At 39.9% G+C, this 72,089-nt stretch overlaps 1 protein-coding gene and 1 long non-coding RNA gene across 3 annotated transcripts in view; one reads left to right on the top strand and one right to left on the bottom strand.

The window, feature by feature from the left end:
- Positions 1-2,482, bottom strand: part of HTR1B (5-hydroxytryptamine receptor 1B) — a 4,038-nt gene extending 1,556 nt beyond the window's left edge. Inside the window, exon 1 of the mRNA XM_013199086.3 lies at positions 569-2,482. Coding sequence (XP_013054540.1) covers positions 632-1,771 — 1,140 coding nt within the window. The 5' untranslated portion in view covers positions 1,772-2,482 and the 3' untranslated portion in view covers positions 569-631. The remainder of the gene's footprint in view (positions 1-568) is intronic.
- Positions 2,483-21,013: 18,531 nt separating this feature from the next.
- Positions 21,014-61,362, top strand: LOC106047538 (uncharacterized). 2 transcript variants are annotated; one of them, XR_001213827.3, is made up of 7 exons: positions 21,014-21,705; positions 26,823-26,879; positions 28,620-28,732; positions 30,576-30,676; positions 38,133-38,318; positions 56,012-56,230; positions 56,772-61,362. It is a non-coding gene; the product is annotated as an uncharacterized lncRNA (long non-coding RNA). The 2 variants fall into 2 exon arrangements; XR_010830496.1 differs by lacking the exons at positions 21,014-21,705; positions 26,823-26,879; positions 28,620-28,732; positions 30,576-30,676; positions 38,133-38,318 and adding an exon at positions 52,177-52,315 and having other exon boundaries at positions 56,772-61,361.
- The last annotated feature ends 10,727 nt before the right edge of the window (positions 61,363-72,089 follow it).

Raw genomic sequence — 72,089 nt, 5'->3', positions numbered from 1 at the left:
AGGCGGCGGCGGGGGGCAGCGGCAGCCGGGCACGAGTGTGCCCTCCGGCGTGCGCTAATTAGCCTAAGCCGGGCATTAGCATACGAAATGGCGGCACGGGGGTTTAATGAAGGGGGGAAGAGCCGATTGCCGAGAGTCGCCCCCCGGCAGCCGTGCGACACGCGCGTGCACACACGCACAAGCACACGCACGAACACACGGGCGCACACTCGCATGCACGGGCACACACAAGAACACACAAGCACACGTGCACACGCACAAGCACAAGCACACGCGCACATACATGCAAGCGCACACGCATGCACACACGCACACACACTCACGCACTCACACACACACGCACACACACTCACGCACCCATACACACCCTCACACGCTCACTCTCACACACACACACGCACTCCCTTGCCTCGGGGCTCGCCCCCACCCCTCCGGGCGGGCACAGAGCACCCCGGCCCTGCCGGGACCGCGCCTCTCCCCGCCGTTCCCGACCCCCCCCCCCCCCCCCCCCCCCTTTCGCCCCTTCCCACCCCGAGCACCGCCGCTGGGGGGGCCGGGGGACACCCACCTGTGGCGTCGGGCACGGGCGTGCATGGGGGCAGCCCCGGCGAACACATCGCATTCAACATTTTCAGCTTGTGCATCGGAAACGTATGAGTTTGTGGAAAGCTTGTTTGAAGTCTTCGTTCGACATCGTATAGATGATGGGGTTGATGAGGGAGTTGAGATATCCGAGCCACGTGAAAAAGTCAAAGATGGCCATGTGGAACCAGCAAGCGTTCTTGCAAATAGGCAACACCAGGCTGATGATGAAAAAGGGCAGCCAACAGACGATGAAAGCTCCTAAAATAATCCCTAAAGTCTTTGTAGCTTTCCGCTCTCTAGCGGCCGTGAGCTTCTTCTTCTCCAGCAGGGCGTCCGAGACCTTCACCTTCACCTGGTTCATGTACACGGGCGAGCCCGTTTCGCTGGATCCCTCGGGGGCCTTGGAGTTTATGGACGTGACGGAGGAGGACGACCCCGGGGAGTCCGTGATCAGCTGAGCCCGAGTTAGTCTTTTACCCGCTTTCTTTGGCGTCTGCTTCAAAATTCTCGATCTGGCTTCCACGTAGATCCTCCCGTAGAGGGCTATCAGCAGCAAAGTGGGGAAGTAGAAGGCTCCCACCGTGGAGTACACGGTGTAGAGGACGTGGTCCGTGTTCACCACACAGTGAGAGACTTCCTCGGCCTTCGCCTGCCGCCAAAACAAGGGGGGCATGGAGATGCAGATGGAGAAGACCCACACCAGGGCGATCATGCCCGCTGCCCGCTTGGGAGTCCTTTTCGTGGAGTACTCGACGGCGTCGGTGATCGCCCAGTAGCGGTCCAGGGCGATGACACAGAGGTGCAGGATGGACGCCGTGCAACAGGTGATGTCCGAGGACAGCCAGATATCGCAGACGATCTGGCCCAGCGTCCACCTGCCGGTCACAGTGTACACGGTGCTGATGGGCATGACGAGGATGGAGACGAGGAGGTCGGTGACGGCCAGTGAGGCGATGAGATAGTTGGCCGGCGTGTGGAGTTTCCTCGTCTGGTAGACCGTGGCGATGACAAAGGCGTTGGAGAGCACCGTGGCCAGGGTGACGAGCGCCAGGACGACGGCGAGTACGATCTTCCCGGAGAGGGGGGTGGCATCTTGGTAGATCTCTTCCTCGGCGCTGCAGTTTCGCCCGTGGTAAGAGTCGTTGGCGGGGAGCAGCGGCGCCCGGCAGGGGCTCGCCGGCTCCATCCCTCCGCGGCCGCCGCCCCCGCAGACGGCGGAGCTCGGCACGGCACGGCTCGGCTCGGCACGGCGGGGCTCTACCCCGGCAGGACCCCGTGGGTGCCGGGGGAGGGCTGCAGCATCCCCGCTCCGGCACCACCTCCCCGCCCGCCCTTCCGGGAGCGCGGAGCTGCCTCACTCCCCGCGGGCCGGGGAGCGGGGGGCAGCGGGGGCCGGCTGAGCCCGCTGTCCCCGCCGCCTCATCGCCCCGCCGCCTCCCCGCCGAGCCCCGGGCATGGGGCTCCGGCCGCCCCTAGGCGCAGCCCCGCCGCCCTCCGCCCCGCTCCGCGTCTCGACGGCCGCAGCGGCAGCGGGGCCGCCGCATGCCCGCGGGCGGCGGCTGCGGCCCCCCCCCGGGCTCCGGGCGCGACGGCTGCGAGGGCAGCGGAGCCGCCCCCCCGGGCCCGGCCTTTACGCGCGGCCCGCGGCGGCCAGCGGGTAGCAGCGGCAGCCGCGGGTGCGGGAGGAGCGGGAGGAGGAGGAGGAGGAGGAAGAGGAGGGTCCGCGGGAGGCACGGGGGGAGACCACCTCCCATGGCGCCCCGCCGCCGGCCATGCTGTCGGGGCACCGGCCCGGCCGGTGTGAGGGAGCGCCGAGCGGCCGCCGCCCTTTATATAGCCCGCGGCGCGGCGCCGCTCCGCCGGCACCGAGCAACCGGTGCGGCTCCGGGCGGGCTGCCCGCCTGCCCGTGGAGGAGGAGCTGCCGCCTCCCAGCGCCCTCCCTCCCGCCCCCCATCCACCGCCCGACGGGGGGGTCCAGCCCGCCCCGGCCCCTCGCACCGCCCCGGCCCCCCCCCCCCGGTTCCCCCGTCTCTGCCTTTGCAGGCGTCGGGAAGGGGATGGGGATGGCGAGCGGCACCCCTCCGCGGCCCCCCTCCGCAGCCCGGTGGGGCTGGGGAGATGCCCGGCTCCCCACGGATGCCTCCGGTCCCTGCCGGAGCGTGGGGAAGGGCAGCCCGGAGGGTCCCGGGGCTGCCGGGGCCGGGCGTCCCGCCGGGGTGCAGCGCCCGCTTTGCGCTTAAGCCTCGCAGCAATTCAGCGCCTCCCGGGCTGGAGCTTCGGTGCCCTTCTCTTTATTTCACTTTGTAACGTGCTTGGGAACGCACAGCCGTGAGCGAACCGCCTCGAAGTGCCCTGCAGGATCCCGGAGTGCTCGGGAAGGGGGCTGTGGGGACAGGGGGTGCACGGGGATCGCGTGTGTCCGTGTCCCTGAGTCCGTGCCGTCGTCTCTTGTTCGCGGCCACCAGAAAGTTTGGCACGCTAAAGGAGAGGCGAGCCGGCTTTTTGCTGGGTCAGTGTACTTCCAAGCTCAGTGAAATGTCTGCTCCAGCCCTCTGGTGAATCTCCCAAAGCCATGACAAAACGTCTAAAAGAGAGGCAAGGGTCTGAGCCTGAAGGCATGTGTGTGCACACCTGCACACACCGCTGCTCGCCCAAGCTCCCTGTAAACTCTCAGCGGTCCTGCCTGGCTGGTTTGCCCTGTGGCAGCAAGGCAGCCTGTCTCTCTGCATCCCCAGTCCGTCCTGGGCACCACGTCTGTCCTCAGCACTGCTCAGGGCTACCTAGCTAGACACCACGTTTGGTGTCTAGGTGACACTGTCTGGGACGCTGAGTTTATGTGCTGGGTGAGAAACCTCATCGCCCTGTTGGAAATCCTTAAGGAAGACAGACCTGAGAAGATGCAGGTCAAGGACAGATGGCAAGAAGAGGCTGGAGAGGATGGGCTGGGATGCAGAGGAGTGAGGAAGGTCCAGGAAGAGAAGCACAAAACTGAGGGAGAGCTGGGGCTGCACGGCAGTGTGGGAAACCCAGAGCCCTCAGGGACGATCCTTCCCCTCCCCATCACAGCGCTGGGCAACGTGCCCTGATCTTGGGATGTGCTCAGCACCCACATGTCCCCTGAGATCAAAAGGCAGGGACACAAGCTTGACATTTTGCAAAATCTGTCCCAGATCTGATCTTTTAAGAGCTGTCTCTCAGGCGGGGAGGGTACTGCCTTGGATTAATCAGTGTGGTAGTTGAGGTTTGCCTATATTCACCAAATTGTCAGGAAGGTAAAGTACCAACAAGCCTTTCTGTTTTCCCAGGAGGGCTTGGGATACGGTTTGGTCTGTTTCCATGTTTTTGTTTTGTGGTGCCTCCTTGTGCTCAATGGAGCCTGGTAATTGGTTGGAGCCTCCAGGCTTTACCACGTTACAAATAATAATATGGAGCTATCTACATTCTTCCGGTCTCTTTGGTGGGCAGAGATTTTATAATCCTAGTTTCTAATACACTTTGCTGTTCCTTCCACTTTTGCTCGGCATTTCTGACTGAATTTAGTTGTGCTTAAGTTGGCAGCTGCCCTCTAGCCTCCATAGCTCAATATGTTTCCCAAAAAGGGCTACATATGTGAGCCTGATTTAAATGTAAAACACCAGTAATAACAAGACCAAAACCTAGCCCTGTCATTCAGTTTTGGAACTGCTTTCCACTTGCAGGAAGGCTCTTCTGATAAAATTACATAGCCTCCAAGGGTAATCTTCTAACCCCGGTCACTGCCTTCAGCCAAGTCATATAATGCAAATACGGTGTGAACAGGTGATGAGTTCTGCCCACCCTTTTAATGTTGCCGTTCACCATTGCTATAAAATGTTTGTGTTCCTCTGAGCACTGCTTTTGCTGTTCTTCTTCATTAATTCTGGGTTATTTTCTATCAGTAATTATCGCTCATTGCTTCCCTCTTCGTCTTGGCAGGAAGATGCTTTTCTTCTCCTTCCTTGTTCGCTTTCTTCTGCAGTGTTGCCTTGCTTTTTACTCAGTTATGGAGTACTACTGCCAGCGGCCAGGAGCGTGCTCATCCAGGCCGTCCCAGGTCTAGCTCTGGTGACTTCAGCTGACTTCCCATGGGGATCAGCTGGCCCCCTAGCAGGCTCAGCAGTCATTCCCTATCCTTTCTCCTGGGGCTTCAGTTTGGGGTTTGGAATAGCTGCAGCTACAACGTAAAGGCAGCTTCCTAACAGTGCTCCATGTCGTGGAACCAGTGCTGTGTAGGTGGGTGGTGAGGACGTGTCCCCACCCAGGCTCTGGAGCTCCTGTTCTTTAGGCAGTGCATGGTGGTTCCCAGAATTTGTGTTGGAGCAGGAAGTGCTCAGCTTTTCAGAAGTTACCCTTACTCTCTGCCCAGCCAGGCTGCCCACAGCCCCATGCCACGGCTGGGCTCCCACACGGCACGGCTTGATGGAAGCAGGAGCCAGCTGGATCGTCAATATAAAGTACTGGAGTCTTGGAGCACCAGTCGGAAACATATTGTGAATCATATGTATTATCACATGAATGATCGTATCTCACTGCCGTGCTGCCACTGCAAAGCTTGCATTTCAAAGCTGAAGTCATGCCCGTTGTTTACCTTCCCCTCTCCTAACTGGATCTGAAAAGATGCTTATGGGAAGAGATTCTATTTCCTGAAGATTTTGCCTTCTGTGCAGAAGCAGGCATAAAATTAATTTCTTTCCGCTGGTGTACAACTGTTAATACTTCTTATATCCAGGTTTTCATGTACTAAAATACCAAAGTACAGAAATTGCAATGAAAACCAGGCATGTTACTGGTTTATTGCATCACAAACCATCCCTGAATAATTACTGATATGGCATAAATATCATCAATGACTTATAAGTAAATTAGAGAGAGGGAGGGCAGACACGCAGAAAGAAACCCACGTATCAGAAATGGAAAGCTTTCATCCTACAGCCAGATCTGGGCTGACCACAGATAATTTTGTGTCGGTTTGGCTTTTGGATCTTTTAGGTATATTTGAACACAGGATTAAGTGTGCAATATAAACTTCACCTCTGCCCTTGCCCCAGGTGGCAAGTTGTGTGCAGTGCCATCTGTAGCCTCCTGCACTGTGATGAGATTCATCCTCACATTTTAACTAATGAAATTCGGAGTCCTTCTGTTAGCAAAGATAACCTTCACTATGTAAATCAACGCAGTGCTATTTTGTTGAGTTTGCCAACAGACAAATAATGCTAATATATGTTATGTGAAGTTTCTCAATGTTAACTCTGAAATATAGCTGAGGCCATTTAAATGCCAACACTTTTAAGTCACTAGTCAAAATAAAAACACCCAGCTTGAGTTACTGAAATTTAATTATAAGGAACAGCTGGGGCTGGTTTAGATTTTGACTCTAAGGACCCAGAAAAAGAAAAAAGCACATGGGCTCCGTAGGCACACAATATATACACACACTTTCTCATCCCAAGGGAATGAAGCCAGATTGAGTTATCTCCTTATTCTTCATACTGGTCAGGTACAGGTGCTGAAAAATGAACTCAAATACGCTGCAAGGAGTATTCAATTATTCTTTAAGTAGACAAGTGGGGTCAAACAAAAAGAAACTCCAGTTCCCCCTTACACCATCTCTGTATTTCATCTCCAGACACGGCTTCCACCCTGACAAACTTCATTTCATGGAGGAAGTAGTAGAGCTTGGCAGCTGTTCCTCATTCAGTTACGGGTCTTGCTTGTTAATGATGTTCTTGGAGATACTCCACAGGAAACTGCTTCAATCCTGCCCCATCTCCTCTCCTTCCACGCTGCCCATTATTCTCCTGCTTTGCTACAGAGCAGAAGAAAAGACTGGTTGTGTGAAAAGGGCTGTTGCCACCTCGTTATTGTGGTTTCCATCTGAGGTTGCTGGAGCCTCTAATTTGCAGGGAGATCAGTCCAAATGCCTGTTTTGCAGCAAGAGGGTCTGGCTGAACAACCATCCCTATGGTTCAGGAAGTCTTTCGTTGTACACCTGAAGGACTTTAAACCCACCAGGATCTGTTTGCGATGAAATTCATGCAGATCTGCTGGGGAATGAGCCATAGGAAATAGTCGTGACACTACAACAAAAAGGCACAGCTGCCTACCAAGGCTGAAAGTGGATGGCATAATATTTAACTCCAGTCTGTCATGTAAGGAAAAAAAAAAAGAAAAAGAGCATCTGTTCAGCATGAAGTGAAAGGACCCTTCATTTAGACTCTGTAGGGATTCAAATGAAAAAAGTCTTATGTTGTATGCTCAGACCTGGCAGAAGATAAATCCTCCACTTTCAGGTATGGATATGGATTGGGTTTAAAGCTTTGGCCCCCTTCAGTATGTTCAGATCTTTCTTTCTGCAATAGAGGGTGAAATCTGTAAGGTTTCCTTTCAGGATCCATGGTTGATTTCAGATGGTTCCCAAATACCAAGTTTTCAGAAATGAAATATTGAATTCTGTGTTTAAAAAAAAAAAAATCTGCACACATTTTAAAGCAACAAGCTACTAATGCAGAAGGCTTAAAGAAAACTTGTGCAATGAAGTGAATCACAGTGAAGAAGTAAAATTACTGAAAATTAGGAATCAGAACTTTTCTATGTGAAATAAACATGTCAACACTGACTTAAGGGGAACTACAAATATTTATTCCTACTAGAAATCTGGTTCTTCTGCACAGTTAATTAATATTTATCTAGGAAAGAACATAACATGTGCTAAGCCCACTGCCACTACATGTAAGCATGCTCTAGTCTTCTTTGTTCCCGGAGGTAATCAGAAACAAGGGGCTTTCACTGATATGCAGATATGGGCTGCTAATTTAATAAAATTCATTATCCATTAATCTGAGCCCTTTTAGAATGTCAGTGCTGTTTACTAGTTGGTGTTTTCTTCTGCAATACGAGACTCAGTTGCAAAATTTAGTTGACTATTGTGCTTCACCAGAGGCTTAGAGAGAGGGTCTTACAACATGACAAAATTCAGAGAAGAAAGAAATTCTGAAGGCCACAAAAATATTGTAGGCCTGGTTTCATCAGCAGAATTTGGCAGCAGGACTAAAGCAGTAGCAAATGGCTATGGCACTATCTGGATGCCAGAGCTTGACGAGGTCAGGAGGTCCTTTGAGGGAATCAGGGTACGCGCTCTTACTCTCAGAAGCACTTTGCAAGGTAGCGCACAGCTGAAGGTCTCATTCTAATGACAAGTGAGAGTTTCTGCAAACCTATGAGGTCCAACATAATCTGGTCTTGGTGTGAAGCTGTTATGAAACTTTAGGTCTGGATGCTGTACTGTGTGCAATTCACTCCATCAGAGAATAATCCAGCCAGCAAAGGGCATACTCTGTGCATCTCTGTCTTTGAGGAAGAGAACAAAGACTCTGAGACGCAAAAGCCTCAGAAGAGATAGATAAAATTGTGTCACTCAGGCTTCTCTTGCCCAGAGAAGCTGTGGATGCCCCATCCCTTGAAGTGCTTGAAGCCAGGTCGGATGGGGCTTTGAGCAACCTGGTCTAGTGGGAGGTGTCCCTGCCCATGGCAGGGGGGTTGGAACTGGGTGTTCTTTAAGGTCCCTTCCAACACAAACCGTTCTGTGACTCTATAATTCTGCCAAATTCAAGACAATGGTACTTGCCACTGACTGGAAGCAGACCTGTGTCTCACCTGATCTTGAGAAAAGTAACCAGGTAAAACTGCAGATCCAGACCAGCAGCTTGTATCAGCCTCACCCCAGTGATTTAATGAAGCTGCTGTACTGAATGCCATCTATCTATGTGGCCTGTTATTTTCCAATCTTTTCATTATCCAGATTGTTTAACTAACAGCTGTCATAGATGTCTGTAAAACTGTGTTTCTTTATGTCTAGTAGATTTGTGTGTTTACTGGGGAAGGGAATGCTTAACTGTAAAATATAGATGGGATCTCTGTTTAGAACAGTATGTTTTATTTTTCTTTACAGGAAGAAGTCAATGTTAAAGGATTGAGGTCTCAGGTCAAAACATACCCAGATAAAGGTTTGCGCTGGTCTCAAAAATATCTTGCTTCTGAGTGCAGCCTTTAAAATGTTAAAGGATTTTAAAAACTTGAAACCTGGTCTTGGCCTCCTTTGCAAGTTTGTTTCCATGACTATGGAAGCAGAATCAGACAACTTTATTTTTTAGTTTTTATATTTCAGTTGGGAATTTCATGGGTTTATCTTTCCTTCCTTGGGAAAATCTTGTTACTTACCTTACATAGACAAAGCTATAAAATACAGCTCTTTTCTGTCTGGTTATTTGTCATATGTCTGTTTTTTGTCTGTCTGCCTCTTTCTTTCTTTTTAATGAACATTAATTCTATGCAACTAATGGCATTAAAGATTTAGATGTTTCTGTAAGTAGCTGGAATTAGGAAGTTATGCTACTTATGATTCAGGACAAATTAACAGAAATATAAATCATCACACTTTAAGAAAAAAACTCACCTACTACCTAAAAAGAGCTTGGGAAGAAACGTTCTCTCTGTACACATTTTTCCATCATGGTTCACTATTCACTAAAGGCTCACTGAGTATATGGTTCACCTCTTTAAGAGCAAGACAAGGCTTCCAAGACCAGTCTTCTTCTTATTCAGCACAAGAAAAATACACATCTATCAAAAAAAAAAAAAGCAACCTGGATCTCCCTTTGGGCTTCTCTCTCTTGGCTTTTTGATCACCCTTGAACATTCTCTGGACTTGGACACTAAATCTTGGGGGATTTCTACACTCCAAAACCTCAAGCCCTGTGTAAGGTGCTGGTAAAACCTAGGGTGAAGTTATCTCATTGGCCAAGCTGCCTCTCTTTAGGCTGAGCTAAAGAGCTTCAGCAGCTGGTTCCCTACCGTGTTAAATTTCAGCTACTTTTTTTTTCTAGCCTCGGAAACCACATTATACCTGTGTAAACACTACCATTTCCATTGCCTGCTGTTGTGACCATGACCCCACTCTTCTCTTCATCCCTTCTTTGTGCATCCTTTCCCTTATCTCACACCTGCACTAACAAGCAAATTTCTTTTTACTAAAGACTTTCAGAGTCTTTAGTAGTTTATCCCTTTCTCATCACATATTCAGGTCAGTTACTACCTCCCACTAGCTTCTGATGCTGGCCCCTCCCAGAATCTTGATTTCAGTCAGATGTCTTCATGCCTTCCCAGGCTTGAGAAGCTTCCCCTAGCAGGCACAGATACCCTCATTATCTTACCTAACAGTTCTGTTTTACTGTGGTGCCTACGGACCACACTCAACATGAACATGAACTATGACTGCTACCTGTTATTCTTACTGGTAGTATTGTGTTTCCTTATGTTCCACCATCTGTGTGCTTATCTCTGACTGCAGTTCGTAAGACCAGGCACTACCTCTGTGCTCTGTGTTTGCAGTGCCTTGAAAATAGATTTAAGTGTCCTGATCCTGGATTTCGAGTGGCCTGCTATAAACTGCTTTTATATCAATAGTTGCTACTTAACAGCATTTTTCCAATGAAGACAAGCTGAGGGAGTTCAGCCTGGAGAAGAGAAGGCTTTGGGGAGACCTTATAGGAGCTTTCAGTACCTAAAGGGGGCCTACAGGAAAGCTGGAGAGGGACTCTTTGTCAGGGAGTATAGAGACAGGGCAAGGGGGAATGGCTTTAAACTAGAAGAGGGTAGATTCAGGTTAGATATCAGTAGAAATTCTTTACTCAGAGGGTGGAGGGGCACCGGCACAAATTGCCCAAAGAAGCTGTGGATGTCACCTCCCTGGAAGTGTTCAAGACTAGGTTGGATGGGGCTTTGGGCAACCAGATTTAGTGCAATATTTCCCTACTGTGGCAGGGGGGTTGGAATTACATGGTCTTTAAGGTCCCTTCCAACCCAAACCATTCTGTGATTCTATGATTCCTTTTCTGCTCTTTTATATCTGTACAGTTCAGAAATCACTTTTTCAGTGATCCAGGGCTGATACAAGGCATACCCTTAGCAATGCATGACTGATCTACATCAGATGGCATGGTCAGTGCATCAGTGAGTTCAAAATAAGATCAACCAGAACCTACAAATTTCTCTTTTTCTTTTTAAGAAAAACTGGAATGATTTGCTATTTAGAAAAGGTAATAAGAAATGTCCCTTATCACTCTTATGCAACTATTCAGAAATAAAAGAAAGTAGAAGAACAGACTATTAACATGCAGTGTGCACCAGTTCAACATTTACCATCGCTTCTATGGCAGCTCTGAATTCTGAGCTGTAGAGATAAAAGGGGGAAAAAATACTGGAAAAAATATTCCCAAAGGCCAGGGTTTGTGAAGCAGAGTGATTGCCCTTCCCATTCTGCAAGATCTGTCCAGAGAGATCAAATTCTCCAAAGTGTCCCCAACTGAGAATTTCTCACTTACCTTTTGATTATAAGAATTGCTGGTTTCATGTTAAGTAATTCTGCCTAACCTCTGCCTAAAGTGTATAAACTTACAATAAAACTTCAGGCACCTGGGCAGGACAGACAGGATCTCTATTCTCAGCAGCCTTCCTGGTCTTTTTCTCTCTCCTTCAGCTGTAGTGCAAATATTGGCATTTATCCTAGGAAAGCTGTTTCATTAGGGGTATGTTCCTTGTCTCGGCGAGGCAGGCTCTCTTACTGGCTTAGTACTGTATGCAATATCAGTTGTTAATTCACTCTTTTCTTCCACCGTGCTGGTTGGTTAATGGCCTTCGGACCAGTGATGGCAAACCTGGTGATGTGGGGTGCTTTTCTACTTGCTTCAATATAAACCTGATGAGATCTCAGCAGTGTTCATTTCCTACATCAGGGACAGTTTGTAGCTTCCTACAAAAAGAGATTTTAGTTTCACATTCTCGAGGAGACCAGTTAGATTTAAGTAATTCCCATTAAAAAAAAAAAAAAAAAAAAAGAGTTTTGATAGTACTGTTCAGTCTTTGCCATCATTTTGATTGCCATTAAGTACACAAAGTTTCCTGAGACATCATCCTCAAAGGAGAAGTGCAATGGCTCAGTCAGATGTTGGCAGCCTAATATTACCTGACTGAAACAGCATAAGGAGAGATATTCCTGGGAACTGATGGTCAGGTGCATTCTGTTAGATTTGTTACATGAAAATTATTAAAGCATGTGTCTCCAGGAAGTTTAGATATCCTTCTTTCCTTCCTTAAGCTTGTTACGGAGATTTTAGGCATACTTTAAAATGATCTGTTGTTTTCTTCATACTTCACTCCTTCTTCTGGACACAATACTACTTTCAGTTACAAAAGTCAGACTGCTGCTTTTGACTTTCATTTATATATCATCAGTTTCCATTGAATCACCTATCGTCAAATTTACCAAAGACACAAAACCAGTGAAATGAAAAAACAAATTACTTGGATATGTAATCATAGTCACGTTTAATGTGACCTTGAAAAGGGAGGACTGGATGAAATGGTCCTAGGGTGCTTTTGGTGAAGTTTCAACATTTTGATATATTTCAAGCTAAAGGGCACAATTTTAATCTCTCTAATTTAAAAATGCTAAGAGCACTTAGTGGGCACAGCCAGATGTGAGGAAAGCACTAGATGAATTTGAGGATATTTATTCAAGTATTTGAGATAATTTAAGTCTTTGCACCTTGACAATAGTAGATTATGCAAGCAGTAGCCTTGCTAAATTATACAATATTCAGATAGAGGTGATTTGCAAATGGATGTATCTTGACAGGAGTGTGAAAGGAAAATGAACAGCAAATGATCTGAGAGACCAAAAAAACAATTGTGAAAAAATAAGGACCAAACCCTGCTATCATTTAAGCAATATAACTATGTACATTTGCAGTTAAATCCCACCTACATTACTTACACACTGGGTAGAATTTTTTTAATATTTGAAACTTGTTAAAGAATTTGAGCATCTACCTATTGCAAACAGGAAAAAAATAAGATAATGGCATTATCATAACAGAAACTTTTTAGGCTGGAGTCAAATCAAACTTGGACCAACATAGGATGAGATTGTTAGGAATTGATACAATAACTGAAAAGGAAAAATAACAACAGTAACAAAAACTGATAGTCATGCATAACAAGGCCATTGGAAATTATGCTTGAAAAGATTTGGATAGAGACCAAGGCCTTGATCTAGACATCTAACGTTTATTCATAACCATAATTCATATTCAGAAGAAATAAAATGGTTAGTTACTCTTACGATACCACCCTTCCCTATTTATCCACAGTCAAAAATGAGAAAGTAAGGGGAATGCTGTGGACATAAGTTCCTTCACTCTGATAATACAAAGGTCACCATAGTTAAATGTTGTCATGACTACATAGCAGAAATTAAAGCATAGGTAAACATTATTCTTCAAGGAGAGAATCCTTCTTTTGATTTTGAAAAAATCAGAGATCAATGCAGATGATATTAATAAAGTAAGCATTATATGTAGTTTGTTGAGTAGTGAACAGAGTGGCAGAGTTCTGGGAAAGGCAACATAGTGCTACTATAGGGAGATGGAATAACAGTATGGTAGACTACACGTGTCTAGAACCAGTTCTAAGAAACAGAATCTGTCTATATACAGAAGCAATGTAAAAGTTGAGGAGATACATCTACCTGTCTGAAGCTTCTTGCAATCCATAGACAAGTAATAGATTTTTAAAAACACAAGGAGTATTAGGGTTTTATTCAATAACTACAGGCCACAAAATTCACCAGCCCTACTCTGACTCAAAAGTTGGTGACTAGAGTGAGAATCAGATCATAGAGGAGGAAGACAGGCAATATATTTTATCAGCCCAGCTGAGAGAGCTGGGAGAAAAGCAGACAGGTTCTAAGGGACACAAGAGAGAGGTCTTCAGCAGGTCACACACTCAAATGCTGACCAACCAACTCATTCTCCCACATCCCTTTTTAATCTACTCTTCCAGTAAATTGCTTTCCTTGATAAAAATTTCCATCTTTTTTAACATGAACTGCAGTGGCTTCAGTGTTCAGCATTTGATTCTTGCATGCTTTTGTGTGTTAAATTAAAGAATACTTGGTATCAAATGACTTGTGCTAGTATAGCTCTCTGTAGCCTGCAATCAAGCTTCCTTCTTAACCTCTTTCCACACAGATAAGAGACTTGCTATCTTCAACTCTCTATATCCCCATTCCTCCTTTTTGTGCTATTTGGCTTTTCAGTCTCATTAGTTCTCCCTACACCTTTCTGCAAAGTTTGCCTTACTTCACTTCGTTAGTATGAGAAGATTGAAATACATAGATATAGATAGATAGCATATATATAATATATATATTATACACATATACTATTATATATATATATATGATATATATGATATGGAATATAGTATAAATAAGTACATATATGTGTGTGTATTTGTGATATATATAAATATATGCAAAAGATGATCACAAAGAGGAAGGGAAGACTCTATTATTCATGGCTATGGTGATTAGTTTAAGAAGTAATGGGAAATAGCAGTGAGGAGCTTTTGTACAACACATTTGGAAAACTTTCATTTTACCCTGAGAATAGTGGCGTTTTCAAGCTGTCTTATTTCCAGGAGAAACTCAAAACAGAACTAGTGGAAAATCAGGGCTGCACATTTCATTTTAAAATATACATACATAACAGAGCCCTTCTCTAGTAGATTGTAGACATACTCCACCATTATATAAACTAATCGGTGAAAGCAAAGCAGGGGGAGATTTCAAAGAGGAGCTACCTCTGCCATCCAGTGCTCACACAGGTCAGCTGGATGACTTCTAGAGGATTCTTCTCTTGCCAGCTTTTCTATTTTTCTTTACATTAATGCAGCAGGACTTGTAAACATAGCCATGAGGGATTAATAAATATTAATGACTGAATTTTGGGAAGGTAGCTTTAGCTCTCAAGGCAATGAAGATTTTTTTGGCCGTGATACAGGCTCACCACTTTAAGTATTGTACATGGCTGGGAGTGGGAAGGATCATCACTTGGTTTAAAATCCAGGCAGGATTTGCATCCTGCCTTGTCTTGCCACTGGCCAGCACAATGTGAAAGCAGAGTGAGGGTGACCTGATTTTGGCAGTGGACTGTTTGGCTTTCAGAATAAATTGCTTTGAAATCACAGGAGTTAGAGAAAATAGGGATCAGACTAATGAAATAAGAGATATGAGGGGTTGCCAGGACTGTGGAAGAGCCCAGGGAAGAAAAGGAAATAACACCATTACACTGGTCCCAGCGTGATTGAAGGGGGACTATAATGTGCTAGGAAGCAGAATTGATGGACTAAAGCAAATCTGTTTAGATTATTGATTGAAGCAAAGTTTTATGTTAGCACATATGAAAGCAAACTGTTAAAATGTTATTATTATTGTTATTCCTATTAGATATCTAGTGCAACTCAATAAAGATTGCTTTTGTGCTAGGCAAACCCTGTGGATCCTATGCTCTTCATATTAATTTTCATTTAGCAGGAACATTCAGCGGCTTCTTTTCTAACTTTTGTTTTATGCTAATAGAGTATTTGTATGGCAGGACAGCTCTTACTAATGTAAGGATTTAATGAGAGGTTCAGTTGCAGAGGCAGTTTTCTGAAAAGCAGAAAGGTATTTATTTGTTCCTCATAAAGCTAAGAAGAATACTAAGTGAAGAGGTTTCTCACTGGAGATTAATACTGGGTTTAAAGGACACCCGACCACTTCAGTGGAAGTGGTTTTATAACAATCAGAGCGATGAAGTAGAGAATAGGGACTTACTTCATTTGCTGCAGACAAGTCAGATATGTGAGTCTTTGGTAAGCCTGGAAATCAGCCCGTCATTACACGTCTGAGTTTAGCTTCTTGCTGATAACACTTCTGATAGGTGACGTGACTGGATGGTGCAAAATGCAGTTTTGTGGAGTGGGAACCTCAGCCAAATCCCATCCCTGTTCACCCTGTCTAGTTCCTCATTACAGAGAATAAAAGATTTACAATCTCCCTCTGATAAGAGGAATGTTGGGGTCAACATTCAGCCACCAGTACAGGTGGAGAGCCTGGCCTGTGCTGACAAGTGCTGTTAAACACATTGCAGCCTGTGCTAGGGCAGCCTGTGCCAGGGCAGGAGATACACATGTGCTACATGTGGATCTGTGCTGCAGCCAAAACCAGGGAGGCTGCTTAGCCGACTTGTCTCTGCAACCAAATATTTGCAGCATGCATTACATTTTTCCTATATAAATGTCTCTTTTGCCAGAACAGTATAAAGGATCCTAATGTAAATGAGATTCAAACCCATATTGCACTCTACAGTAATGCTAATTTGTTATAAAAGGAATCACTGCTGTTCAACACTGTGTTAATGAAATGCTGAGACATACCCATCTTGAAAGCACTGTGGGAAAGAAAGCTGAAGCAATTGATTAGGTAACAGGGAAAATTGATAAGATTTATATATATATATATATATATATAAACCAATGTTAAATATGGGCAGTAGGCATTGCTTACAGCTCTACAAAATTCAGATTTACTTCTCCCTAAGGAAAAGAATATACTCTTTATTTGTAATAGCCTAAGCTGACACCAAAACTGTCATTTAATGAATTATAATTAATTTTCCTAGATCTAAACTGGAAAGGAAAACACAACTTCAGAACCTCACTGGTGTGGGCCATAGAAACCTGATATTTAGCCCTGCAAACCCTCAAGATTTTTTGTTTGCCTGTTGTCATTCTGTTCTCCATTGTTTTTGTGATGTAAGTTGCAAAATCCAGCCTTATTTTTACTTGATATAATAGTTTTCTGTGGCAGTGGCATTCATGGATTTTACCTGGCCAGAACTCCTCCTGTAAGACCAGACAAGGGTAGGAAGCCATACTGCACAGCACTTGGGATTTAAATAGCTGATAATAACACAGTTACTTGCAAAACAGAGAGTGGAAATGAAAGCATTGCTTACTGTGTTTTGTTTTGCTTTTCTTGACAAGAAATTCAGTAATAAAGCCAGCTACCAATAAGGTGGTAGCAGATTTGAGGATCCAGGTATTTCTATTCATTTGAAACAGTCTGAAAATACTTCCTATCACTGAAATAATCGTAGAAATCAGAATTCCTCTTACAAGGAGAATTGCAGGCATTACAGGTTAATGTTTTTTCTTAATGAAACTACTAATTTGTTTCTTTAGAAACTTTAAGAAGGAACTGGCACATGTCTCAGGCTCCTAGTGTTTTGTCAATATGTGCTGCTTTGGATCCTTCTCTCTCAGAACAGAAAACTGAGCAGATTTCTTTCCACGTGATTAGGCACTTCTGCAAATCTGCACCCTCGTCTCCTTCATCTCCTCCATTTAACCATGTGCTGTTTTGCTGAAAACACCTCCCTCCCCCAGTCATTGCACCGACGGTCTCCTCCGTTCTGTACTCTTCTTGTTTCACCCTTCAGCTGTTTCTTTCTTTCTTTCCATTTTTTTTTTTATTTTTCCTCACTTGCTTCTTTGTAGTCACTGGGCTGCTTTTATGAAAGTGTTCTTTGGTACGTGCCCACCATATTCTTGAACTTTGCATCCTCTCCTACCACCACATCATTTCTCTCCCTGCTCTTCTATCCACATGCTCAGAAATCAATCACCACTGATTACCCACTACATCTAGAGGGGGGCAGAGCTGCAGTTTTTAAAGGAAAATTGTGGAGGAATTCAAACTTCAAAGGGGGTCTCATTCTGTTGGATCAATTTGGGCTGGGAACGTCGGAGTAACTTACTGTTCTGTGAAATGAATGCTCCCACCAGTCAATAGCTGACTAGCTCAGACATTGCAGAACACATTTCATTTCAAACCAGTGAAATGCCTGCTTTGTCCTCTCTGGAAAAACTAAATGATATCAACAAAAGCAAGGGAGGGCTATTGTTACTTCAATTATTGTTATTGCTGGCAAATAAAGCACTGGAGAAATCTAAAGGCTTGTGTTCACAATCTGGCATATTCAAATAATGCAGATGCTATCCCGGAACATTATTTAAATGCCTAATCAGCTGGTAGCCACAAAATAATAAGATGTTAGGCCAAGGAATCTTTGGGGTCACATTGATTTATTCAACAGTTGATGCATTTCATATGATCACAGCAAGCAAACAGAATTGATTTAGAGCTGCTATTTATGGAGATCAGCTCACCAGGAGCTGTAACCATTCAGGCTCCTGGAAGAGTCTCACACCGCACTACTAGCAGGCAGTACAGACCAACAAACTTCTGGGAGTATTTACCCTGCTCATGGCATGAACAGTGATCTTGTTTCTTTGCTCAAAGTCAACGTATCATAGAAGAGTTTCTTCTTGTAGGGAGTCCAGCTTGATTCAGGAGAAATCAATATGCAGGGGGGTGAGAGAACTGAGGAAAGCAAAGTTAGAGAAGAGTGAAAATTAAAGTCTGGAGGAGGTGAAAGCTGAGCACTGGAGCATGGTGGTTTTGGCACATACTTAATGCTTAGGAATTCACACATCATTAACAGGAGATATATTTGAAAAGCAAATAAAACTTTCAGTGCTTGGATCTCTCAGATTATTTTGGAGGTTTATCAAAAGTTTTCAAAATTGGCTTATCATTAAAACATGCAAATCTGAAAAAAAGTATTCTACGAACAACAGGAAAGGTGTGCCTGGTAAAGCATGTTATGTTTGTTGCCTCTGAAACCTAGCCAGAGGGAGATATTATAATGGGATATGCTGCTTGTCTGCCTTGGGAAAAGGATTATGTAGGTTGTTCGTGTAAGTTGTGTTCTACACCACAAAATGTGATAACATTCAGTAGAGGCATTTCGAAAATGTATGCTTTGAATTGCAGTTTGCAAAAACAACAGTTGGTGGCACTTTGAAACAATTTTTATTTCTAAATGCGCACTTGCTGATTGTAGGTGTGTAGAGGATGACATTAAAATATTAAATTACTGGTCTACAGTGATTCAAATTACAGTAACGATACAGAAGTTATCAGCTGTCTTCTGCATGGTTCACAGATAGCTTGCTTACACAGAATTTGAAGATATGCATTTATAAAAACAAGGGAAGGTGATCACGTCATAAATTCTTCTTAAAAAAATATCAGCAAAAAATTACTGGAAAAGACAATAACAACAGAGGGGGGAAATCACTGCTAACTCTGTAGCTTACTCCAGCCCTTAGAGGTACTGAGGCCTGACGTAGCACAGCACATTTCTGTGTGCAGCTTGTCTTCACCCAGTTTACATTTTGAAGGTTGTTTGTTTGTTTATTTATTTATTTATTTATTTATTTATTTATTGTCACAGCATTGATGTGCATTGTATAAAACATGCACATAGATTTCTTTTTTAACCACCACCCACTGGATAAACAGATATTTTCCAGGATTTTAACCCTCAAGAAATTTGAGGGAAAGGAGCAAGGAGAGACAGCAGTGGCCATTGAGTAAGAATCAAGCCTTTGTCCATGGTATTTCTACCAGTAAAGTGCAATTACACTGCCTGCACAGAAACTGCAGCACATCTGATGGGGTGGGAAACCTGGGCTTTACTGGAGAAATCAGATGGTTTGAAATATATTCTCTCTATGTTATAACATACCTTGTCTGAATACACGAGATCTGACAAGCAAAACCTCTTTTGCTAGAGATTACATATGATCATTCCTCCCACAGGCTGGTGGTTTTGGGGCCACTTTGGTTCCAGGAGAGGCACATCACCACTTCATCACAGAGACAGCCCTGAATACCAGGACAGCCTGCTGCGTTGCCTGTGACCATTTGCTCAAAGGACTGGAAGATCAGCTCACAGCTGGTGCTTGGCAATCTTTACCGCTTGGCCAAAGGAGCTTCAGCACCTTCTGTTCTTCCTCTAATTCTCACATATTGGAATTGAAAAGTCTATGTCAACAGAGGATAATAAATTTGGAACCGTTGCTGGGTTCTGCCCCTCCCCTTCATCCTGCGGATCAGTTGCAAATGAATCCTGTTTGCTGCGTTGGCCCTGAATATGTTGGTCTTGACAGTATAATCCAGAAGGGATTTTTATTTGGCTTTCTAAATGACAGGTTTTGCAGTTATTAATAGTTCTTTATATTGGCCAGTTTGGATTCCGTGGCAAAATGTTTCATTTAGCTTCAGACAAACGTTGCCTGATGCATTTACAAATATGGTCTTGCCTGGGAATATTTTGCTGCTTTCCTATTTGATTCCATTGGGTTGTTGGCACTGAGGGGAAAGCTTGACATATCCAGTATGATAAAGCAAACTTCCTTCTTCTGAACAGTAATGCTGCCTGGCACTCTAGATTTTCTACAATGTGCTGCTAGATTTGGTGTAACCATGAGCTAAACACCGATTTGACGTTTTCTGGTTTTCATATACTTCCATTTACCTCAGACTTTTGTAATGTTCTTGCTTCAGCTCCATCCATGTGATGCCTAGGCAGCCCAGCAATGCCCATGAGCTTCATGCCTGAGCGTCTTTCTGAGCACTCCACACCCCTGCATACTGCCCTGCAGCAGAACGCTTCTTTCAGTCTGAGAGCTCCTGCTGCAGCCTGAGATGTTGTTTTTGGGCTTCTCATGTCAGTACTCTCCAGTATCTAGTTCAGTAATTTGTGCCTATGCTCACAAGAGATGGTTTGCTGACGATCGTGTTGTTCTCCTGCACGTCTGATCTTGTGCTTGTACAACGCTCAGGAATGCTTTGTTTAGGCATATTGTATATCTGCCTGGTTATCATATCAGTTTTCACACACTGGTGCTTTCAGTTCAGGTGCAGATGCAGAAACGCTTATTTCCTACCTGGCTTTTACTGTGCCTGCATGTGGATTTATGAGCCACCCTTCATATTGGCCACCATCCAAGGCAGTCACTTCTGGCTCAGCAAATACTGGCCTTCATTACATTTCCGACCTGCAGGCTCGATTGTTTCCGTCATGTTAGACATAAGCCCTTTGACCACATTCTGTCTCAGAGCAGCTGTACCAGGTGCACAACCAGCTCCCTGCTCCCTGTGTGGCAGCAATGTTGCTGCTTCAGCTGGAAGCTTGGGGCTGCAGCTTGGTACCCACCGACACTGTTCTGCCCTGTTGGCAAATGCCATTACCCACAATTTCAAACCTGCAAACTAGACCTGCAGACTGGTTGTTTTGAATAATTTAGCCTGCTAACAATTCAGGTTCTGATGTGCTTGTTCCAAGCAGGTGTAAATCTGTGTCCCCTCCAGCACACTCCTGCAACTGAGGTCCAGGAACAATTCCTTCCTCCCATCTCTTAAGCAAATTTTTGAGCTCTCAACAGAGCTCTATCATCTGCTCCAGTAGGTGCCTGTTCTCAGAAAAGCATCAGGTAGACCATACTTCAAGTGAGTGGAAGTATCTGATGCTTTCCACTGCCTTCGTGTGCTCTCAGAGGAGGAGAGGCAATGCATTTTCGTGGGTTTCATCACTCCCTGAGAATACCTGAGACCCCTACACTGTCAGTGAAGGGACAGACATGCTTCTGTTTGGTAGATGAGAATAACCTCTGTAGGATTTGAAAAAAAAAAAAAAAAAAAACACTTCTCTTGTCACTGACTATAAAGTTTCCTTTATAGGCAATATATGGCATTATATTAGGTGGACTGGATCACTCTTACCCTCCTTTATTCCTTCTTTCTGTTTGTCCCTTCCCTCCCTCTCTTTACTTCCTCCCTAGGCCAAGTGCCAAAAATGCTAGCGAGGCAGGATCTCAGCTATCAGCTTAAATTGTCAAACTGGCTTCCACCTCTTTCATTTCAGAGAGCACTGTAATTGAAACTCCTCTTATTTTAGGTGGTGGTAGTATTTTAAACTCAGAACTATGTAAAGAACTGGAGATAATGCTAAACTGCTTAGCTGCGAAGGGGTGGCTACAGACCAAGTGAGGAAATGTTTGCATAAATCCTATGTAGGCAGATTCTCACCTAGAAAAAGCCTGCGTTTCTGCCAAAATATTCAGAATCTCTCTGGCATCCACCGCAAGACAATTGTCAGGCTTGATTGGTCCGGCAGGGAAAGGCTTTTGCTTTGATTTCTGTGTGTTTGGTGCCAGCATATTTCCCTGACAAGTGATGTGAGAGGTGACTGGAAGAGTTCGTTGACTGTGGAGATGCCGATGCAGGGAACCTCTTTCCTTCTTCCGCAGAGGTGAGTGCAAACCTGCAGTTGCTCCTGAGGAGGATGTGTTGCCAGTGTGCTTAGTTTTTAAACAGTCCCTAGGTTGCATGGGCTGATGCTCTTCAAGCATTGCAGGCGGAAGGATGGGTGAGTCCAGGCTTCACTTTGCAGCCTGAGATAAGAAACCTGGGAGGTATCCTGGTGGGGGACGCTCAGCTGAAATCTGCTTTGCACCACATTTTTTTTCTTTTTATTTATTTATTTTTCATTATTATTCATAAGGCTAAAAATCAGGGACTTCATGGACAAAGGAGTCCCAAAATACTGTTTAATGCTTTGGTAACTAGGTGATAAGTAAAAATTTAAACATTTACTAAACCAGAGAAACTTGATTAAGTTGCTGATTGCTTCTGTTGTGCCTATTCTGTCAGGCATTAGGGGGCAATAGCGGGAGAGGAAAGTGTATATAGGTTATGCCAATTCTACATGGAGCTGGCTGGGCTTCTTGGTGGCTTATTTCCAGACACTTGAAAGTTCGAGTGACAGGACTGGAGTGGGAGGCTTATTTGGTTTTCTTGTGAAGGTGGCAAATTATAAAGAGAGTAGCATTCCAGTGAGGTGTGCCTCAGCCTTTAAAATGCTTTCATTTATCAGTTGTTATCAGCTAATCAAGAATAATCATGAGCAGGGAGCCTAAGGATGAGGTTAAAAGAGACTGGGCACAAAGGTGGGACTGTATTGCCTCAGGTAGCCTCAGCAATGCTTTGCAGTCTGAGGTATTGGCAACGGGAGCAATGAGATGCAGCTTTATCCAGCAAGGCTAGGAGAGGTGTTTTACAAGGGCTGACTGTAGGGTTGCTGACCTTAACAAAGAAAGATTTCTTATACTATGTGCGAATGAATTTTTAATGGGAAAAAAAATGAAATGTGTTATATTTTGATTTGTTGATGGAAAAATGCTGCACAGCATGTCTCATAAGCAATATAGCACGTGTCACTAAACACCAGGGATGAGAGGTAAAACAGAATATCCTTTGGGAGATGGAACGTACTGGGACAACTGAGCATCTGCACTGCAAGCCTCTTGCACAGAATCAGTATTCATTGGTTCATTCTGCTTCAGTTTGAAAACATTTTCTCAACATTCACATTTTACATAGAACTGGTACTTAAATTTCTCAGCAGTCTCCTTAGCTGATCTGCTTTCCATCTGAAAATTTCTACTTAAACTTTGTTGTATCCTCCCAAAAACATAGAATGTCTTGATCAAACCTGTTCTGACACAAATCTCCCTTCCCAAGTGATACTGGATATCTGTTTGGCATCGCAGATCTAAGAATGTAATACAGAGTTATTTTTCCATTTAAACATGAATTCAGTTGCCAAGGCCAGCATCTTCACTACCCCACTTAAGCATGTATGCATGCTAAATCCATTATTCATACTGTCTGTATGTCATCAGCAGAAATTTGCCTACGTGCTCCTTCAGAAATGGGCTGCCACTGCATAGCCTCACCTAACCAGCCGTGGGTACGTATATGCAGCACAGCTCTAAATGAAATGAAAGAGCTTGTTCTTATTTTCAGATAATACCATGTTACGATTGTGAGTCTGAAAATATTAAAAGTTGACTTGTGAGGTGATATGTTTTTATCACTTGCTGTTTGGGAGCCAAGTCTTAGCTGTCTGTTTAAGACAGAACAAGCCACTAATGATGTCCCCATAAAGTAACAGAAAGAAGTAATAAGTGTTTCTTCTAGGCGGCTACTCATTTAAAAACTAGAAAAGCTTCTTCCAAAACAGGAAAGCATATATGTAATGTGTGGACCTAGCCCTAGCAAATGTTCTCACAGGACCTGTGTCTCATCTGCAAAGTGTTTCCTACCTGAGGGAGCAGTGGTCCTGTAACTGAGGGTTGCGCACACAAGTAAAGTGTTGTATGATATCCATTTGTCTCGTCTATTCAAAAAACAGACAACAACAACGAGTTATTTTCATAGAAGAAGGCTCTTCTAAAAAACAGGCGAACAATAGTATGATATCTGGTAACACTGTTCAGGCTGAAAGGTCAGCAAAAAATAAATAAAAAGGCTTTTGAAGTTTCTGATCAGGCACAGGCTTTTGCAGACACCGTCAGACTTTTTATTTCACTTGTCTTCCCGGGTGAGACAGTCACTCAAAAATGGGATCAATGACTCTGATCAATACCTCGCCCAATATTGTGAAAGGTCATATATCATTGTCTCCTAGCGCTAGCGTAATTTGCAAACAGACGTTAGTCTTATTGGAGCAGTGCCCAGAGGATTCGAGCAGGATGCTCAAACGCCATTCTGCTAGGCAGGCACAAAACAAAATAGTCCATGCTTATCTCTGAAAGAGGAAGGAGCTGTGACAGCAGTAAAATGCAGGCAATGAGGGCTTGGGAGGGAAGAGGTAAGTGAAAATAATGGCAGAGGAATGGCAGAGCAAGGCAGTGCCTTCGAGCCACTGTTCTGTAAGGCTGAGGAAAGTCTGTAAGGGGCAGCTCATTAGGAGACTGTAACTGTCGCCAGCACCTAAAGCAATAAGTAGATTTTTCAGAAGAGCTGGTGCCTGCATATTTCTGAAAATCTCCTCATAGGCTCACTGTGGGAGCCACAAGTTTCTGAGTGCTACTGAAAACTTGGCATTTGCTTAGCAGTTGGCATGGAAGCTAAACCTATCCAAAAGTCTGTGTTTCAGTGTGCCTGCTTGCAGCGTGAGTCAGTGTGCGCTCCTCCTCTGTGCCCATTACCAGGCACTGTTGTGTCCTAGATGTGGGAATTACTGATGTCATCAAAGGTTAATCGTGAAAGAAATAATTTCATTTGTAAAGTACCCCCAGCTGACAAGCTGTTAATCACATACCAGGCAAGCTTGCCAGTTTGCATTTCTGAAGATGCAAGGAAATAATGTTACGGCCTGGTATTTGTTTTATACCACTGTATAATGAGAGTGGGAGTCTTGCTATTTTATGTAGTGTCCTGATATGAAATGTAGCAGTGGCTGCATTTTTGTACTTTTTTTTTTTCTGTAAAACAGCATAGATTTATTGTATTTCATATATAGAGAAAGCTCTGATCTTTGATTAGATTATTAGATTAACTCATGCTTAAACGGAAAAACAAAACATTTACTTGCAAGTAAAGATAAAAATATAGTGAAATTGAGCTTCACAGACTGTGTTGTATTTCAGGGGCTGTGAAATCAGACAGTTTCCTTAAAAGGAAACACTGCATCCTAAATATTTAATTAATAATTATAATTGCTTTAAGTATACCATAACCGTGTTATATTTGTTGTTTTGCTTTATGAACCCATTTAATTTTTCAATTCTCTACTGGCAAATGTTGCCTTCGGTGAAGTCAACATGAGAATAACATCAGGGAGGAATCTAAGATAACACAATCCCTTTCATTGAGTGCCATGAAAAGTTTATTAGCTGTCTCAGCCACTGTGTGCAAGTACATTCATCTGACTGTCACTGGGATGTAGATACACAACAGGACAGATAATGAAACTGTTTGGTTTGCCTTGTTTCCAAATTCCGGGGAAACACTTCTCTAAAACTGGAGAAGTTGTGCACCTTCTGTGATAGTACATGATCTAAATTCAGGACCTACAGTTTTGAATTATTGACCATTCTGAATATTAAGTTATATCTCATAATTATACACGTGACTGATTTCCTTCAGTTAGGGTGACTGGCTTTCAAAGTAACACTAACTCCTCCACACAGATTGCAAGAATTATATCTTTCTTTACATTCATTGCAGAAATATAGAGCCATGATGTATAAAATAAAAATATGAATATAAAGAAGTACGAATAAAAATATGAATATAAAGAAGTATTTAATTCTTATGAAATAAAGAAGTATGGTGGCAAATCCACCAGCTGAATCCTTGGCTCACCAGTATGACTATATTCTAAAAATAATATAAGGTGAGATGGACTTCTTTGTACTTGAAAGGTACAAATAAAAATAAACTTAAAAGAAAGCTGATATGGGAAACAGCTTGTTCAAGTTGAGTATTGTACCATTAAATTTATCCAAATAACCCTAATTCAAATCTTATTAATATTTTTGAGATCGAGAACCTTGACATGACTAATTTTTATGCAGTACAAATTTGACATTAAGAGACATTCTAAGAAAAAGGTTTATTAATTATACTGGACTAGATTGTGATTCTGGTATTCACATGGAGTATCCTTTCCTAAATGAAAATACATTGGACTCACGCTGTTATTTGAAGAGCACAGTACTTAATGCAATTACAGCCCACCTGACTGACAATGTGGAGATCTTGACACACCTGAGGGTGAAACTCTACCAGGTTTGTTATTCCAGAGAAACTCTTCATTGTTGATGCACTGATGGCGAAGGTGTTATTACCACATAAACACACAAACTAGACCTTGACAATATTCATAGAATATTTATCTGGCAGAGTAGAAGAAAATTGTCAGTAACTGTTGTGACTAAATGCTTAATTATTTCCTAAGTGAGCTGACCTCATCTTATACCAAATGGTTCATATTTTTGTGTAACACCTAAGAGGTCTCGAAATCCCAAACTGTCCTCTAAAATACAAGTTCTTTACAATGCAGCTATTACTAAAGCCTTTAGCAAAGATCTTGCTTTCAGAATAAACCTATGGAAGCCTGAATCTACATCCTAGTCCTACTCCAAAAATTTGTGTACCATAAATCCAAATTCCATAAGCAAATTTTCCACAAATATATCATATATCTCTTGAGAGAATTTTTCACCATTGCACCAACATGTTGTCTGTGTGGATTTTGTTTGAGGAGGTTAGAGGTAGCAACTTCTTATTTAATAATGAAAAATTTATTGTAACGTTAACTACAAAGAGCCCCCTCCTACTCCATAACCATTAAAATGCAGAACGTCACCTATTCAATAATGCAGAATTGTTGCATATTAAAAATTTAAATCTATAAATATTAATAAAGCACAGGTCAGTCCTTTAACCAACAGAGGTAGTTGTACACACAGCTATCACTGTAAGTCTTCAGGGTCATGCATTTGTTATGGTATGGAGCAAAACAAGTATGATAAAAAGTAGCCATCTGATAAAGTAAATTTTGATTCTTTTTTTCAGATGAGCGACGAGGACAAGAAATGTTGGATTAACTCAGGGGTCTGTGGCTGTCCTTTGGTAAGGACACATTCCTATTTCAATCTATCAAGCCAGTGTGTTGGAGTCAGCTTTGCAAGGGCATGGCATGAAGACGCTTATAAAAGTGACTGCAGCCAGAATTACCTTTGCCAGCCTCGCTCCTTTACATCACTTTGACAGAGTCAAGAGGCCAGAAACATAATATTGTTTTTCACTTCCTTGGTCTGGAAATGCCTGGCTAGCCTATGCCAAATGTATCCACTATGACCAAAGAAGTGATTGCCATGCAGGAGATGAGAAGGAAACTCCTGGGTTATTGCAGTCCGGGTGTTCACCATGCCCAGGAAGGGGGAATCTGAGAGGGCTTTGAGAGCCATTCAAGTGATCCCGTCAGCAAAAAGCAAACCTGAAGCACTGGAAGGCTGCAGCTAGCTCCTCAGCAGTGATTCCTTTAAGTTGTGTCAGCAGTTTCTGGATGCAGGTAGCATCAGCCTTATTTCTGACAAATTAAAAAGCAGACTCATGGCAGCAGAGGTAAGAGGCTCTTTGCAGTCTGAACTAAATCCACATCCCTTGAGCACTCAGCCAGAGTAGTTGGTTACTACATCCATGAGTGGTGACCTATGTGAAAGACATGCACGTGACTCAACAACGGAAAGGAGCTTGGACAGTCTGTGCAGCATAGGTCTGCCAGGGCTGTGTTGAGGGAAACCTTTCCTTCACTCAGTGGTCTCCCAGCCAGACACACTGGGGAACCACTGGAACATGACCATCCTGTTGTATAGTCTTATCTGAGTTAGCCATGCTGATGGTGGATTAACCACAGCTTACAAACACCAAATAATACTGCACATAGAGGTGGAAACAGATGTCTGCAACATAAAGCAGAAGGGTAAGTAGTGGACATCTGGCTCTCCTCTCCAGCTCCATGTGACAGCTCTGCTACCACATCATGCAGGGAGGATGCAGCACGTCTTCTTCATCTGCCTGGGTCTTATGGTTGAAAATGAGGCAGCAGCTGCTGCTTTAGGCAGTATTTTACCCCCTTTGTAGAATTGGTTATGCTCATTTAGAAGAAATATCTATTGAGAATGGGCCAGGGGATAGAGCAGGATGTATCACTTTCATGGTGACAGGTGGGAATTTATGGGCAAGGCTACTTATCCATGTTGTGAAGGACAGGGAACACTGAGAAGACCTGGGAGGAGGAGGAAGGACACCAGCCCTATGATATCCCTGTTTGGGAAGGGTACAAGGATGACAGAGACCTCCTGTAGAGACATCTCTGGGCTCAGCATCACTCAGGTTCAGAGGACCTAAGACATAGCCTCTCTGGGCCCTCTGAGAAATGCAGTAGCCAGAATCACTTCATACATATTCAGCAACTTTAATCGTGCTGACACTGTTTTGTAGTACACTTGATAGCTCACATGGGGCCTTCAAATCTCCAGGCTTTGAGAAGAACTCTCAAATGTTTGCCCTGACAGAATTTGCTGAACTGGCTTGAAACAAATCTGGCCCATTTAGCACATTTAGGAATAACTTTGAAGCAGCTGCATGGGTTTTTCTCACTGATATTTTCCTGGTTCCTATCTTCGTTTTAATCTGTCTGTCTTGTTCCTTATCTGTGCCTATAGCTGGTATATTTTAGAGTCATCTTCTCCACATCTACTGAAAGCTTAAACTTCATTGGAAAAATAGGAGAAGGGAAACGGGTAAGAGAAAAGTTCTTTCCTTTCTTTCTTTTTATTTATTTATTTTATTATTTATTCTTACAAGTTCTAAAGCTGGTTCATGAAGAGTTAGAGAGAAACTAGACCATCCAGGAAAAAAGAGCAAAACAGCGGAATATCCTCAGGGAATCACCAGACTTTCCTCAGCTAGCTATACAGGTAAGCAGTAAATCATGTTGAAAATTAATAATTAGATGCATTCGCAGCTGTTTTTGCAAAACTGTTATTCCAAAGTGCGGAGCCCCTATGTCATCCATCCATGTGCTTAAAACACGATTATATGTATATATATATATATATATATATGTTAGGGTTTAATTTCAGTTTAGACTAATGAAAGTCATAAATAGTTTCACAAGTCCAGTGGAATGAGAAAATGATAAACTTGATGGAAACAACATTCATTTAACGTGATGTTTTGAAATTAGAAACATTGCTTTGAAATTGAATGGTTGTTAGGCAATCTAGGCCTGTTTAGCAATGTTGTATTTAGTCATCTGACTTTGAAAGTAAAAAGCAATTTCATAGCCATGTGTTTGTCCTAAACTTCTTTGCCAGTGTTTCTAACGAGTCTTGATATGCTACCTTGTGTAATGCTCCCTTCTTTTAATGGTGTGACAACTCTGCAAAAGATTGATGGCTGCTATTACCAGTGGAGAGCATATAGGTCTCATCTCAAGCTGTATATCTGACTGTGCTTCAGAATAGAAGCCACAGCCAATGCCAGATCTCTGATCTCCTGAAATTTTGTCCTTCTTAGGATGACCATTTTTATCCCATTGTAATATTTATCTCATTTGTGATTATAATTTGCTGAACTCTTCAACTCTAAAGCCAAATGTGGTGCATCAGTTGATCTAACTTGGACCTTGCCAGGAGGAGGAAGTCAGGATGTAGAATCAGTTAATTATTTTCCAGTATGAAGTTAAGTAGTCTGAGGTTAGAGAGAAAAAGATCAGCAAAGCAATTCTAATTGATTTGATACGGACAAGTCAACAGTATTCACTTGTGATCAGCACCTATGCAACAAAGAAAATTGAAACAGCAGGAAACCCCATTCTTTTGTATGTTTTACTAGCCCCTGGGTACAATCCCATGGTTTCTGCATGAATTTTCAGTTCTATTCCACTTCACTAATCATTTTCTCTTGCACAGCTCTGTCCAGCTTCATACAGTTATGATTCTATGAATCTCACATAACTGCACATGATTAACACCAGTGCCATTTTTTATTCTTTGTCATCGTTTTAATTTACTGCATGACTTTTTGTTCTTTGATCCACTAATTGGATCCTTTCTTCATTCTCAATTTAGAATCTGATCTTTTAGGAACATTGAACTTGGCTACTCCTTGTGCCCAGTTCTTTGCCCTCTCTTTTTTTTATTATTTGTTTCCTTCCTTCTCCTGCTTGTGGGAATAGAAATGTTGTTTTTGCAGTGTTACATTGTTTAGAAGGAAGGAATGTGGTATTGAGATATGCTTACAGTGATAAGAAAGCTCAGCAGGTGACCTCGTAAAATGCAGACAACCAGACTCCTTAGTGCAATCAGGTGAAAATCACTATGTTAAGTCAAGCCAGATAAGGGGAGAAAACATTACCACCTCAAAAACAGGCCGGCAACTGAAGGCCAGGCATTGTCTGTGAAGCATCAGGTAGATTGTGAACCTGGATTACCCACTCCAGTGGGGAAACAGGGGAGGGTCCTGTCATCAAAAAGTATATAAACTGTGTTTTTGGAACTAGTAGGCGCGCTCTCCTGCTTGTGGGGCGCCGCCATTGCAATCGCGAATAAATTACTGCTTCACTGAGATCCTCGCCTGAGCCTAAGTTATTGGCTACGGAGTGTTTCTCACATGCTCATGGCACATTCTGTTTTTTACAGATGAAGAAGTTTGACACATGTCTATTTTTAGGCAATTGCCATTAATAAATTAAACCTTATCCATGTACATTCACAGATTATTATTAATAAATTAAACCTTATCTGTTTACCCTCACAGAAGGAGTGTGGGCTGGGAAGCTAGGAAGATGTGGCTTTCCATGCATGGTGCCACTTGATGTGTCAGTGCCAGAGATTCTCTCATCTCCAGAAAGCCGACAGGTATGGTTAGTGTTGTTTCTTCTATTTGGGAATCCAAATTCCCCACTAGGAAAACTACTGAGATTACTCCAGGGCAAAATGTGACCTAGTGTCTGTGTGATATTTTGTAAGTGTATATTTTTGCATCCTCCCTTAGTATATTTCCTTTCAGAAGAATAAAGGGCATCTAACAAATACCAGACTGTCATCCTATCAGTGCTACTTCATGGTTTATGTGCTGCAAATATAAAATTTGTGATAGATCTGAGGAATTTTATTTTTTTGACCATTATGGGGTCTCTGCTTAATTGAGCTATTTTGTCTTTTAGCTAAAGACAAAGGAGTTTCTTAGAGTTGTCCACACCAAAATACAGCCTAACACAAACATGAACATTTAGTAGAAATATCAGCTCAGTCCCAAAATCTATATCGTCTCATTAGCTAAGGGCCACATGTTGTACTAACATTTCTGTGTGGCTTTTGCTTCTGAGCTGGCATGGCCTCTCAAACCTGCCCTCTCCTCCAGAGCTGGGCATGGTTAAACCATGCTTTGGTTTAACAAACTCCAGTTGTGTTTCCCCCTTGAAAGTAAAATCCTCATTAAAAAGACTGGATTTACAGTGTCAAAAAGATGCAAAATGAACACACATTTTTATATCGGGTTATAAACACTGAGACATTCTCTCTGGGAGAAGACAAGAGAAGAATACATTTACATACGTGTCCTAGATATTGAAGGATAAATGCTGAAACTTTTGCATTTGAACATGTATCACAGCAACAAAGTAGAGACTGTGTGGGAAACATCAGTAGGTTTACTGTATAATAGCTTTTATTTAAATTTATCGACAGTCTTCCATAGCATTCACAGTGAATTAAAGGATTCCATTTAAATGCTTTTTACAATTTACAGTATTTACTGTAAGCACTGAAAGTTGACTGGGAACTATTAACACCTATTTATCACAGTGTTATGTGCAGCAGTCTTCAGACTTGCAATATACATGATGCTTTTGGAAGTGTTTTGCAGAGACAAAAATCTGCTCTGTGTTTCAGCATTAACAAAGGACACAAGGAAGGCAGAGTTGCTATAGTACCTATATACATAGCAGTTCCTCAAGCCATATTCAGAGTCAACTCAAACAAAAGAGAGAGTTGAATTCTTCTCTTTGCTGTTTACCATGAACAGAAGAGTCAATTGTGTAAGATGCAGCTACTTAAGCACAATAAGAGAGGATGGCTGAGAGGTGCCCAGAAATGGAATTTGGTCAACACAGCCTTCATTACTGGTGATAATACATGAGAAGAAAAGAAAGAATCCAGGTTGCCACCCATCTATAAAAGATTTTATAATGCTCAAATATAAAGCCCTTAGAAAATGCTCTGAACAATTTTGGCATTAGAAAAAGTACCATGGAGCCAACAAGAAAAAAAAAAAAAGACATCAGAAGAAAAAATAATGCAAAGCTTCATAATATAAATTGCTCCTTCTCTTAAATATCTGAAAGTAATATTCCAGACATACATATGTAATGTCTAGGAGAGATGTGACTTTTCCAGAAAATATGCAGATCCTCAAGTTCTTCATTCTTTTTTAATACCTTGGACAGAGACAAAGTAATATTACACTTCAGTAAGCCAAATGTTACGATTTTCTAATATCATATACAGTACAGTATTTGAGTTTTTCTAAATAATATAAGCTCACAAATTAGAGAAGCTGTAACTATTAGATGGTGGATTTGTTAAGCGAGTGTATGATCTTGCAACAATGCCAACGATCTTCAAGCAAATAATCTGGAAGACAACAGATCTGCAAAGAGGTGTCCATGGCATATATTTTTTGCGTGTGCATATGTGCACATGTGTTGTGGCTTAACCCAGTGGGCAGCTAAGAACCACACAGCCATTTGCTCACTCATCCACAGTGGGGGGAAGGAAAAAAAAAAAAAAAGCTAAAAATTACATATTGAGATAAAGACAGTTTAATAGGACAGAGAAGGAAGGAAAATTAATTATATACAAAACAAGTGATGCACAGTGTGATTACTCACTACCCGTTGACCAATACACAGCCCACTGGCCCAACAGCCCCCCCCAGCCAATTCCCCCAGGTCTTATTGTTCAGCACGACACCACCAGGTGTGGGCATCCCTTTGGCCAGCCTGGGCCAGCTGCCCTGGCTGTGTCCCCTCCCAGCTCCTGGTGCACCCCCAGCCTCCTCGCTGACAGGGCAACACGAGGAGCAGGAAAGGCCTTGGCTCTGTGTAAGCGCTGCTCTGCAACAACTAAATACATTAGTGTGTTATCAAGACTATTTTTCTCCTAAGTCCAAAACACAGCGACATACCAGCCACTATGAAGAAAGTTGTCTCAGCCAAAACCAGGATAACATGAATGTACTCTTACATACATCATTTCTTCAAGAGATAAATTAGGTTTGTTTATTATTATTATTATTATTATTATTATTATTATTATTATTATTATTATGTTTATGTTTATTTGTTTATTTAGTTATTTATTTTCAGATGCAGTATTTCAGATTGTCTGATGAATGATACAAGATTTCTCCCATTATAGAAATCTCCTATGCTCCTGCTCCCATGAGGAAATCCAGACTCTGGTCCACAGTTGGAAGGAACAACTGCACTGACTTTTAGAACTCTTTGGGTCATACTTTTACTAAGCCAGGCACTGACTGATTTTGAATTTGGCTGGAATATAGTTTGATATTTAGCTGTATGAGACTAGCATAAAATTGTGCTTCCTGGGTTTCCTGTAAAACACACATTCAACAGGCTAGGAAAGTATACTTTAACCTGATGCAAAACTGTCTTCATTGCCCAGTATTTCTTTCAGCTATATTACATCAGTCGCAATATGATAACTATTAGTGTGATCTGACATAATCTGTGATAGTATTTTAACTGTCCTCTTTTCTATGTCTTGCCATGGACAAATTTAATAAATAATTGTATGTTAGATTTTATGCCTTCTGTTCATGTAATTCTGTGACTCTGGTTCAGCCCCAAAGCCCCAAATACACCTAAAATTAAGTCTTTGTGTTTTATCATAGATTGAAATGTCACTGTGAACAGTTCTGCCATTGTCTCAATTAGATCTAATAAGTGTATTCCTGTTGGCCAATTAAATAATTCTGTTTTATGAGAGATTGCATTAATAACAATTGGTATACATTAATTCAATTTTTAGGAAGGTGTTATCATGAATAAAACTCATCAGGAACATATCTCCCTGCTGTTGTTTTCAGTCTTCTATCATTTAAATGACTTATTATCTCAAAATTCAGAACAAAAGGACTTGACTGAAGCCCTTTTAAGTTGATCGAAAGTCAAACAAATTTCAAAATGCTTAGAACTAGCCTTGCTAGTTACTGCTATCTTTCTATCATAGATTAATAGAAAATCAGAGCAGGAAAGTCCTTTACAGGGTCATTTAGTTATTTAACCAGAAACAGGAGCAGTCAGTAGGTTCAGTGACTGCATAATTCCTGGTGATGAAAATTTACTTATTCTGAATGTTTTAGTTCTTTCTTATTCTGTAAAAGTACGTCTTTTCCCATTGATCTTTTTTTTTTTTTTTTTTTCTCTTTCCTGGCCTGCACTGAGGATACAATTTATTTCAGGATGCCATCTTTTCCTGTCAAAATGACTTTATTTCAGCCAATTGTAATCCTTCAGCTCAGAGTCACAGCAGAGCTCTGCTCCTCAGAGGACCCCTATACCACCCAGTTGAACCCATCCTGTGAATGGCCCCTTTTGCTCATACCTATCTCCATGTGAGGAGCTCTTCCACTTAACAGACGTACCAATGACAAAAAAATGAAACTACGTGGACAGTTAAAAGAATATCTGGTTTGAGTGTTTACTGTTTCCTCTTGCTTTTTCTGTGTAATTTGTTCAGAGAACAAAACAAGTTTTATTTTTAGTTGCTTAAACTACCCTGGAGTTTAAACATTCTGTAAAGTGGATTGGCCTCAAAGTGTACGGTGTCATTCATTTATCTCCATCTTGGCATTCCACTGGCATAAGTTTACTGGCCTCTCAAGTGTCATTGCTAGCTCTCTGCAAGAGTTTTGCTAAGCTTGCATAAGTACTCTACTTATTTTGTTGCTATTCCTTGCTCCAGAGTGCACTTTTCATGCCATAGCTACTGCTGTTTGTTGCTTTGAATGTCTCTGGGCTTTCAAAAATTCCACTGACTCTTCCAGCCTTCAGGGAACACTGAAGAGGAGTAACTGATGCAACATGGAGATCACTGTAATACTGTAATACCGTAATACCACTCTGTAATAGGATGGGATGCCCTGTTGAAGTTTGCAAAACCACATGAAGTATATGAAAAACTGTATTCATATTTAATTTTAAAGTTTCTTTAATCCTGAGTTAAGTTAGTAAAGAGTTCTAGTGGCACAGAAACCAGAGACTTTTCCATAGAAAAGCTCGACTCAGGATACAGAAGACATGAGTTACAACAGTGCTGTTCTCTTCTTATGAGATCTTTTGCCCAGCATCAGTGGCAATTTCTCTGCTTATGCTGGATTTATCACCAGCCAGTAATCCATCAGGAAGGCTGTGCTGGTAGCTGCTAATTGCACAGTGGTTTCAGGTTGTCACTGATGCCATTTTGATGGATAGCGTACACAGAAGTTTCTTACACCTCGTCTTCCAATCTGACTTAAGTCTCCTCACAGCCAAACCTGGTTGGAACGTTTTTTGTGTCCTCTGTGTTAAATTTTAGAGTTTTTATTATCTGTAGAAACATGGGATGACTTGTGATTAACTGCAGAGCTTTGAGGGTTTTTGGAAGCAGTGTTTCTCCTTTCACATAGAACCCACTGCTTTGGCAAGAAGATGTTGACCACCATTTAGTCACTAATTTTTTCTTGCTTCATGAGTTGTACTTTTGCAGTTTCTCCAGGTTATTCTTGGTCTTGCTTTACCAAATTCAGGAGTTCATTAGCTCATAATGTCTTCCATAAGAAAATGTACAGAAAACATTGCTCTGTCATTTCCATTACCTGAATGCTAAATATGCATCTTCCACTGACACCTTGGAAAAGCTATATACTAATTTACTGTTTCAGAATTGCATAACATTGAGGATAGAAAATTGTATTTGTCTTGCAATAAACTCTTTGGTATAGTCATCCAGATCCCACACATTTTTTACTCATATTACAATTGTTGACATTGTTACTAGCTTCTAAAGAATACACACTTGTCTCCAAATATAGCCTTATCTGAAGCATATAGTTCAATAGAAATAAAAAAATATACATCTGTTAACCACATTGTGCAATGAAGAGTGATACGTTCAGAAAAGGATAACCAGCATTTTGTCACTCTGCAGATTTGAAAGAAAATACATGTGTAAGCATTTAGCAGTAAAAGATACCACTTTCATTAGAGCACTAAGTGGAAGGATTTGTGAGGTTTGAGGTGTTTTTAGAGGGAAAAAAGTTAGGTGCTGTTGCATATAATGGTTGCTTGGTAACACACCTAGGTTTACAAGATAGCAGGGTCATTGATGTGGGCTTATTTCATCACTAATACAGAGAAAAAGTAAGTAAGTAAGTAAGAAAGAAAAAGAAAGAAAGAAAGAAAAAGAAAGAAAAAGAAAGAAAGAAAGAAAGAAAGAAAGAAAGAAAGAAAGAAAGAAAGAAAGAAAGAAAGAAAGAAAGAAAAAGAAAAAGAAAGAAAGAAAGAAGGAAAGAAAGAAGGAAAGAAAGAAGGAAAGAAAGAAGGAAAGAAAGAAAGAAAGAAAGAAAGAAGGAAAGAAAGAAGGAAAGAAAGAAAGAAAGAAAGAAAGAAAGAAAGAAAGAAAGAAAGAAAGAAAGAAAGAAAGAAAGAAGGAAAGAAAGAAAGAAAGAAAGAAAGAAAGAAAGAAAGAAAGAAAGAAAGAAAGAAAGAAAGAAAGAAAGAAAGAAAGAAAGAAAGAAAACTGTGTTGCTTGGCAAGTTCTGTATTTTAGTATTTTGTGAGCAATTCAGTGATGCCAAGCCTTCGGAAATATATGTTCTAGAAATGCAAAAAGAGAGTAGAGGGTTGTTAGTCATTGCTTTTGTTGCAGCAAATAGAAAGCCAGTTTCGCCTTTGGGCTTGGTTTAGATTTATTTTCATTCGCCTTGCCTGTCAGTTTTCAAATATACAATGCACCTTGGATGCTCCACTGCTTTAATAAATATTTGTTGATGCAGCTTTTGTAATATCTTTGGACCTGGTCCTAAAAGTCTAACTCATATTGAAAGCACAATTTATTTAATAAAATCACTCGTATTCAGCTACTACTCATCACTAAGAATGGCAGAATTATATTCTACATAAATGTACACTGGTGAGATTTTCTAAGCATGTGTAGTTAAACCTATACCTAGGTTATGGTTGGACTTGATGATCTTAGAGGTCTTTTCCAAACCAAATGATTCTGTGACTCTGTGATTCTGTATTAGGTTGCTGAAAACATATCCTAATTTTCACTGACATTGAGTACTTACAACGAATATTGCTTGCCATAGGCACTTTTGATTCTCAGAATGTCTTGATTTAGGCAGCATTCAACAGTTTTGGCATCAAAATATGCTTGAAATTGATGGTCATCAAATACAGTTGTCACTGCCATATTCTTAAGACCATTTTTTTCCTCCCCCAACTTGTCCTACCTTTCTGGCAAGTCTTCTCCAACCAAAGTGGAAACAGCTACAGAAGTCATTTTGCAACTGGTTTCTGAAAGGATTTACCTCTTCCCTTGAAGTGTTTTATTTAACTTCCCGAAATCTTTTATTTCACTGTTAGGGAGCAGGAATTCATCCTGCTTCATATCTTGTTTATTAAGTTTCTCTTTAAAGCCATGGCATCAACAGGAACCAATAGTAATTGATGATGAATCACAGTGGTCCTTGAGTTTCTTCTGCAGTAAAATCAATCTTCTTGACTTTTGCATAGATGTGCTCAGTCTGTGACCTAACAGCTAGTGACCTGTGCTGAAGCATGGTACAATGAATCATAAATTACCTTATTATAGAGTCGGTTGGGAAAATTCTCTTTTTGCAGCCCCCTGGAATCTCTTCATAAGGAACAGAAGGACAGTCAAATTGGCCTGCATTACCCACTAGTGCAACTTACTCAAACAGCCAAAAGGCTCAGCCAGCAAAAGAAAGGTATTCTATGCAAAAATCTTACAATACTTGTGATCTGGGTCAGAGGGGGTGAAGGAGTTTTGTTTTCTGTTTTTTATTTTTTTTCCCTCTTGTTCAATAAATGCTTGTGTCTTTCATCCTTCACTCCTGTGTTCCTTCATTCCACTGGAAAATAGAATCATATAATCATAGAATCATTTAGGTTGGAAAATACCTTAAAGTTCATCAAGTCCAATTATCAACTTGACCTACCGAGTCCCATCACTAACCCATGTCCCTTTGTGTCACTTCTGCATGTCTCTTAAATACCTCCAGGGATGACGACACCACCACTTCCCTGGGCAGCCTGTTCCAATGCTTGGCCATCCTCTCTGTGGAAAAATTCTTTCCAACGTCCAGTCTGAACCTCCACTGGCACAACTGGAGACCGTTTCCTTGCATCCTATCACTTGTCACCTGAGAAAAGAGACTAACGCTCTCCTTGCTGCAACCTCCTTTCAGGTAGGTGTAGAGAGAGAGATGATCTCCCCTCAGTCTCCTTTTCTCCAGACCAAACAACACCAGTTCCCTCAGCCGCTCCTTATGAGGCCTTGCTTTCTAGTCTCTTCAACAGCTTCATTACTCCTGCACACACTTGAGCATCTCAGTAACCTCCTTGTAGTGAGGGGCCCAAAACTGAACACACCGTTCAAGGTGCAGCCTCACCAGTGCTGCACACAAGGGGACAATCACTTCCCTGGTTCTGCTGGCCACTCTATTTCTGGTGCAGGCCAGGATGCCGTTGACATTCCTGCCCACCTGGGCACACTGGTGGCTCATATTCATGCTGCTGTCAGCCAGCACCCCCAAGTCCTTTCCTGCCTGGCAACTTTTCAGCCACTCTTCCCCAAGCCTATACACTTCATGGGGTCGTTGCGACCCAAGGGCAGGACCCAGCAGTTAGCCTTGTTGAATGTCATGCAATTGGACTTGGCCCATTGAACTAACCTATTCAGATCCTACAATGTGATGCTTGGATCATCAGTAGTTTGCCACATTTGCTAAGCATATTTTTAACATCAGGTGTGGAATGTAAGCACTGGCTCTTGTGGAAAGGGAAGGGAAAAAATGGGAGAATCACTGCACCAGCTTTTTTCAAACACCCGAGCCATACTTTTGTGTATGTGGTGACCTGCATTGTCCAGAGCAGCAGAATCTCTTCATACTCACACTTTCCTCACAAAACAAACCTTAATCCCTTACACACCTCTCATGTTTGTGCCATGCTTTTGTCTACAACAAACTGCAGCTTTTGATGTACAGTATTTTCTCAGTATGTTTTAACCATTTCTACCATTGATAAATATGAAAGACGTATATTCATTACAAATATGAAGCAATTACACATTGCTTTCTCTGCGTATCCTTACTCTATCAGGCCATCTTTTCTGAAATGAAAGTTTTGTATTTAGTAGTTTTGAATTCTGCTAAGCAGAAGCTTTTACTTTTAAATTTTCTTCACTTTTTTTTTTTTTTATATGTATCAGCAACCTTTAAGGTCTCCTTTCTAACATCATTGCATAATTAAAATATGTAAGAAAATCTCCTTCTTACTTTCTATCTCCACAAAAAAAAAAAAAAAAAGTTTTCTCTAGAGTATTCTCTTTTAACTACCCTCTCAAATTTTATTTTTTCTTTACTCAAAGTAATTTTGCTTGCCAGAAATTAGTGATGATAGCATGTTGTACAACAAACTGTTCCAAACTCTGGGGGAAACCTCAGAAAAATAGTTTCCATGGTGTTGTCAGACCAGCATAACTGTTGCTTAGTGAGGAAAACAAAACTAGGGCTCAACAGCAGCAAAACAGGCAGGACTTGATGTTCTGGGCTTCAGACTGCCTGTTCAGTCACTCTGGCCAGCACGTGGGATCTTCCAGCCAGCCTGCTGATGTGCTGTGCCACAGCATGGATGGGGTATTTTACCAAGGTGAATTTGCTCAAGATTGTCAGTCTGAAGGCCAAATCATTATGTTTCTCTTTCCTTTTCACTTGGACAGTTATAATGAATAAAAGATGATGCTAGCATCTTTTATGAAGGGGTAGATCTACAGAACTCCCTCCTTCAAAGGGCACTGTTCTTCCCTTAGCTCACCACTCATGTGCAGGAGGATTTCATTGTTCCCTGAAAAGAAACAAAAACATCCTCGAGCCTTTTAGGCATTGCTCCAAAACTGCACAAATTCACCCTGAAGTTGGAGGCTGGCTACTGGCCATCCTGGAGCAAGAGTTCAGGGAGTCACAGTTGAAATCTGTGAATTGTGTTGCAACTTCTTAAAGCCAGAAATGCTATTTCTTCCTTCTGCTATCTGAAGGAAGAAGGTACACAGAAAATCTCTCTACGGGGCAATCTGCAAGTGGGACAGGCTCAGGTATAGAATGATATAAGAACATGTCTAGAACTTCCCCCAAGACATCCTGGTATTTCCCTCAGAAATGAAGTCAGCCCTCTCCCTCTCCCTCTCTCCTTTTTTTTTTTTTTTTTTTTAAATTTCCTGAAGATAAGGGAGCCATGTGTTGCTCCTGTCTTTCCTGTCCTGATCACAAGTAAGATCACAAGATTCAGGGGCCTTTCCTTCATTTGTATGGGACCATAGAATGCCTGAGAGCACTGAAAACACCTGGGAGCTTCGGAAGACCCAAAGCACTAGCCTGAGGAATGAAAGGCTCACCCCTGACACCATGGGTATCCCCTGTCCCAAAGACTCACCCCTGACACCGTGGGCATCCCCTGTCCCCTTCCTGCTGTGGCTAATAGAAAAGCAAATGACTTCTACACCACAACTATGAGACAGTGGATTTAAGGGACTGGGGATGGATAGCTCAGTCCTGTTATGTCACATGTTCCAGAGGGGATCAAAGTGCACATTTTAGTGGCTGCTTATAGACATAATTTCCTTTACCCATTTTATCACCCTCCCTAAGCCAAGTACCACCAGCAGTGCTGCCCAAGTGGCATGCAGCCCTGGCTTTCTCTGGGCTCTTTCCCATGTAGCTGTGGTTTCAGCTATTGCATTACACTGATTTATCAGTCCCTGTTAACTCCATCCCCTGTAGATACAGCCCTGCATTTCACTGTCAAGCTAGGAAAAAAAAATCTTTAATGTGTTAAGCCAACTCCTGCCCACAAGTGCTCCATTAATTCCATCAAATCTATTTTTGTCTTATTTCTGCCATCAGTTCTGCCACATTTTGTGCCAGCTCAAACCAATAAGCTAAATTATTAAGCCTCAGAGCCTCACTCAGATAATATGGGCACTTTCTGAACAGCACAGGACAAAGGTTAACAGCAGAACGCAGCAGCGAAAAATGAAGTACAGAAGGGATGTAGCATAAAGATGTCACTAGTTTTCTAGCTAGTTGTGGCATTAATGCACTTACAGATTTTCCATGTCATTTACACCATCCTTTTCACAGTTAATTTTGTAATCTGAATCTGAGAACTGAGGCTCAGGGAGGAGAACTCTTCTGGAAAAGGAGAGGCTATTTTAACTATTTGAGAATGTAAGTAGAAATGGTGAGAGGGAAAGATGGGAAATTTTGTCTGGGAAAATGTGTTTCATTTGACTTTCACTGTGCTATAAAATGAGTGTAAATGAATTAGATTGTGGTAAGCAGCTTTAGTTTAGAATGATCTCAAAGCTCTTCACGAATGCAGGTGATTTTGTTTTAGAAGAAGCTTCATTTTCCACTGAAGTGGAAATGATTCTTGGGAGAGAAAATAAAGACTAGATCAGCTTAGTTTTATTCCTCCTAAATTGAGGAGTTAGGTTTCCAGATACCGTATCATACCATCAGCAGAGATTTTCAGATGTTCGTGTGTCTTTCCAGCTCATGATATCTAGGATAGGGACCCTAATCCCTTCTGCATAGTTCACCCTCTTCACCTTCAGGGAATTCCCCAAACAGGCAGCTACTTTATAAGCAAGCATCTTTGCAGCAGGTCTTGTTCCTTGGGCTGCTCTTCTGCCTTAACAAATGGCAGAAGTAGTGAGATAATGCTCTTCACACATTCTCTCCTGCCACTTGAACAAATAGTGCAGGTTGAAATGGAAGAATCATCAAATTTCCCATTTCAGAGTTCAAGACCCCAAAACTGTCACTACCTATCTTTGCCTGCTTTCGGGATATCTGCCACTTGTTTGAGATGGCATTGCAGTCACTGAAGACATATTATCAGTCCCTAAACCAAAGAGAGATATTAGGCACATCTATTTCATAAGAAGAATCACTGCTAAAGTGCAGATACATACAGATACAAGCAGATAAAAGAAGCAGTCACGCTTTGGGACTTAAATTAGAAGAAATGTAACCTAAACAGAGCCTGCATTTTACACATGCATCAACAACTGTGAACTTCATTCATGTTAAATTCTGTTTCCTTCACTGATCCTTCCTGGGCATCAGGGCTGAATCACAATCTAGGACTGTTGAATCTGCAGGAGGATGCCTGACTGGTACCTGAACAGGACAGTTCTGATTGTCTGAATTTCCACTAGGTTAAATGTTATTCTTAAACTGGAACAAGTCATCTGAGATTAGCATGTTGCAGCATGGGTGGGGATAAGATAGTTCCTTAGGTTTGTTTATGTAATTGACTCTAACAGATTCTTAGTACAGGCTATTCAGTCTCTTCCTAATCTTTCTTATTACTCTCATCTGCACTTTTAGAAAGAATATTTTGAGATAGGTTAACCTGAGGACAGTATCCCTATTGCAGCAGTTATATCTTGAATTATAAATGGGATTATGAACTTTCTCTTTTTTATTCTTCATACCAGCCTGTTGAAGCCTAATATTCCATTTGCTTTCTGATTTTCCTTCACCTTCCATCATCATTAGTTTGGCTTGTGTTTTTTATTATTGTTGTTTGGTTGGTTAGTTTGTGTCTTAAACAGTTTCTAGTCCATGGCAATAAATTCCCTTGATCCTACTGAATTTCTTTATTAGTTCAATGTGAGGAATTTTGTCAAAAAGCAGTTACAAAATCTAAATAAATTATCATTTATTAATTTATTCTATCAATATTCTTCTTCTTATAAAAAAATTTCCTGGCATTTTGAGAGCACTAGATGGGTAAGAAGACATAATCTTCCTTCTGGCATACTCATCCTCACTGAACCTTATGTTCATGAATCTTTAGAGGATGTATAATTATGGTTATAATTATCCCCATAACCAATTCACAAAGGAAAAATTCATGAGATTAGAATTTTTCTAATATGAATAAAGATATTTATCAGACTTTAACATTGTATTTGAATAAGAACAAATGCTTCTGAAAATATAGTTTCTCAGTAGCAAAAGCTTATGCATTGTGGAAACTTACTGCATTCAAAGGGTAAGCTTCCCCTTGCAATCATTCATGCAGCCATTAGAAAGGGAGGTCACATGGTATTATGCTGATCTTTTAAGAACAAGACACCCATGTAGGAGATCTCAATACTTCTGATGTTTTCAATTACAGCAATCTTGTTTGGCAGAAGAATACTTCTAACATTTTGGTAAACTGTTCTTCAGGACCCCTCACTTACCACATAGGCCTCTCATTTTTCTTCATCTATTGGTAAATATGTCAAAGCACACTGGCGTACATCAAATGCCCTATAAAACAAGGAGTTTTTATGCTTTAGTGTTGATTTGGTACTAAAGTACTTTGACATATTTGTTCATTTAAACAAACAGCTTCATTAATGATTATAAGACATTGGTTTGAACAGTCTTAAAAATTAATAATAGACTGGGTTGTCTGATTAAATAAAAGTCAAACTTGTTAAGTAGGAAATTAAAATGTTAGATCACACTTCCTTCAGTTTCCCTCTAGAATCCTATATCACCTTTACAAGAGGTAATAATTGTCAATTGTCCTGATTTAGCTGGTCTGAATGTATCATCCCAATATGCACATCTCCATAGATTTCTGTTGTGTTTCTGTCCAATCACCATTTTTTCCCCATTTTGAATTGCCAGAGCATGTCATTATTGCTAATTCTAAGCAATAAGAAATTTTCTGCACATCATTTCCCTTCTTTTCAACTGGGATAAAAATACTTTCCTAAGCTCTGGAAAGGTCCTGGAGGACCCAGTACGAAACACAACCATTCAGAGCATAAGTGAACTTATCTTGCAATAGACATCAAGACAGATAACATGCAATGCTTTAGAGAAGCACCTCTGTCTTCCCATTGAATGCGGAAAATAAATGGTAAAACTACATGGCCCAGTACAGTGCTACACCGAGATACTTGCGTTTACTCTGTAGCCAAAAGCATGGTGGGCACACCACCCTCATGAACTAGCCCTGAAAAAGCACCACTGGGGCTAAAGGAGCACCTCTGCTTGACACTAGTATTTACGCACGTCTAGGGAACTTTATACGCAATATACTGCATTAAGTAGGTGTGCCATTACAGGCTAGGCAAATATCAGGTGGAGATGGAAAGTCCAGGCTCAAAAGCTGCTGGAAACATGGATCTATTTTGCTCTGGACACCATCCACAAAAATATCAGGGTCTCCCATAAAACCTGGGGGAGGGGGAGGGAGGGGGGGAAGGGGGGTATTCTAATGCTAGAAAGCCTGATGAGAACCTTCTGGCCTTAAAATTATTAAAAAGGGACACATAGAGAACATAAAGTGTCTCTGACTATTTAAAGATTTCGAGTTTTTAACTAATTATAAAGGATGTTTTTAAATCTTCATTTCTCATATTGTAAATAAATTCCTTTCCACTTGAATGTGTAGATTTTCTCTGTGTGTACAGAATACAATTTAAATCAACTTTCATTTTTTATTTTATCAGACTGCTGATCTGAATAAATATTTAATCTGAGACTTCCTGAATAAAAATAAATTTTCATGATGGAAGACCATTAGAAGAAAATCAAGTAAAGAGCATTACTTCTAATAAGTTAAGACTGATATTTGTGTATTAAATATTGTTTTCATCATGGATATCTTGACAGGATTAAGTTAAAAAAAATATATAGGTGAAAGCTTCTCCAATCTGTTCCCATGTACCATTTTACTCCATTACCAGGTACTTGCCTCGTTTTCTCTCTAGTGCATAGGTTACATGTTCACTCAAGATGATATTGGATGCAGTCTAAATATGACTAATGCTTTTAACCAGATGGCTGTACAGATACCTCTTTTTCAATTATGTTTTTTTCCTCATTTTCTTCCTGGATCTCTTATCTATATTTATTTTTAGGTTTTAGCACCTTACATCCATCTATAACTCTTAATTACTTGGAATTGTTCTTCAACATTTTCATTATGAAAGACTCCACAGAACAGGGAAATAATCAAACTGTTACAATTTATGATCAATTCCATACTCTAAACTCTTTCATATTCTATTTAAAATAATTCTTGTACCTTCTGCAACTAATGCTGTGTCCTGTGAGATTGTCCAGAGACATCTTCAGAAGACACAAAAGGTTTGCCTGTTCATTGAGCAAGATGTTTGTGAAGACTAAGTTCTGCATCTATCATATCCCCACTTTTAGATATGCGAATCTCATTATCAGATGACATATTTACAAGAAGTGAGATTGTTTCTATAGAGAAATACCAGATTTTTCTCTTTATAATGAAAATAAGTGTGAATGAACACTTGATTTTACAAGTACGTTTGGTGACTGCATTGACATATCCCTAATTTGGAACCATATTTTCCACTCAGAAATTTAAATTTATTTATGTGAATAATGCCATGGAAATTTATTTTATTTATTTTATTTTATTAAATTAAACATATTTCATGTAAAATGTCTGACTAAGGATGTCTATACGTAAAGGTGTTGGTTCTAGTCTATGTATGGAACAAGAGTTACAGATAATTGCTGAAGTAATCTACAGTAGGAAGAATACATTTTAAAATGTGTAACCATTTTTTTCAGAAAAAAAAAAGGCAGCTTTTATTGCAATTAACTATTTGCAGTCAAGTGGCCTGAACTGGGCAGAGATCTTACTGGTTTACATCATCTTCCTGGATATAGCAAGTGGGGAGTCACTACTTCATTGAGACCCCTCAGCTTATGTTTGAATTTTCTGTTCAGTGTCTTCTTCTATCAGCAGAATATTGGCACAAAATTTGCTCTCGTCACTTCCAAGCTGCCTGTATATCATCAATATACACCTATATTATTTTGCTTGGTGGTTCAAGCAATTTTCTTTGTGCTCTTTTGAATAATGTTGGAATTGTTTCTCCTTTGGAGGTGATATATCTTAAATATTTTCCTTAATTTGCTATTATAAAAAAAGGTACATTCTAAAAAGTCAAAAATTATCATGCTGATGTAAAAGCTGTTAAGTACGTTGAACATAGAATCATAGAATCATTGAGGCTGGAAAGCTTACATAAAGCTTTAAACTTATGAAAGACTTTATCAGAAGAGTTTCTTAGACAGAAAAAAATCTCATACAGAGATAAAGCTAATTAATATTGGCAATGGATTCACCATGAGGAAAAAACATTCTTCTCATATAGTCAAATAATTGATGCTTTTATACTGACTAAATCAGAAAAGCTGTTATCTTGACAAACAGTGCAGTTCTGTGGTCCAAATACCAGATTTTAAAACTAAATAAAAACAGATTTTGTTACAGGTGCTGGACAGTTTGTTCTCATTTTGCCTGTAATATGATGCCTCTTTTGGCAAAGTGTGGTGCGCTCAGGTGGTGCCTCCAGAGGGCTGAGAGATGGCCACTGGTTCCAGGGAAGCAGAAGGGTTCTGAGAATGGGAGAGTCATGGCAAGAAGGCAGCTGCTAGAGCCCTTAGAATTAACATTGAAAGGAGCAGGGACTGACCCCTAACAAAGCCCCCACAGTGGCAGAGAGAAACATTTTAGGGATCGGAGGGAGCTGGCCAAAATCCAAATCAAATTAGAATCGAAAGCCACTGTGATTGTAGTAACCAAGCAGAGAAGCAAGAACTTGCCTGCAAGGATGTAATGGATAGAGACTTGTTTATATACATTTTTATTTCTATCCTGTCTGAATTAGCCATTCTAACTTTTGTGTCTTTAAAAGGTTAATTACATTGGCTTATATTTGAATAAAATCTGCATTTGAGATGAAAGAGTTTTCTGGTCTTCTGGTCTACAACCTAAAGCGAGGCTCATGACATCCACCCCAGAGCTTTACCTGGCTCTCCTCTCACACCATGGTGCACTCACATCTTTTGTTTAACAGTATGCAGGGTTTCAGAATTAAAGTGAAATTAAAGTTATCAGAATTGGTGGCAAATCAAGACTTCCATCTTGTGAAAATGGCAAGGTTTCAAAATTTGTTCAGTGTCAGACAAAATATTGATACTCTTTTACATGCAAATCAAATTTCATGGCATCCCATTCTCTTGTTATGTTTTGTCACTCCAAGCTAAACTACACATCTTAACATTTCCAGATACTTAGTTCTTTCTGAGCTCAACCAAAAGCTTTAGATTCATCTTCACCTAATTTACTCTGGAACTTGAGTAATGAATCCTGAAGGCTTGGTCTTCATACCTCCATTCTATTCTAACTCTGTTTATGAAACTGTTTATGAAATGTCCTAGTGGCATGCTGAAATATTTCATCCTCTGCTTTTGAGTTCGGGGATTGTATTTTGGTTTTTAATTTTGGAAAATCCCCAATCAACTCTACTTTTCATTTATAAAAATACCAGGCTTAATTTGAGGAAGAAGTTTTTATGGCATTCCCATTCTTGAGAAAACTCTCAAGTTATTTAATAGTCACTATATTTTTTATGTTGGCACTATAAGGCTCTATGGTTGGCACTGATCTATTTCTTCCTCCACTGGCCGCTTTCCCCATTTGGACTTAGTCCCAGATCATCCTTGGGAAAGAAACTTGGGAAAACACTATAAACATCCTAAGAATGTGGTTTATACTTACAAGATTATTTTTTTTTAATTTTTATTTTTTTCCAATTGACTGAAATTGTATTGTCTTTGTACAGTATTAAGTTATAAGTATGGAATGGAAACCTTATATTTCAATACTGCACTATTATTTTGAGTACCCTTTTTGTGGCTAGAGCCTTAATTCAATTCCTAGAATAAATGCTATTTTCAGACTCTGACTCCCTGCTTCCCTGTTGGTGCTCTCTACTTATCTCCTCCTTCACAGCATTTCCTTTCTCTCATGCTGGCTTCGTATGATCTCTTACATTTACCACAAATACCATTCCTGAGAGGCAGGCAGGGTCATCCACAAAGCTTCTTAGTTCTGTGGGAAAGGCACAAATAATCTAGGGCCACCAGGATTTGTTATTTGTTTATTTATTTGCAGGCGGAGAGCCTAATTCTTTAGTCTGAATTAATTCAAGGTATGTTAGGGGTAATACTCATTTTGGCTGAGTAGCTGAGATAATTTATTTTTTGTGTTTCTCCAGTTTAAAATGGGGTTAAATACTTGAGAGCTGTGTCTGAGATGTTAAACAGCTTCCTTATCTAAGTGCAAGGGAATATTTTTGGTATCCATTCTTTTTGCTTTTTGTTTGTTTGCTTGTTTTTTATAAAATTGGAATTTATAAAAAGGAGTACCTAGAAAATTCTTAGAGAAAATCTTTTTCTGTTTACTTTCATTCTGCCTTTATTTTTATAATTCAATATTGAAATTGTGTAATAGCCTGTCTTTACTTTTAGTATGCTGTTTTACTTCTATACTAATTTTCTTGTTTCTGTAATTATAGTGAGATCCTGGCATGTGGAAACCTATTTCTAGTTGACAATTTGATGATAAAAAACACCTTTTTATTGTGTGTGCATACTGTTTTCTTCAAACACTAATAATTTCTATGAGTCTACATGAATTGTGTTCCTGTTTAGTTCTGACTAAAAGGTAAATGAGAACACACTAAAGAACATCCCATTTCCCCATTCATGCATACTTATATGTATATATCTATATGTGTGCGTATGTGTACACACACAGACACGTATGTATATACCCGTTCTAAGCCCAAGCAGAGGATATAATAACTGCTATGTAGCCATGTGAGAATAACCTGAAGCATTAAGCAGTATATATTTTTACACTGACATTATGTTGAATAGTCATAGTATTTACGACATTTTCCATTTTAGGTGTTTAGAACTCTATAATCACTATCCAATTACACTATTATTTTTGCTTAAAACGTTCTGAATTTTATGTTGTCCACAATAATTCTGCTTAGAACTGGGGAAATGCAGACATATAATTAAAAAGCATTTTGCCTTATTTGTTTATTTCAATGTGTTAACAATTTGACTTTAGATTACGTTATCTTCTGCTTTCTCAATATAAAGTTATGTTAGATGTTAATTTATTGTTTGTAAAACTACTTTCTTGGAACTTTTGTTATCAAATCACACAGTAGAATAATGTATTTTCAATCTTCCAATAGAGAAGAAATAGTATATTTCAGAAGACAAAGGTCTGGAAATAACTTTAATGCATAAAGGGCCTTTCAGTGGACAGGTACTTCAATAAAAATAATATTAGTAATGTGACAGGCATGCAATAACTGGCTTCTTTGCCTAGCCTGATTTGAACACCCATAGGTTACCACTGAAACACACAGGATATGAGGTTCAATTTGAATATGTAACCTAGTGCCTTGTTCTAGATTTTTGATGTTATGGTTTTTGAAACCCTAACCCTGGTTGTTTAAAACCCATCCTGTAATACACACCCAGTAAACAATATCTCTGCCTCAATCTACTTATTTTTATTTTGAAGAAGGTGACAGATATGGAGATATAGAAGGAAAACTAAAAAAACAAAACAAAAAACAAAAAAAAAAACAACAAAAAAAAACAATAAAGCAAATGTGCAATGAGAGAGGAAATAGCAAACAAGTGGTCACACTACCCAGATGGTTTATTCTGCTTTGATAGCAATTCCTAACTGCTGCATACATCCAATTTAAATGCAGAATAACTACCAGCAGTGACTATGTTTTGTAATGCTAGCTAAGAACTGTTTTCACAGTTTTACAAAGTAGTCTCCTTCATATTTCATATTTCAAAGGAATAGATCTATTGCCTCACAAACAAGATTTCTGTTCTATTTCTAATCTAGTGCTAAGAAGTTTAATATACTTAATCTTCACTTGATTTATTCATCTGCTTGATTGTTTAAACAGTGATCGCACATGTAGGTGTCTCTGGGATGTGCCTTCTCTTGTATTTTCTATAAACTTGCCATCCTTTGTGCTGAATACTTATCAGAAGAAGTCATCTTAGTTAGCACTCTATTCAATTATAGGACTGTTGTGTTTCACCTTTCCTATTTGTGTAACATGATTTCATCCAGAATGTTATTTGGCTTGTCCATTATTATGCAAAATAGTATTTCCAAATAACTTTCTTTCTTATCTATAATTTGCTTTCTCATAGCTCTTTCTGACTGTTTCAGAATTTTCTTATTTGAATTCCCATGGTCAGACTCTCTTTTCAGCATGAGTACAGGACAACTTGGACAATATATCAAAGTATTTTGAAGCTGCTGGCATTGCTGATACTAGTTTTCTTTCCTCCAAGCTCAGCTTTCTCCTACCTCCCCTTTTGCCCATCACTTTAACAATCTCCTTTCCTTTGAACATCTTGCAGAGCAAGCATCCTTAAAGTAATATGGAACATTGTATTTCTCTAATGCTACTTCTCTTATCCTATTTCTTATCCTGTTTCTTCAGTCTGGAAGACATCCAATAACACAGCTCTGCCTCTAGCAGCGCAGTTGTCATGATAATTAAAGAGTAGGAAAGTTACTTTTTAGCTCTTTGCACTTAAATGAGGAGATCTTTCTTAAACTTCTTTGTAGGTTTTTGAAATATGAGGAGATCTTTCTTAAACTTCTTTGTAGGTTTTTGAAATACAAGGAAGCTTTTCTAGGTTCTGGAATTCATAATACAAAGGGACAGACACCACAGGTCTCTGTGCCACAAGCAAGTTGCCTCATCTAGGGACACAACAATGCTAATTGCTAGGCATAAATCTCCGTACTTCAAGGGCTATCATCTTAGAAGTTCTTGGGCTCCCAGACCTTCTGATAGCTGTAAATAGAGGTTTTGGTATTACCTCTAAAATCCAGTCCTTAGAAGGGTAATTCTTAGGAGCACAAATGAAAATATGTGCATATGGGTGCTGTAACTGAAATAGCAAGAGTATGAGCAACTTTGTGGCTGTCTTCAATGGTAATTTAAACTGATTCAATCAAATGCCTCCACTGATGAATTGCTAATATTGACCTGACAAATGACAGACTCTTGAATATCTCCGTAGCATAGGTTAACCATGCCAGGGTCCATTCCCAGCAGGTAAGTTGGAAGTGGCCACCCCATTTAGGAGGCTGAGAGAATTAAACAGAGTGGGCACAGGCAAGCAAAGCCAGCTGGCCCGGGGATTCATGAATGGACCATGGGACGAGTTAGTTCCTGATACAGATATCACCATTTTGTCCACTGGGTGCTTGGCTATGCATTGAGCAAATTGCAGAATTGCAGGTGGACAAAAACCTTTCTGCACCAGGGAGGAGGAATGGGGCAGGAGGTGGGAGTCTGACAGCCTCATCAAATGTGATTTATTTATTTCATGCCAGAAGTGAAAATACACAGTCTGAAATAGTGTGAGGGAACTGTGCTTGAAACCCAGGGTCTATGCAAAGTTGGCAGCCATACACAGTTAGAAAATTGTGTCTGCATGTGTAGAGAGTGGATTTTATAGAGAGTATCTGTATTTGGGCCACAAGCACTAGAACCTCAGGGACAAAACTCCATGAAGGCTCTGCAGACCTTTGTAGTGCTACCCAGAGAGGGAGCTCTTGCATTAAGTGCCAGCTGGTAATAGGCCTTGAGCTGAAAATTTTCTTGCACCATAAGATTTTTGCTGTGCTTATGAAAATAAATAAATAAATAAATAAATGGACCACTGTAAACAGAGATTTAATCATTTCCCCCTGGTAACAGATAAGGATATAGCAAAGACAGGTAACAAGGTGTGTCATGTTGGCTAACTCTACAAGCCAATAGGGGAAGTGATATCATTGTAGGCATTATACCTTTTACATTGTTATTTCACTTTCATAACACTTGTATCTGTGCAGAACAGGATTTGCTTTTACTTTAGTGCTATAAACTTTATGTTCATAATCCTCCATTGACTTTCACTCCCTGTTTCCTTCTATGATCTTGGCAATATGTGTAAAATACTACTGATCTGTCTGGATTTCTTTAGATCACTTTATTATTTCCTATACAGAAATAAGAAGCATAACGGAAAACAGCTGTGTGTCATTCAGAAAAGATAAGATGAAATTGGTGGGGCTATGAATCAGCATAGTGGTAATCAGCAGTGAAACAATGGTTAGGTGGATTAAAACAGAAAGGATTTTGATCAGATGCCTTCTGGAAGGCTTGCAAAAGACTTCACTGAGGCGGCCCTTGAAGTACAGCCACAGATCCTGAAGAGAGGTGAATGCAAGTCTACATTTCTAGTAAATTCTTATTAGTGAGACTACGATTTTCCAAGTTTATGTTGGAGGACATATATAAATAATAAGGCTGTTATCACTACATAGGCACTTACACAGGAAAAACAAACAGAATAACAGCTATATGGGTTTGTGCACCATGTTGAGTTGATAACTGAGTTATTAGAAATGGGACAACATTTAGTGGCACAAAACAGAAAGCTAAGGATTGAGGAGTAGTTTCTAGAGCTTTTGTAGTGAGTTAGGAGCTTGCCTAGTTGGAAAAGCAGACAGGAAAAAAATAATCTGGTAATGATCCTGTGATAGACTGATGTGATGCAGCCATATAAAAAGAAAACTCATCCTCAGGGACAGGGAAGTACTAAATGGTACTCCAGCAAGAGTTTACCTGGAATGTAATGTAAAATTATAGCCAGTCATGCAAATTAATTAAGCATGATGAAAGGAAGAGAAAGACTTTAAGATAATTAGGTGAAAGAAAGGTTATCTTCTGAGAGAAACTTGGCTTTCACAGTCTAACAAAAAGGAGGTCTATAATGTTGCATGCCAGTACACCAGAGAAAAGCTATTTGAACTAATGGCCACAGCTGGCACAAGAACAAATGGGTATAAACTGGCCATTAATATATTCATCCTGAAAAGAAGGTTTCTAAGCATCAGAGCAACAATGTTTTGGAACAGCTTTCCTAATTGCAGCAAAAAATTGATTGTTGTTAAACAGCATGATTACAACCAAGAGTAAATGATGTGATTGACCAAAATAGCAGAACTCTGATGCTTTCTTATGGCCTGTATTACTAGAAGAAAAGCTTACACATGGTTTTGGGCAATAGAAGTAAAAATCCTATACACCTAGATATGTTTCTGAATTCAGTGCACACTGATAATATATTCATTGTTGCTGATTTTTTTTTTCTTGCCACACTTAATTCTTATTTTTGTATCTGTTATTTGTAAACAAGAGTTTGTGCACTTGTACATTGTTTTTCTACTTTTTAGGTACTTAGTCATTAAATGTGTTTTAATTCTTTTAATAATATATATAAATACCATTTTATTATTCCAGCTCTACATTAGACTTCTGCAAGATATTGGTAACCTCCTGGTTGTATTGTTACATTTCAATTTGGCATGATGATGTGTAATGTCCATTCTCTTCTCCTCTTAGGTTTTTATATGTTGCTATAGTTACCAGCCATTTCTCCTCTCATGTTATTTATGTAGGCTAAATTCCTAATGACCCTAAATGTGTTATCATATACATCTTGTTGTTCCTATTTTGTGGAAAGGCAAGGCACTCAGCTTGATATATGAGGAAGACTTCCAAAGAAATGAATATAGCTCATCTGCATGACAACCTTGACCCACAGTCTGCACTGCCATATTTTTGAAATCCACATTAATAATAAACCAGCAAGGTGTTGCAAATGCTGTAAAAGAATCTATCTTGATATTTAGTATTTAATCTATTAAAACATTTGGCTCTCTTCACACACAGTTAGGGGACCAATTAAAAGTCTAGAAAAACTATACAAAGTTCCTCATGTAATTAGATGTTTCAGGGCATGCTATTAAGGGCCATCTGTTCTCCTGGTTGACTAAGACTGAGAAACGAGATGTTTGCTTTTGCACTTGGGGTTCCGTCTGTCTTGAGTCTGTATTTGATTAGTGCTTTAAGGGGGTGAGGGCTGGATTTATTTATAATGGTCTTGATTTGCATTGTCTGGTAAGTATGCTTTATTGGGTAGGATGTTGAACTGTTTAGCATGTTAGATGGTCTATATTGTTTCAGCACAAATAACTCTCTAAAACATTTTTCTGTGAGAATCTCCCTCATTTTTCTCTTGATTACTTTCCTCTATCACCTGTTTTTTTGTTTGTTTGGTTGTTTTTTTCTACTAATGATGCAATTTTTCCATGGAGTACATGGTTACAACTAGAGCGAAACCACTGACATTTCATGCATTTTGAATTTAGCTAGTAAAATCAAGCAGAACTGAACATGAAAACAAAACATATGCTGTAAAGTTACAAGAATGGGCTTACTGTCCCTTCTGTAACATCTGTGCAGTCCCACTGATGCTAATGTAGAATATGTCAGACAGTAACACAGTGTGGAGGTACCCAAAATAACTTTTAATTTAGGTATTTCTGCTATTCTGCTAGCCTAGGCATGTCAATACCTTTAAGCGAAGAGCTCAGTCCCTTTGTATCAGTGCAGATTGTTCTCTCCATTTCTCCTAAAGCACCTCTAAATCCTACCAGAACAATGAGACATAGCAGTACTTCCATTTAACATTTCTAACAACTAATTGTTTCAGCTAGATTCTTGCACTAGCAAGACATACTTAAAACCTACACCTGGCTCTTAAGATTACTTTCAAATATAAGTTCGTGCAAATGAGATCAAAGGTCTCATATGCTCTGCCTATAGAAAAATATTCACAAATCTGTGCTGAGCCACCTGGCCATTCTGCTTTGGTTAGAGTATTGTGTTTCATTATATCTACTGGGCTTTAATGTTTCATCTACTATATGTACAGCAGCAGGTACAGTTATAGCACTATTCAGACAACACATTTGTTTATTCAGTCACCAAAGTGATATATTATATGAAGAATTAAAACTGAAAAATGAATTTACAATAGAGTCTGTTGCTGCATACTTGTCACTGCTCTAGCGTCACCCTTAGATATGCTATCCCTACCGCTTGCCCAGGTTGGAAGGCTTCCTGTCAGTTTTAGGAATAGTTGTCAAAATCCATAAGCAATTTGAAAACAGTATTTAAACGTAATTGTAGGCCCTTAGGGTAGGATCATTTCAACAAAATTTAGAGAAAGTTAGCTATCAAGCAGTGAGTTACTTACCTTTGGTTCCCTTTAGAGTCAGCAGAGAATAATGGGTATTTCCAAATGGCAATTATTTTCCCTAAATCGGGGAAGGTATGTAATTAGGTAGCTAACTGATAGTGAGATGAATCACCTAGGAGCCTTCATCCCTTATTGCTAAGAAAAGCTTGACTTTGACTTGTCTGTCTAACTTTTAGCCCCCCTGAATTTAACTTCAATCCCCCTTCACGTGTGGCTCCCTGGCCCACAACGAGAAAAACTTAGAATTTTTCTTCTATTCATAGCTGACTCTAGAGATGTTCTTCCCCTCTCTTGAGGAGAAAGCGCTTGTATTTTTCTGCAAGGATGATATAAGTGCATCCACTATGACCATGAAGCTACAGCCGTTTGTGATGCACACCATAATGAACATAATAAAGTCATTTGAAATTTATTATCCATTGAGAAGGAGAAGTGTATACTTCTGGATGTAATTGGAAAGAGAATTTAAACTCCTTTTTAAAGAATTCTCCCTGAAATAAAAAGTTCTTTTTTTTTTTTTATTTGAAGTGAGTGAAGTTGCTTAAAGAACACAACAAAAGCTATTAAAACTTTGACAGATGTTCTGCTCTGGTGAAATGTAAAACTGTGTTAATTTTAACACAAATAACACAGAGATAGATTATGTCAGAACTTTCTGTTACAATGCTTTTTCTGACTGAAATATTTCTTCATATTATTAATATTTTCATACCTTTCCCTCAGAAATTACTTTGTTTCAAAATTGTAATTATTCTATAATCAGAAAAGTGGAAAAAAATGAACTTTTTCTGGATTTTTTATTTCAGAAAATATTTGAAAGCATCAAGATTTGGGGAGAACTAAAATCATCCAAGAACTGGAATTTTCATCACCTCAGGCACCCTACTTAGCGGGTCATTTTGCAAAGGTCTTTTCATCTCAGAAATGGTCATGTCTGCTCCCTGGTGATAATGGACAGCACTTCCCACAGTTTTTGTAACATGGAGGATGGTCAAAGTCTCTGCAGATTATATCACTGCTAGATAGTAAGAGCACTACGTTTATGGGTATTCTTAAATTATTTATAATTTTCTGTGTAGTGTAAGAACTGTATTTTCCAGGTTCTTCAGTAGTTGCTGTGCTTTCTCAAAATTTAAAAAACATGAATCATTATCATGTTCCCTATTATTTTTCTCCATTTTCTTGCTTCATAAGCATACTTGTTTTATTACACAGTAGCTGAAAAAAAAAAATAAATTAAAAGTCCCTATATCACATGAGAACTAAAGTCTGAAAAATGGCTGTACTACAGGCAGGATGGAGCCAGGTGACTTCTCCAGACCCCTTGGCTTTGCTAGGTCATGGTGAAAATATGCGGGCCCCTCGCCTCAGCAAACCTGTTTATAAATACTTATAAGTGATGCATTTTCTTATAATCAAGATTGATTGGCTGGAGATTCAGTGAAGTTTCTGTTATTCAATGGCAAGTGCACCTTTCCATTCCAATACTTTACCTAGAGACACAGCATATCCTTTGACCCTCAACATCTAAACTGAGACCAGGTTTTTATCTTAAATCTGTTGCAGATCTGGTGCAAAAATCCCTTGGTGATATCTGCAGCTCTCCATGCTACACAGTAGGCCACAGGAGATCAACACCACCTGATCCAGCTGCAAGAATCTGTGAAAACTTGAGAGGTGTTTTCAGTGACTGCCATGTAGGTAACTCTCTCTCCATGAGACTGCTCCTCCTGCCTGTCCTGAGAAGAGAGAATTGCCCATGAAGTCATCTGTACCCCTCTGGCAGACACCTTAAGCCCCATGTCCAATGTCCCTCAGCATGACAAGCCCTAGAAGTCCCTGGGGGCTGTGCTCACATCCCTGCTGCGTGTCCCCATGGGATAGATCTGGGCTGAAGCAGCAATGTGGGCAAAAACACAGCACCCAACCTTCAGGGAGCAGTTGTCTAAAAGACACTTGGGGAGCTTCTGCATCCATGGGGTTCATAGCTTGCTTTATTTAAATTTTGTTTTAGTAGAGATACAAATGGGTATGCATATGGAAAAGCTCTCCTGTTAGCAGAATATTTTAGATTCCACGTTTGATCTTTATTTTAATCATGGATATCAAAAATACAGACTGAATGTTAAAGACGTTCTAACAGACAGAAAGAAGGATGAGTGAGAGCTTAGCAAAGTAATACAGGTCTGGAAAATAAGATTCAATGACCTTTTAATCACTGGCTTTCTGGGTATGTAAAGGAAGATAATTTATTTTCCCCTTGCTTCATTTTCTTTCGGTACAGTGGGGATAATACAACTTACTTTAAACCAGCCTTGCGGGAAGAAACGTAAAATATTGGCAGTTTATTGCAGGTTTTGATCAAAGGATCACACTAGCAATTTACTTTGGGCAAGTAAATTATATGTGTAGAAGCAGAATTTCAATTTAAAATAGGTCATGAAATGATGATGTGGTAAGGCACTCCTCTATGACTCTGACCAGAGGACCTGTGGTACTCTATGAGACATCTGTACCATGAGCTAGAAAAACAATTGGACATTAGAGAGCCTTTGACAACCTTCAGAGGAAAAGACGAGTTATCACCTTTAAATCTGAAATTATAGATAATTACATTCTCCTCCCTCAGTCCCCCTGTAGTTCCAATTAGAGTTGCTATTTCTCACTTCCCCTCCCAAAGCGTGGCACGGTGCTGCTATGCATTATTGAGCAGCTGCCTCGTTTGACCCCAGAGGTGACTGTTTTTTGGAGCTGGAAGAAACGAGCCATACAGATTCCTTGACTATATCACCGAGATATTGTGACTGGCTTAATTAGATAATGCTCGAGAAGTGTTGTGAGATACTTGGATTAAAAGCATTATATAAGGCCAAATTAATTATGAGTATTAATACAATCTTGATCTAAAGAGTAATTTGAATAAAGGATAAAATAATAATGAGATCTTTGTGAGTCACATACAAGAGTGCTTTGCCTCTCCATATAAAATATCTCCCACATCATTTAAAATGTTTCTGTGGAGCAGAGTAGGGCAGTGCCGCTCAGAAGTGACAGGAATATGTGCTGCCGAATGTGAGTCATAGCTGAACTCCAACATTTGCTCCTTTGTTTGCATTTTAGGCATAAGACATCCTGTTCCCTACTACAGAATTGCCTGCAGCTACTCTGATAGAAGGGAAAATTAAGAACCTGACAGGCAAAGGGGGGTTATTGGGTTTTGTTGCGAGGTGTGGGGGATTATCTTCACTCCCTGTGCAGATCTGTGGTAACATGGCACAGCCATTCTTGGCCTGGGGTGAAACTCTGACATTTTCGAATTCAAGGAAATCTTTCCATTGACCTCAGCAGAACCAGGTTTTCAACCACTTATGTGTTTTATTGTCATGTTCTTTCATGGAAGGAAATGTGGAAAGGCTGGCAATTATGTGAATTTATGTAGCCACGTAGACAATCTACCTACAAAAAATGGAAAGTGGAAAATCAGACTGAATTGATCTGAGCGGTCTCCAAATCTCTCTTGATAGCTGGGTGGCCAGTACAGCTTTCCACTGAATCTTTTTGCTTGGTAAGGTTTATACATTGATTGCACCTAGAAAGTTTGGTATCAGATTTATTTTAATGAAATCTGAATGTATGGAGATCGGATTTCTAGCTCTGAAGTTTTTATATTTCCTAGGGTGGATTCTTTTGATTAAATATACATATCTACATTATATTTAAGACATCTGATTTAGACTGAACTGAGTTTCTTCTAGATCTGCACTGACTCTAACAGGAGTCTGCAGTAACTAACTACATTTAGTCACGTAGATTTTATAGTTTTATACTTACATTTCAGTAAGTATTTTAGGGTTTTAATGAAATAGGGCTGAAATACTGAATTATTTAATGTTACTAAGCTAGTTAGCACAGAAATATGAGCAAAGAATTGTATTTTAACTTTATAAGCAGTGTATCTCTGCAGATTTCTTCCTTTGTTTACTACCTAACTGAATATTGGAATTGAATAACTATTGTCTTTTCAGGCATTGGACTAATATATCTAATGAATAGTCTTCACACAAACTTCACTTATAATACCAGATTTTCACTTGCAGTCTTCCTTGTCATGTAAAACTGGAGTTGACTGACTACAGCGGAGCATAGAAATGACATTCTGAACATTTAGTTCTAGTCCTTTTATTTTTGTTTACTTCTCTGCTTCATTATAATGAGATAAACATTTCTGTGTGCAGAGGATTATAATTACTCATGTCCATGAAGCAGCTCACTAGAGAGTATAATTATTGCTCACATTTTGGCTCAAGGCGAGAATTAGACTAGCTAGCCTGACATGGTCATGACTCTTACATTTTAATTTGTTCACCTCCTGGTAGCACCCAACAGATCACCTATGCCTCTCCTAATTTTTGAATACAGAGATGAAACTCCTACCTCTTTTCCTTTTTCTGTGAGGATGCTCTTCATTTCTCAGAATGAAGTTCACCTTACAGATAAATAAAAATGCAGAGCTGTCTGAATGGTCACCTGGTGCAGAGATGGGGGTGGCACACAGGGCATTTGGCCATGCACACAGCACAACCAATGTCACAGAAATGTCCAAAACCACAGAGACATGGCCGACAGTGCTAGGTGCACAGGGAATTTTTTGAATTCAGCAAGGACTTAGGGCAAGCTAACAACCTACTGGGGCTGAGATACATTCAGGTTGGAGATGACGTATTGCTCATGAGCCACGTGTAGATTGAGAATCAGTTTGAGGTAGCTGCTGTGGCTGCTGAGAACTCCTTGAAGACAGTAGGCATGGCCACAGTCACCACCTAGCACAGGCAGCTGCTCTTTTACTATTATATGGTGCATTATATGCCTGTGCATGACTGACACTTCTGGTTTCTTTTATTTTGTCTTTGGTACATGTTGTCATTAATGCTTCAGTCCAACAAAAGTCTTCGGGGTTTAACATCGTGTATCTAGTAAGGCATTACAGTTTGTGCTACCCCTTGGCCTAAACTAAACAAGTTACACTTTATCAAGCAATAAGAACAGGCAATGCCTGTTCTTTGTCTATTAGTGGTGAATCCTGAGCCTTTAAACCACTGAAAAACACCAGGCACTCAGACTTTGCCAGGGTTGGATGACTCTGAGTTTGTGGGAAAATTTTTCTCCAGAGAAGGGAGCCCTGACCATCTCCTCAGATCTTTATTGTGGGAGAATAATTTGGGAACTACAGCCCTAGCTATAATTCTAGTGTCAGCCACAATTTCTCCAAGAAACCTTGGTAAGGTAGATGAGTGCATGTAGAAATGGGCTTTCTACTCTGCTTGCTGTGGTGGAGAGAACAGAGCAGCCACATTTTCTTCTATACCCTTGGTTGAGATTTTTCCTTTCACTGTCACCATTTACAGATGCCTGCCCTGACTCCAGGAAAAACAAACAAACAAACAAAAAACATATCCACCTTGAAGGCAGGCTAAGGAACTTAAGGAATTTCTTACTTCCGTTCTTTTTTCCTGTGTGTGGTTTATATTTTATTGCAACACTTTTAGTATTAGTTGCCACATTTGGCCATTAGGAGCTTTTCTGAATGTGACATCTCACTTTTTTGCTAAAGTGAAACAGGATTATAGTTTTTAAATACAACCTAGGTTCAGAACTCATGAGAATTCCACACAAATGCAATTTTAATGACTTAAATGTACCACTTATCTCATGCCTAAATGTAGCCTCAAACGAGTCATTTTAAAACAATAATATTTTTTCAGATAATTGTCTCATTACAGAAATGCTGGAAGTGGTAAGAGGAGAGTGAGTGAGCAAGTTGCAAATATTCCATATTTTGTTTCAATAACTCCTTGTAGCAAATATTTACAAAAGGTGTAAATTAAGAAGTTTATTCTGCATACTATAAATGCATTTTACCTGTTTCTTTTATAAGACATCTCACTTTAGAATTTCAGATGGTTTTACAAAATTGTTTCAAAAATGATGATTCTGTAGTGTTTGCATACACTTGATATATATCTTTGCAATTATTTGTTCTTGTGCATCCTTCTACTTACAGAATAAAGACTTTCAATTTTTACTAAGACAACTTGTAATTTCTTTATAACAAATAATGAAAGCATTCAGAGAAGATTTAAAGGTAAGGAAAAAAAGCTTTTTTCATGAGTGCACTACTCTTAAACCATAACATCATCTCTGACACTGAAATCTTAGTTATTTAATGAAATCCTGGTAAGCAGTACTATACCCCATATGTGTCAGGATTTTTCAGTGCAAGAAAATGAACTTCGGTCCTAATGTGTGCTTTGGGAGAGTGAGGCACTGCGAAAATATTACAGCAGGGCATTTCAAACTCGGTTAGCTCAGCTGTCTTTGACAGTATCTTGCTGCTGATAACAGCAGTTCCCAGTTCTCTGTCAGGCTACATATATGTGCAGGAAAAAGATGTCCCTGTTCTTCCCTTCCCTACCCACCAGTTATGCTCGTTCAAGCCGATACTTAACTCATCTCCCCAGCTCTCTGCCCTGCATCGCTAACCGTGACCCAGCTGCATCTCTTCACCTACCTACCATGTTCACCACAAACTCTTCTTCACCATCACACCAGCCCCACGCTCAGCCAGCAAGCCTGAGTCTGGACACACACTGCCAGCCGTGTTTAGGAGGCCCTTGGAGAGCCCTGGTTTCCAAGGCATTGACATCTCAGTGGTCACCACCTGCCACCTCCATTAATGCGTTCAGTTTGGCACCTTGGCAGCACGCAGGAGCTGCTGCTCTGAGGTAGCGCCGCACCGTGAGTGGTGCCCGTGCCCCCGTAACGCGTTAAGCCACTCAGACTGTGACTCCTCTCACCTAGCATCAACTTTCTAAGCTTAGGGATATAGATGCTGATCTGCTCCATTTCTAGCTAATGGAAGGAGACAGGAACAGCTGCACTCAGAGCCAAAGCTCCATGTGGACCTCACCACTCTCTGAAGGTGTCTGTCCTCCATCTACAGGAATGACAGCTGACTAACAGTAACAGCATGGGGCACTGCTAGCTCTCAAGAGATACCAGGGCTTGCCCTTAATGTGCACCAAACTAATTTTAGCGTTAGCAGAACTCCCTTATCTCAGTAAGCAAGTTGCTCTGCATAAGGGAAGACGTACACACAGTCAAATTTCTTTTGAAGATATTAACATGCACGAGCAATAACAAATAGTATTCTCAATGGTGAAGAAATTTTGTAGTTAGAGGGTCAATAACTTTCCACATCTTCCTACGCTGGTTTGCCAATAGCCCAAACCTTTTCTGAGTTGATTGAAAAGGATTAAAATGTCTGACTCTTGAAAATTAATGAAACAGATAAATTCACAATAACTTTATCTGAGCAAAATTAAAGGTGTAACCAAGAAAAGTGGAAGCAGGTTATATGCACTTCTCAAGGATTATCACTGAAGTATACTTATGTATATAAATGGAAAGGGAAAAAATAATTTTACTGGGGCAGATAATGATAACATAAGGGGGAATGGATTTAAACTAAAAGAGGGTATGTTTAGATTAGATGTTAGGAAGACATTTTTCACTCAGAGGGTGGTGAGGCCCTGGCACAGGTTACCCAGAGAAGCTGTGGATGCCCCATCCCTGGAGGTGCTCAAGGCCAGGCTGGATGAGGCTTTGGGCAACTTGGTCTGGTGGGAGATGTCCCTGCCCATGGCAAGGGAGCTGGAACTGGATGGTTTTAAGGTCCCTTCCAACCCAAGCTGTTCTGTGATTCTATGATGAGTAAGCTGGTACTATTCATAAATCAGTAAATTTAAAGTAATACTTCTTAAGTAAATTCATTGAGTATTGATCCACTTAAAAGCCATATAACATAAAAGAATAGTGTTCTCATTATGTGAAGTGCTTCATAAATGAAGTGAATAAGTGAACCACTAAGTAAATTCAAGTCATTCAAAACCCGCATGAAAGAAGATAAAAGTAATCACCAGGACAAAAAACATCTGCTAAGTCTGTCTCTGTTCAATATGAATTTCTTGTTTACTGCCAACTTAAAACTTCTCAGACTTCTTCTTATGCCACTACTGTTTGATTCTTTATATTAAAGATGTATGTGAATAGAAAGCCAAAGTATTTTTTTTTTATTTGCAAATAGTAAATAACTTGAATTTTGATTAAATGCATTTGATTAAATGTCAAGTCTGGCACCAGGATGTAATTGTAAAGCCCCTCCAGTATAGCAAATGACTTTTAAGCTCTTTTTGAAGGAAACGTGTTTGCTTTCTAGCACTATCATTTACTTTTTACAAATAACACTTGCTGTACCTTATTTTTTTGTAATGGAGCTGTTTTGTCTAATCCCATAGTTTTATAAGTCAGTGAAAAAAACAATGTTTCACTGAAGTGGAAACCTTGATCAGGAATTGAATTTTCTTCTTAAAGCTGAAATAAATACAGTAGCATGGTTCTCAGTACCTTTAGATTGACCTTCCCTTCTACTCATGAACAAAGAACACACGAGTGGGGGGAGAAAATACAGGATTTTTCTGGGCCTCAGGAGAAAAGCAGGAAAAAAAAAAAAGCCACCATAATATCTCAATAAATTCCCTAAAAGACCATCTCTATCTTCCTGTGTGTGTTTTGTGGAGGGAGGGTTTTGAGCTGATTGGTGGTAAACACGGGTTAGCATAACCTCCAGCAGTGTTACTAGGAGTGGGGGGTTGTTAATGCTTTTCCCAGCATGACCTGATAAAGAGACCTGCTCTGCCAGACAGCCCAAATATATACATATGGAGATTTGGAAATTATTGTAGAGATTTAATTGATCCTGCAAAATGCAGTTTCCCAGGTCTAGCTCAGCAAAGTGTTACCCAACGCAACTCTACAAAGTCCACCAGTCGCATGCATGAGACTAAAAGTCTTCCAAGGTCTGTCTGTTCTAGTACCTTTTTATTTATTTATTTATTTTTAGAGAGGTATTGTTATTTGATATAAAACTCCCTTCTTAAGCTGCATCCATCCCAGAAGTTGGAAAATGAATTGTGTGAGCATGAATGTGTATATACACACACATGTACAACATCAGTCAGATCTCCAACATCTGCACCAAAAATTAAAGAGGGACTGTTTGACATCAGAACATGTCAATGCCCACACTGAACTGAAAAGGTGAATATATCTTTTTTTTAAAGGTTCTTCATACTGAGACTGCCAATTTAACTAACATCATTCACCTATTTATCATCACTTAATTTTCTAATTGTTGTAGGTGAAAACTAGATTTAAACCAAAGTCTCAGAAGCATGAGATTCCATAGTTAAATACCACTTTACTAAACAAACAACTTCATCGATTCAGATTTCACTTACTTGTGAGAAGAGTATCAAAGAATCTGAAGATTTTCTTTGATCCACTTATAAAGCTTTTGAGATCTCTAGCAAGATTCAAGGTAGAGTAATGTTACTGGTTGATAGAAACAAGTTTAACGGCAGAGAAGAAAGTCATTGAAAAATCTGAAACTACTGAAAGTATTTGAAAACTGTATTTCTTCTACAAGATGTTTTTCCTTAGTCTACTGACTTATGAGTGCCCAATAAAACTGAAAAACTGAAAAGTTTAATAGCTTTTCAGCTAAGTTAATAATGAGCTAAGTTAATAAAATCAATAAATATTAGATACTATCTGTCTTTTTGTTAGCCAGCTTATCAGCCCTGGTGTCTGACTGGGAGAATTCTTGGCTCTAGATAGATTGTTGGAGGAGAATTTTCAACATCAAAATAAAAAATGGTTTCCATGCAGCTTTAACTTTTCATTTTGTTTCTTTAAACTATATAAGGAGATTGATTTTTTTCCTCTTACATACCAACAAGAGGCTAGGAAAATTTGACAACAACCAAGTAGATCGTAACAGATAACATATTGAGTATTGCAATAAGATGTGACATGCTGCATATTGCAAATGACATAAATTATTAAAAACGTTAATGTTAAAGGCTCTTAAGTAATTTATGCAATTTCTTGGCTAGTCTGCAAGTCAGTGTTTCAAGATTAATATTATATTCATGGGTTGTTGAACAATGTCAGTGGTCAGTTCCCTTCTTTTCCTACCACCTTATTTTGTGGTTGTCATTGGTGTTATCACTTAACACTTTATTGAACTTCCATTTGCCTGTTTTCTCACTACGTAGATATATTTCTGTTCCCTGCAGCCAAGTATCAACTGAATAATGAGTAATATCCTAGTTAAAATGTAGTGCCATTATGAGTACATGCTTAAGCACACAGAAATTGCTCAAAGACCAGTAAATCAAGTCAATCTCAGACAGTATTGCTAAATTCTTCTCACTTTTCTACTGAAATTTGTATACTTATTGAATTGTAGGATCATATAGTTTATAACAAATACTAGGATCCCACCCTGACTTTGTCCTTCTACTGCTTTTGTAACAGTACACACTCCACTTCATCATCTTAGAAAAATAGGAAGGAAAAGAATGACAATTGTATTTTTCTATTCATTGTTGATCAGAATATAAAATTCTACTCTAAGCTATTTGAAGTTCCACCTGAAAATTTTAGCAGAAAATGGTTATTGAAATACACACATAACACAAAGAAATTCTATTAACTCAATTAAAATGGAAAGACAGATGTCAAGCACGAAGAATTCCACAAATATTCCTTTAACATCATCCTTTGCTATGAGGTAGCTGTGGAAACAGATTACCTCTTTGTTAGAGGAAATACCAAGCCAAATGCTATTACTGCGCCTAAAAGAAGTGGCAAAATGCCAAAATGTTTTATTCCTATAATTTATTTGACATTCAATGGTTCAGTATGCCTTTTTGTATGTGTTAAAAATTTATTTTCATGAAATTAATGGAAAGAAAGGACAATAAGAATGAAAAATGGAAGACAGGGATAAAATTAACTATCTATAGCCATGTATCTCTCCACTGGAATGCTAAATATCTTTGACATTAGGATAGTTGCCTGCTTTGTGTGGCAAAGGGTGTAGAGGAGGCACTATCTTGCTCGGAAACTGCACCAGCTTTCATTGGTGACTCCCAGGCTTATCAGCTCCTTGCAGCAGGAAGTCTACTGGGAGATGAGCTGTGGTTCAGACCACATCTCCTTGTCCCCTGACCTGGTCACTCTTGTCACATGGAATCTTGGCGGTGTTGACCACCATAGTATGACCTGTCCTGCTTGTTTGGAGAGGTAGGACTGGAACAACCTGTCCTAACCCGGGCTAGTGCAAGCAGTGTTTGTTTCTTTTATAGCATGATTCCCATGCATCACCCACTGATCCAAACCATGCATTTAGACTCACCCTAAATGAGAAATCACTCTACATTGCATCCATGAAAAATGTTATTGCAATGTAAATTACAATTAGTGAAAAAAGGATGGATAAACAGAGGCATTTTTTTTCTGGAGTGCATTCCTCTTTTGTTAATAATATCAATAAGCAAAATCATTTGCCTTCTTAGGCAGGCTAAGGAATACAAGCAACTGGGACTTTCATTAGCTTGTTTACACAGGTACTTTTTGCTAAATAGGCATATATTCTTGCATTCTTTCTACACGAACACAACAAATTTGATAGACCTCAAAAGAAACAAAGGCAACTCCATGGAGACTGCAGATACTTATTTAATCACAGGACTGTTTACCTGATTTTCTTAAGCAATTTTTGCATTTTGCTCCCTTGATTTCATACCCATCTATAACAAAGACTAAGCAATTCACCAAACTTTGAGATTTAGACATCAAAACAAGCCTATTTTAGCTGATCAAGTACGTTAAAAAGAAAATTTCTCAGTCTTTAGCACATTAAAAGATAAACATCTTCTCCTGCCTTGCCCTCCCCCACAAACTTACACCTTGTCTCCAGCAACAGTCATATAGGAAGAAGCTTGTCAATTACCAAAACTTTTGGCACTAAGACTGGGATTAGACATAATATAGATGCATGTTTCAAAATTAATGCAGTAAAGAAATATGGCAATAGTAAAGGCACCCTTTTGCTTCATTTTAATATTTCCTCGTTTTGGTTATTGGTTTGCAATATTGACATTTTTTTCAAGCCTAAGCTACAAAGAAGGCTTCAGGATAATAGATCTTGTTTTAGGCACTAGCGTTTGAAGGGAAAGGGACAATTTAATATTTTAAAGTCAGTGGATCTGTGTGTGGGCAGTAAGGAAGAGGGTCTTATCTGTAGATTTACTGTGAAACAATTACGCTTCTGCAAGCTCTAAATCCCTTTCCTACTCACAATTAAAGGCATAGATAACTTCTTAATGTACAGCAGCTGACAGCTCAGATGACTGAAAGCCAATATCTATCAGTCTCTGTTTACTTCTGATTCTGTATGGGGAAAACCAGACATACATAGAATCCATGGGGGACAAAAAGAGCTTGACTAGCAGTGAAGAGATCATTTCTAGTGTAATACAGATTCATCCATCAACTCTCCAGCAAGGCACGACTGGGTGTTTCATTTGCAAAGCATAAGAGGAGATACCAAAGGAAGAAACAAACATCCATGAGAAAGGGAGAACTCTCTTCAGGCAGAATTTCAAGCTCCTGATGACTTTCTGAAAGTCTCTGCACGGTTCCTTGATGGTTCTTTTGTTTGCTTGTCTGTCCTCAGAACGGTAATCGCCAGAAAAGTTGACTTGAACTAGCAAGTGTTCATTGTGAGAGAGCAGAAAAGGAAAGGTTGTGGAATATTGACAGGTACGATGAATCAAATCCTAAAGTCTTTCTCTGGTTTGTTTTAGAGCTTATACAAATCTCTGCCCAAATCTGTCAGAAACCTTAGCACTTCAATGCCTTATTGCGACCTTTCAATACTTAAAGAGGGCTGGTAGAAAGCTGGAGAAAGACTTTTTACTTGTAATGATAGGACAAATGGTAAGAGTTTTAAACTAAACAAGAGTAGATTTAGATTAGATGTTATAAGGAAATTTTTCACTCAGAGGGTGGTGAGGCACTGGAACAGGTTACCCAGAGAACCTGTGGATGCCCCATCCCTGGAAGTGTTCAAGGCCAGGCTGGATGGGGCTTTGGGCAAACTGGTCTAGTGGAAGTTGTCCCTGCCCTTGGTAGGGGAGTTGGAACTGAATGATCTTTAAGGTGCCTTCCAACCCAAGCTGTTCTGTGATTCTATGATGAGTAAACTGGTATTATTCATAAATCAGCAAACAGTTCTATGAATCAGGAATCCCAGAATTTGGCCTGCTGTGTTTGGCTCTGAAGCTTTCAGATCCACCTATTAAACATTAGGTTTCATTACTTGTACCTCTAAACTCAGATTATTTCATTAGTAAAATTTATCCAATCCACCAGCAAAAGTTACTTTTAATGCACATTACTGCTGTCTTCTAGCAGAGAAAGCTATGAAACCGATCCTGCTGGATCCAAAGCATTCTGTGGCTCTCCTTGAGCTCTTTGGAGGCAGAGCGGCTTGCCCACACATTTCAGGATTATAACATCAGAGAATTTCTGCCTGGGGGACTTGACCTCCATGATACTTGGATCGTCAGTTTAAGCATGCTCATAACTCTGTTCTGTGTTCTTGTTTTTCCTATCTATCTCTTATCTGAAAGGATGTAAAAGGAAGACTGACAAACTAAGCCATGTAAATAGGGATCCAAAAGAAAAATTAATATTGCCTCCAAAATATCTGTAAAAACATCCCAATTTCAATATTATTTTTCAGATTTCTGTATCCTTCCTCCTCCCATTCTCTGTTAATCTCACAGGAGATTCTAGGCTGATCCTTACTTGTCATGGAGTTTTTTCAATGAATTTGTTTAAGGGGAGTTTAATGAAGATGGCTAGTAATATCTCACTTATGCTAACTGTAAAGTAACCAAGAAGACCTAAAAATTGACTTCCATCCGCCTACACTGGTGGGTCCAAATCCATAAGCCTGATTCTTCAGACTACTTTCTGTACATGCAAAGATGCATGAATCAGTTTGCACGTGCAGTTTCCATTTGCCTAGGTTACCTGCCAGCCTGACTTAGCAACTTAAACGGAAGTCTGGTAGATTCCTGCTAAAAGCTGAAAAGCAGCAATTGCTTCTGTTGATTTCAGAAGGAAACACACCAGCTTCCTGGCCCTGACCCAAAGGCCCACCACTCGAAGTGATGTGTGGAAGGAGCTGAATGAAACCCATGATCAACTGTCCTTGAAAAAAAAGAGTCTATTCTGCCCACCTACTGATAATTCAAGCAATTCCTTGACCTGCAAAACATTTACCAGAAGGGACACATAATCTACAGTCTTGGAATATCTGGGCACCTTGTATAGTGTTAAATCTCAATGATACAACATTGAGAAATGAAATCAAAACTACTTCTGCTCCTTCACAATTTCATTTCAGCCTCAGGGAGACTGGCAGCAGACTAGGGCAAAGCAAAGATAACAGGTACTGATCTACAGTGAAATGATTTACTTCCTTATCATTCATTGACCCAAGTGATTGAAGATCACCTTCCTAGAAACTGGCACCGAAAAAGCACAATCAGCTGTTTTTCACCTCACTGGTTATTTTAGTGTATGTCTGCAGCAGCATTTTTATATTTGGAAAGAGAGGATCCTTGCTTTGATCTTAAAAATTTATACCAATATTTTTTTTATGGGTTCAATCGCACCTGAGACTTACATCAAGAAAACCAAAGAAAGGAGTTATAACGATTCTTGGTTCTTGTTTCCTGTTTCTATGCAGAAAGTTTCTACAGTTCCTTCTATCCTGTTTCTGAATCTAGGTGTTTCTGTAGTTACTATTATTAGTGACTAAACAAGAAGACATTATACTGTGTTTTTTTTTTTTCCCACTTTAGACATAAGAAGATGACCTGTTCAAAAAGATTTAAAAACATACTTTAAAATGAGATGTTACCAAGTATTTCTCAAACCTTTCAGAATCAAAGAATTATCTCTATGCCTTTTGTAACTGCATCATTTTTACAGCACCATCTAATCACCATATAAATCAGGTTAGCTTCTAAGAAGCGATCCTAGAAATTAAAAATGGACTGTATCTGTTAGCCTTTATTATATGGGGAAAAATAATGAAGAAGATGGGAATAATTTCCTGTGATTTTGTGGAGGCTCAATATTATTTTAAAGCTTTTGAATTTCTTTTTAAATTTTATTTTTAAATTTAAAATTTAAATCTACATTATCTTTTTTTTTTCTTTTTAGCTCGAACTGTTTTAGTCACCTAACAATCCACTGTTCATGATTTTCTGATATTAATGCTCAAAAAGTTCCCATTCAAGGTTTTAAAAACTCACTCCTTTAAAACTCCTTTAAAAACTCACTAAGCCCTTTCAATGATTTGAGTTGCATTTATGATTTTATAGTTAAGAACCTGTCAGTTTTCTATTATGAAGTTTTATTTTCAAGGTCGTTCACATAATCTTTGAATTCCTTCAGGGACATCTGAATGATCCTTTCAGAATTTCCTATACTCACCAGGAGCTTGAAAGGTTTCTATGAGCTACTTAGATATTTCACATGGACTGTCTTAGCTCTGCGGTGCAAGCTTACTGCATTTAACTCATGGAACTGTAACTTAATGATAGAAAATTGGTATGGAATGACATTTGACACGATATCCAAAAGCATTTTTTTTCAGTTACAAATTCTGTAGTATCTTTATTTGGGTGTTCTTACACAAAAACATAAATATTCTGTCCTGCAAATTTGCAGAGAATTTAGGATGTGTTTGGAATAGTGCTTTGGGGACATGCTAAAACCTAGTCTATCAAATTTATAACCAATTTATTTAAGCACCCAGTTTTTGAAAACTGCATTAGCATCTCTGTTGCACCAGTGTCTTCGAAAAATATATAGTGGTGTTTTATACAGATATATCCTGGCTTACAGCTGCCATTTCACCAAGGAAGGAGGAAAAAGAAAAAGAAAAAAAGAAAAAAAAAAAAGAAAAACCAAACTCTTCTGTCCAAGTTAGTTGTTAGTTAATATTTTGTTAATCATACGGGTCAAATGGGATAACCGACTCTATTAGATAGGGTGCTAGAAAGGATACTGAAGAAAGAATTTAATTTCTCACACTGTGTTTGATTACCTGTTACACTCTGTTTACAAAAAAAAGTTTAAGCAATGGCACTTTTCTGACATGAAGATGGTCAAGGAAAATAGCAAGATGCTCAGCTATAGCACTAATGAAGGGCTCAAAATTGTCTGAGAGCTGAAGCAAAGCACAGAGGAGAAAACAGATGCCAGCCAGTAATCTCCAAATAATATCCTAATGGCCTTTTCCACTGCTGCTATAGGAGAAAAAAATGGGTTAGATGGACCCACTGGGGCATTTCTTATGCTTTCAACTGATGTGCACTTCCATGCTTGGTGTCCCTTCTACTGGATTTACCAGATACGGAGACCCAGGTGAAATCATACTGACTGCCAGGCTAAGGAATGATCTATGGGACACTGGGATCATCTCTTTGGCTCAGTATCAACTTTAAACAGGAGTAAACTCACAGAGCATTCAGACAGTTTACTGTTTTCCACCAGGAAAATAAAAATAATGAGGACAAGCTGGTCTTCATGAAAATCAGCAGAACAATTTCTAGCCTTGAAAATAAGTATACAAGTAATCACTTCAGAGGAGAGGGAATCTTAGCATATGAGGAAACACCAGTGGCAACATAGGCTTCTTTGAACTTTGACAGTGCTTTGCAAATTTTGAACAGCCTGGAGCATTTTAAGTATTATTCCTTGAAGACATTTAATAGCAAAGAACAGTGTTCTGAGGACTACCTAAGCAAACATTTCAAATGAAGAAACAAAGAGGAAAGCATCTTTTTTACTTTTTATAGTATCTCACTTGCAATGGTCTTAATAATGGTTGAG

Source organism: Anser cygnoides, chromosome 3 (genome assembly GCF_040182565.1).
Source record: "Anser cygnoides isolate HZ-2024a breed goose chromosome 3, Taihu_goose_T2T_genome, whole genome shotgun sequence".
Taxonomy (NCBI): Eukaryota; Metazoa; Chordata; class Aves; order Anseriformes; family Anatidae; genus Anser; species Anser cygnoides.
The sequence above is the reverse complement of the archived record's forward strand: the minus strand, read 5'-3'. Positions and strand labels throughout refer to the sequence as shown.